The 72,089-nt window shown below is 45.2% G+C and overlaps 1 protein-coding gene and 3 pseudogenes across 1 annotated transcript; all 4 read right to left on the bottom strand.

Moving 5' to 3' along the window:
- Positions 1 to 28,925: 28,925 nt before the first annotated feature.
- On the bottom strand, positions 28,926 to 29,690 carry LOC125516708 (annotated as a pseudogene).
- Positions 29,691 to 35,719: 6,029 nt separating this feature from the next.
- LOC125517804 lies at positions 35,720 to 35,836 on the bottom strand (annotated as a pseudogene).
- Positions 35,837 to 36,250: 414 nt separating this feature from the next.
- On the bottom strand, positions 36,251 to 43,086 carry LOC125512526 (far upstream element-binding protein 1-like). The gene is made up of 7 exons (XM_048677621.1): positions 42,641 to 43,086; positions 41,594 to 41,712; positions 41,307 to 41,492; positions 41,122 to 41,217; positions 40,874 to 40,945; positions 40,441 to 40,557; positions 36,251 to 38,612 (listed from the first exon to the last, which is right to left on the bottom strand). Exons 1-7 carry the CDS (start codon positions 42,981 to 42,983, stop codon positions 37,476 to 37,478), a joined length of 2,070 nt encoding a protein of 689 aa, XP_048533578.1. The 5' UTR covers positions 42,984 to 43,086; the 3' UTR covers positions 36,251 to 37,475.
- On the bottom strand, positions 36,686 to 36,802 carry LOC125517803 (annotated as a pseudogene).
- Positions 43,087 to 72,089: the final 29,003 nt, after the last annotated feature.

Raw genomic sequence — 72,089 nt, 5'->3', positions numbered from 1 at the left:
ATCACCATGATCTTGCGTGTGCGTAGGAAATTTTTTGAAATTACTACGTTCCCCAACAGTGGCATCCGAGCCTAGGTTTTATATGTTGATGTTATTTGCACGAGTAGAACACAAGTGAGTTGTGGGCGATATAAGTCATACTGCTTACCAGCATGTCATACTTTGGTTCGGCGGTATTGTTGGACGAAGCGGCCCGGACCAACATTACGTGTACGCTTACGCGAGACCGGTTCTCCCGACGTGCTTTGCACATAGGTGGCTTGTGGGTGACAGTTTCTCCAACTTTAGTTGAACCGAGTGTGGCTACGCCCGGTCCTTGCGAAGGTTAAAACAGCACCAACTTGACAAACTATCGTTGTGGTTTTGATGCGTAGGTAAGTTTGGTCCTTGCTTAAGCCCGTAGCAGCCACGTAAAACTTGCAACAACAAAGTAGAGGACGTCTAACTTGTTTTTGCAGGGCATGTTGTGATGTGATATGGTCAAGACATGATGCTAAATTTTATTGTATGAGATGATCATGTTTTGTAACCGAGTTATCGGCAACTGGCAGGAGCCATATGGTTGTCGCTTTATTGTATGCAATGCAATCACGCTGTAATGCTTTACTTTATCACTAAGCGGTAGCGATAGTTGTGGAAGCATAAGATTGGCGAGACGACAACGATGCTACGATGGAGATCAAGGTGTCGCACCGGTGACGATGGTGATCACGACGGTGCTTCGAAGATGGAGATCATAAGCACAAGATGATGATGGCCATATCATATCACTTATATTGATTGCATGTGATGTTTATCTTTTATGCATCTTATCTTGCTTTGACTGACGGTAGCATTATAAGATGATCTCTCACTAATTATCAAGAAGTGTTCTCCCTGAGTATGCACCGTTGCGAAAGTTCTTCGTGCTGAGACACCACGTGATGATCGGGTGTGATAGGCTCTACGTTCAAATACAACGGGTGCAAAATAGTTGCACACGCGGAATACTCAGGTTATACTTGACGAGCCAAGCATATACAGATATGGCCTCGGAACACGGAGACCGAAAGGTCGAGCGTGAATCATATAGTAGATATGATCAACATAGTGATGTTCACCAATGAAACTACTCCATCTCACGTGATGATCGGACATGGTTTAGTTGATTTGGATCACGTAATCACTTAGAGGATTAGAGGGATGTCTATCTAAGTGGGAGCTCTTTAAGTAAATTAATTGAACCTAAATTTATCATGAAACTTAGTACCTGATAGTATCTTGCTTGTTTATGCTTGATTGTAGATAGATGGCTCGTGCTGTTGTTCCGTTGAATTTTAATGCGTTCCTTGAGAAAGCAAAGTTGAAAGATGATGGTAGCAATTACACGGACTGGGTCCGTAACTTGAGGATTATCCTCATTGCTGCACAGAAGAATTACGTCCTGGAAGCACCGCTGGGTGCCAGGCCTGCTGCTGGAGCAACACCAGATGTTATGAACGTCTGGCAGAGCAAAGCTGATGACTACTCGATAGTTCAGTGTGCCATGCTTTACGGCTTAGAATCGGGACTTCAACGACGTTTTGAACGTCATGGAGCATATGAGATGTTTCAGGAGTTGAAGTTAATATTTCAAGCAAATGCCCGGATTGAGAGATATGAAGTCTCCAATAAGTTCTATAGCTGCAAGATGGAGGAGAACAGTTCTGTCAGTGAGCATATACTCAAAATGTCTGGGTATAATAATCACTTGATTCAATTGGGAGTTAATCTTCCAGATGATTGCATCATTGATAGAATTCTCCAATCACTGCCACCAAGCTACAAGAGCTTCGTGATGAACTATAATATGCAAGGGATGAATAAGACTATTCCCGAGCTCTTCGCAATGCTGAAAGCTGCGGAGGTAGAAATCAAGAAAGAGCATCAAGTGTTGATGGTCAACAAGACCACTAGTTTCAAGAAAAAGGGTAAAGGGAAGAAGAAGGGGAACTTCAAAAAGAACAGCAAGCAAGTTGCTACTCAAGAAAAGAAACCCAAACCTGGACCTAAGCCTGAAACTGAGTGCTTCTACTGCAAGCAGACTAGTCACTGGAAGCGGAACTGCCCCAAGTATTTGGCGGATAAGAAGGATGGCAAGGTGAACAAAGGTATATGTGATATACATGTTATTGATGTGTACCTTACTAATGCTCACAGTAGCACCTGGGTATTTGATACTGGTTCTGTTGCTAATATTTGCAACTCAAAACAGGGACTACGGATTAAGCGAAGATTGGCTAAGGACGAGGTGACGATGTGCGTGGGAAACGGTTCCAAAGTCGATGTGATCGCAGTCGGCACGCTACCTCTACATCTACCTTCGGGATTAACATTAGACCTAAATAATTGTTATTTGGTGCCAGCGTTAAGCATGAACATTATATCTGGATCTTGTTTGATGCGAGACGGCTATTCATTTAAATCTGAGAATAATGGTTGTTCTATTTATATGAGTAATATCTTTTATGGTCATGCACCCTTAAAGAGTGGTCTATTTTTATTGAATCTCGATAGTAGTGACACACATATTCATAGTGTTGAAGCCAAAAGATGCAGAGTTGATAATGATAGTGCAACTTATTTGTGGCACTGCCATTTAGGTCATATCGGTGTAAAGCGCATGAAGAAACTCCATACTGATGGACTTCTGGAACCACTTGATTATGAATCACTTGGTACTTGCGAACCGTGCCTCATGGGCAAGATGACTAAAACACTGTTCTCCGGTACTATGGAGAGAGCAACAGATTTGTTGGAAATCATACATACAAATGTATGTGGTCCGATGAATATTGAGGCTCGTGGCGGATATCGTTATTTTCTCACCTTCACAGATGACTTAAGCAGATATGGGTATATCTACTTAATGAAACATAAGTCTGAAACGTTTGAAAAGTTCAAAGAATTTCAGAGTGAAGTTGAAAATCATCGTAACAAGAAAATAAAGTTTCTACGATCTGATCGTGGAGGAGAATATTTGAGTTACGAGTTTGGTGTACATTTGAAACAATGCGGAATAATTTCGCAACTCACGCCACCCGGAACACCACAGCGTAATGGTGTGTCCGAACGTCGTAATCGTACTTTACTAGATATGGTGCGATCTATGATGTATCTTACTGATTTACCGCTATCGTTTTGGGGTTATGCTTTGGAGACGGCCGCATTCACGTTAAATAGGGCACCATCAAAATCCGTTGAGACGACGCCTTATGAACTATGGTTTGGCAAGAAACCAAAGTTGTCGTTTCTGAAAGTTTGGGGCTGCGATGCTTATGTGAAAACGCTTCAACCTGATAAGCTCGAACCCAAATTGGAGAAGTGTGTCTTCATAGGATATCCAAAGGAGACTATTGGATACACCTTCTATCATAGATCCGAAGGCAAGACTTTTGTTGCTAAGTTCGGAAACTTTCTGGAGAAGGAGTTTCTCTCGAAAGAAGTGAGTGGGAGGAAAGTAGAACTTGACGAGGTAACTGTACCTGCTCCCTTATTGGAAAGTAGTGCATCACAGAAAACTATTTCTGTGACACCTACACTAGTTAGTGAAGAAGCTAATGATGATGATCATGAAACTTCAGAACAAGATACTACTGAACCTCGTAGATCAACCAGAGTGAGATCCGCGCCAGAGTGGTACGGTAATCCTGTTCTGGAAGTCATGCTACTAGATCATGATGAACCTACGAACTATGAAGAAGCGATGGTGAGCCCAGATTCCGCAAAATGGCTTGAAGCCATGAAATCTGAGATGGGATCCATGTATGAGAACAAAGTATGGACTTTGGTTGACTTGCCCGATGATCGGCAAGCAATTGAGAATAAATGGATCTTCAAGAAGAAGACTGACGCTGACGGTAATATTACTGTCTACAAAGCTCGACTTGTCGCAAAAGGTTTTCGGCAAGTTCAAGGGATTGACTACGATGAGACCTTCTCACCCGTAGCGATGCTTAAGTCTGTCCGAATCATGTTAGCAATTGCCGCATTTTATGATTATGAAATTTGGCAGATGGATGTCAAAACTGCATTCCTGAATGGATTTCTGGAAGAAGAGTTGTATATGATGCAACCAGAAGGTTTTGTCGATCCAAAGGGAGCTAACAAAGTGTGCAAGCTCCAGCGATCCATTTATGGACTGGTGCAAGCCTCTCGGAGTTGGAATAAACACTTTGATAGTGTGATCAAAGCATTTGGTTTTATACAGACTTTTGGAGAAGCCTGTATTTACAAGAAAGTGAGTGGGAGCTCTGTAGCATTTCTGATATTATATGTGGATGACATATTACTAATTGGAAATGATATAGAATTTCTAGATAGCATAAAGGGATACTTGAATAAGAGTTTTTCAATGAAAGACCTCGGTGAAGCTACTTACATATTAGGCATTAAGATCTATAGAGATAGATCAAGACGCTTAATTGGACTTTCACAAAGCACATACCTTGACAAAGTTTTGAAGAAGTTCAAAATGGATCAAGCAAAGAAAGGGTTCTTGCCTATGTTACAAGGTGTGAAGTTGAGTAAGACTCAATGCCCGACCACTACAGAAGATAGAGAGAAAATGAAAGATGTTCCCTATGCTTCAGCCATAGGCTCTATCATGTATGCAATGCTGTGTACCAGACCTGATGTGTGCCTTGCTATAAGTCTAGCAGGGAGGTACCAAAGTGATCCAAGAGTGGATCACTGGACAGCGGTCAAGAACATCCTGAAATACCTGAAAAGGACTAAGTATATGTTTCTCATATATGGAGGTGACAAAGAGCTCATCGTAAAAGGTTACGTTGATGCAAGCTTTGACACTGATCCGGACGATTCTAAATCGCAAACCAGATACGTGTTTACATTAAACGGTGGAGCTGTCAGTTGGTGCAGTTCTAAACAAAGCGTTGTAGCGGGATCTACATGTGAAGCGGAGTACATAGCTTCTTCGGAAGCAGCAAATGAAGGAGTCTGGATGAAGGAGTTCATATCCGATCTAGGTGTCATACCTAGTGCATCGGGTCCAATGAAAATCTTTTGTGACAATACTGTTGCAATTGCCTTGGCAAAGGAATCCAGATTTCACAAGAGAACCAAGCACATCAAGAGACGCTTCAATTCCATCCGGGATCTAGTCCAGGTGGGAGACATAGAGATTTGCAAGATACATACGGATCTGAATGTTGCAGACCCATTGACTAAGCCTCTTCCACGAGCAAAACATGATCAGCACCAAGGCTCCATAGGTGTTAGAATCATTACTGTGTAATCTAGATTATTGACTCTAGTGCAAGTGGGAGACTGAAGGAAATATGCCCTAGAGGCAATAATAAAGTTATTATTTATTTCCTTATATCATGATAAATGTTTATTATTCATGCTAGAATTGTATTAACCAGAAACATAATACATGTGTGAATACATAGACAAACAAAGTGTCACTAGTATGCCTCTACTTGACTAGCTCGTTAATCAAAGATGGTTATGTTTCCTAACCATGAACAAGGAGTTGTTATTTGATTAACGAGATCACATCATTAGGTGAATGATCTGATTGACATGACCCATTCCATTAGCTTAGCACCCGATCGTTTAGTATGTTGCTATTGCTTTCTTCATGACTTATACATGTTCCTATCAGTATGAGATTATGCAACTCCCGTTTGCCGGAGGAACACTTTGTGTGCTACCAAACGTCACAACGTAAATGGGTGATTATAAAGGTTCTCTACAGGTGTCTCCAAAGGTACATGTTGGGTTGGCGTATTTCGAGATTAGGATTTGTCACTCCGATTGTCGGAGAGGTATCTCTGGGCCCTCTCGGTAATGCACATCACATAAAGCCTTGCAAGCATTGCAACTAATGAGTTAGTTGCGAGATGATGTATTACGGAACGAAGTAAAGAGACTTGCCGGTAACGAGATTGAACTAGGTATTGAGATACCGACGATCGAATCTCGGGCAAGTAACATACCGATGACAAAGGGAACAACGTATGTTGTTATGCGGTCTGACCGATAAAGATCTTCGTAGAATATGTAGGAGCCAATATGAGCATCCAGGTTCCGCTATTGGTTATTGACCGGAGACGTGTCTCGGTCATGTCTACATTGTTCTCGAACCCGTAGGGTCCGCATGCTTAAGGTTTCATGACAGTTATATTATGAGTTTATGAGTTTTGATGTACCAAAGTTAGTTCGGAGTCCCAGATGTGATCACGGACATGACGAGGAGTCTCGAAATGGTCGAGACATAAAAGTTGATATATTGGACGGCTTTATTCGGACACCAGAAGTGTTCCGGGTGATTTCAGAGAAAACCGGAGAGCCGGAGGGTTACCGGACCCCCCCCCCCCGGGGAGAAGTAATGGGCCATATGGTCCTTAGTGGAGAGAGAGAGAGGGGCAGCCAAAGGTGGGCCGCGCGCCTCCTCCCCCCTGGTCCGAATTGGACTAGGAGAGGGGGGGCGGCGCCCCCCTTTCCCTCTCCCTCCCCACTTCTTTCCCCCTCCTAGTAGGAGTCCTACTCCTACTAGGAGGAGGACTCCTCCTTGGCGCGCCATAGAGGGCCGGCCGGCCTCCTCCCCTTGATCCTTTATATACGGAGGCAGGGGGCACCCCTTGACACACAAGTTGATCCACGTGATCATATTCTTAGCCGTGTGCGGTGCCCCCTTCCACCATAGTCCTCGATAATATTGTAGCGGTGCTTAGGCGAAGCCCTGCGACGGTAGTACATCAAGATCGTCACCACGCCGTCGTGCTGACGGAACTCTTCCCCGACACTTTGCTGGATCGGAGTCCAGGGATCGTCATCGAGCTAAACGTGTGCTAGAACTCGGAGGTGCCGTAGTTTCGGTGCTTGATCGGTCGGGTCGTGGAGACGTACGACTACATCAACCAAACGCTTCCGTTGTCGATCTACAAGGGTACGTAGATCACACTCTCCCCTCTCGTTGCTATGCATCACCATGATCTTGCGTGTGCGTAGGAAAATTTTTGAAATTACTACGTTCCCCAACATCTATCACGGATCCAAAGGCAAGATATTTTTAGCTAAGAATGGATCCTTTCTAGGGAAGGAGTTTCTCTCGAAAGAAGTGAGTGGGAGCAAAGTAGAACTTGATGAGGTAATTGTACCTTCTCCCGAATTGGAAAGTAGTTCATCACAGAAATCATCTCTAGTGATGCCTACACCAATTAGTGAGGAAGTTAATGATGATGATCATGAAACTTCAGACCACGTTACTACCGAACCTCATAGGTCAACCAGAGTACGTTCCGCACCAGAGTGGTACGGAACCCTGTTCTAGAAGTCATGTTACTAGACCATGACGAACCTACAAACTATGAGGAGGCGATGATGAGCCCAGATTCCACGAAATGGCTTGAGGCCATGAAATCTGAGATGGGATCCATGTATGAAAACAAAGTATGGACTTTGGTTGACTTACCCGATGATCAACAAGCCATAAATGGATCTTCAAGAGGAAGACGGACGCTAATGGTAGTGTTACTATCTACAAATCTCGACTTATCGCAAAAGGTTTTCGACAAGTTCAAGGTGTTGACTACTATGAGATTTTCTCACTCGTAGCGATGCTTAAGTCTGTCTGAATCATGTTAGCAATTGCACATTTTATGAAATCTGGCAAATGGACATCAAAACAGCATTCCTTAATGGATTTCTTAAAGAAGAGTTGTATATGATGCAACAAGAAGGTTTTGTCAATCCTAAAAGTGCTAACAAAATGTGCAAGCTCCAGCGATCCTTCTATGGACTGGTGCAAGCATCTCAGAGTTGGAATATACGCTTTGATGAGTTGATCAAAGCATATGATTTTATACAGACTTGAGGTGAAGCCTGTATTTACAAGAAAGTGAGTGGGAGCACTACAGCCTTTCTGATAAGTATATGTGAATGACATATTGTTGATCAAAAATGATGTACAATTTTTTAGAAAGCATAAAGGAGTGTTTGAAAGGAGTTTTTCAAAGAAAGACCTCGGTGAAGCTGCTTACATATTGAGCATCAGGATCTATAGAGATGGATCAAGATGCTTGATAAGTTTTTTCAATGAGTACATACCTTGACAAGTTTTTGAAGTAGTTCAAAATGAAACAGTCAAAGAAGGAGTTCTTACATGTGTTGCAAGGTGTGAAGTTGAGTAAAAACTCAAAACCCGACCACGGTAGAAAATAGAAAGAGAATGAAAAGTCATTCCCTATGCCTCGGTCATAGGTTCTATAAAGTATGCTATGTTGTGTACCTCACCATGATTTTGGCAAGAGGGTACAATAGTCATCCAAGAGTGGATCACTGGACAGCGGTCAAAATTATCCTTAGTGGAATAAGGATATGTTTCTCGGTTATGGAGGTGACAAAAAGTTCATCGTAAAGGGTTACGTCGATGCAAGCTTTGACATTGATCAGGATGACTCTAAGTCTCAATCTGGATACATATTGAAAGTGGGAGAAATTAGCTAGAGTAGCTCCGTGCAGAGCATTGTGGACATAGAAATTTTCTAAATATATACAGATCTAAATGTGGCAGACCCGTTGAATAAAGTTCTCTCACAAGCAAAACATGATCACACCTTAGTACTCTTTGGGTGTTAATCACATGGCGATGTGAACTAGATTATTGACTCCAGTAAACCCTTTGGGTATTGGTCACATGGCGATGTGAACTATTGGTGTTAAATCACATGGCGATGTGAACTAGATTATTGACTCTAGTGCAAGTGGGAGACTGGCGGAAATATGCCCTAGAGGCAATAATAAATATGTTATTTATATTTCCTTATATCATGATAAATGTTTATTATTCATTCTAGAATTGTATTAACCGGAAACTTAGTACATTTGTGAATACATAGACAAAATAGAGTGTCCCTAGTATATATGCCTCTACTTGACTAGCTCGTTAATCAAAGATGGTTAGGTTTCCTAACCATAGACATGTGTTGTCATTTGATGAATGGGATCACATCATTAGAGAATGATGTGATGGACAAGACCCATCTGTTAGCTTAGCATAATGATCGTTAAGTTTTATTGCTATTGCTTTCTTCATGACTTATACATATTCCTCTGACTGTGAGATTATGAAACTCCCGAATACCGGAGGAACACCTTGTGTGCTATCAAACGTCACAACGTAACTGGGTGATTATAAAAATGCTCTGCAGGCATCTCCGAAGGTGTTTGTTGGGTTGGCATAGATAAAGATTAGGATTTGTCACTCCGAGTATCGGAGAGGTATCTCTAGGCCCTCTTGGTAATGCACATCACTATAAGCCTTGCAAGCAATGTGACTAATGAGCTAGTTGCAGGATGATGTATTACAGAACAAGTAAAGTGACTTGCCGGTAACGAGATTGAACTAGGTATGATGATACCGACGATCGAATCTCGGGCAAGTAACATACCGATGACAAAGGGAATAACGTATGTTGTTATTGTAGTTTAACCAATAAAGATCTTCGTAGAATATGTAGGAACCAATATGAGCATCCAGGTTCCGCTATTGGTTATTGACTGGAGATGTGTCTCGGTCATGTCTACATAGTTCTCGAACCCGTAGGGTCCACACGCTTAACGTTCGATGATGATTTGTATTATGAGTTATGTGTTTTAGTGACCGAAGTTTATCCAGAGTCCCGGATGAGATCACGGACATGACGAGGAGTCTCGAAATGGTCGAGAGGAAAATCTTCATATATTAAAAGGTAGTATTCGGACATCGGAATGGTTCCAAGTGATTCAGGTATTTTTCCGGAGTACCGAGGGGTTACCGGAACCCCCCGGGGAAGTGTTGGGCCTACATGGGCCGAAGGGAGAGCGAGGGAAGCCCGTGGGGGGTGGCGCACGCCCCCTCCTAGGGAGTTCGAATAGGACAAAGAGGAGGGGCGCGACCCCCCTTTCCTCTCCCTCTCCCTCTCCTTCCTTTTCCCTCAGGTGGAAGAAAGAAAAAGGGGGGGCGAATCCTACTAGGAGTGGAGTCCTAGTAGGACTCCCCCCACGGCACGCCCCCTCCTGGCCGGCCACCTCCTCCTCCCCTCCTTTATATATGGGGGCGGGGGGGCACCCGAAAGGCACACCAGTAGTTCTCTTAGCCGTGTGCGGTGCCCCCCTCCAGAGTTTACTCCTCCGGTCATAGCATCACAGTGCTTAGGCAAAGCCCTACGCGGATCACATCACCATCACCGTCACCACGCCATCGCGCTGATGATACTCTCCCTCGACCCTCTACTGGATAAAGAGTTCGAGGGATGTCATCGAGCTAAACGTGTGTTGAACTCGGAGGTGTCGTACGTTCGGTACTAGATCGGTTGGATCGTGAAGACGTTTGACTACATCAACCGCGTTAACCTAACGCTTCCACTTTCGGTCTACAAGGGTACGTGAACACACTCTCCCCCTCTCGTTGCTATGCATCTCCTAGATAGATCTTGCGTGATCATAGGAGTTTTTTTGAAATTGCATGCTATGTTCCCCAACATATAGTCCCCTTTATATTCTATGCCATACTTTGCCCTTAAATTTAACCAACAAAATGTTAATGCATGTTATAAAAATTATATAATTGGAAACTATGTTCAAATACGAATCCAACTATATAATCTTTGGCGACGTGCATTCGTATTTTATTAGTTAAATCCTACTTATAAACTAGGACAGGGTATAGTAGGTAATTAAACCGCAAATGTTTTTTTATTAACCGTATGTGTATGTGGCCTTTGGTCCTCCTCTCGCACGTCTTGTCACCCTGCTGCTGCGGACGGCTTACAGCGCAAGATTACGCAGTGCTCGGGGCGTTCTCTGGCCAAACGGTGGCTCAAAGTGGCGCCAATGAATCGTCGGTGAGCCCGTTCCCGCACAACCTCGCAGGTTCCCGCGCAAGCTTCCCACCCGACTCAGTGGAATCCCCCAAAATCCTAATGCTTAATGGCCTGCTATATAAACCCTCACGGCCGGCGAGTCCTGCGTCACATTTTCCCCTCCCTCCCTGTAGCTTATCTCGTCTACTTCTCCCACAGTCCCCAATGGCATCGGTCCGTCGTCGTCGCTCAGCCACTCTGTCGTCGTCAGAGGACAGCTCCAGCTGGGAGGCTACACCGCGGCGGCAGCGCAGTCCCCGGCGTAGTGTAGTGCGTGTGGTGTCCCTGTTGGGTGTGCGCAGAACACCCACCACACGCTCCGTCGCTGCTGCCCGTCGACAGCTATTGCCGGCCGCTGTTGCCGCCATACCACCATCGAAAGCCAAGGCCATCGCCCGCTCCGCTGTCGCGGCCCGAAGGCGGGAGGTGGCCGTTGTGGCCACCACCCCACTGCCGGCCATCACCCGCTCCACCACCACGGCCCGAAGGCGGGAGGTGGTGGTCGTGGCTGCCACCTCATCATCGGTCGTCATGGCCGCCAGCCCACCGTCGACCGCCGGGGTCATCACCCGCTCCGCCACCGCTACCCGAAGGCGGGAGGCGGAGGTGGAGGCCCGCACGTGTGTCAGCGACCTTGCATGCTACACCGAGTTCCTGCGGGAGGAGGAGGAGTGCCTCGTCGAGCACTCAAAGAGCCTTACCACCACCGTGGCCGCGGCACATGCCGCCTCAGAGGCGAGGAATCATGAGATTTATGAGGAGAACCACCGCTTCGAGAGGGGTCGTCTAGAGCGGCAGAGGGCGTTTGAGGTGAGAGTCGTTGAAGCTGCAGCATTGGCAGGCACCATATTGCAGTTGTCCAGCTCGTCGGTAGGCTCCTCCTCCTCTGCCTCTTACTGAGCGCGCTCGGCAGAGGAGAGGCTGCCGAAAGTAGTACAAATCCCTTCCGTAGTAGTAGTATTTAGGGGCTATTTTGTTCAGTTCATCTGACTATAGATGTGGTGGAACTGTACAACGTACTGCTACCTCTTGAGCACTGCGGTGGTTTTCCCTTGAAGAGGAAAGGGTGATGCAGTAAAGCAGCATAAGTATTTCCCTCAGTTTTTGAGAACCAAGGTATCAATCCAGTAGGAGACCACGCGCAAGTCACCTCGTACCTACACAAACAAATAAGAACCTCGCAACCAACGCGATAAAGGGGTTGTCATTCCCTTCACGGCCACTTGCAAGAGTGAGATCTGATAGAGATGATAATAATAAGATAAATATTTTTGGTATTTTTATGATATAGATTGAAAGTAAAGATTGCAAAATAAAGTAGATTGGAAACTTGTATGATGAAAAATAGACCCGGGGGCCATAGGTTTCACTAGTGGCTTCTCTCAAGATAGCATAAGTATTACGGTGGGTGAACAAATTACTGTCGAGCAATTGATAGAAAAGCGAATAATTATGAGAATATCTAGGCATGATCATGTATATAGGCATCACGTCCGAGACAAGTAGACCGAAATGATTCTGCATCTACTACTATTACTCCACACATCGACCGCTATCCAGCATGCATCTAGAGTATTAAGTTCATAAGAACAGAGTAACGCCTTAAGCAAGATGACATGATGTAGAGAGATAAACTCATGCAATATGATATAAACCCCATCTTTTTATCCTCGATGGCAACAATACAATACGTGTCCGTTCCCTTTCTGTCACTGGGATCGAGCACCGCAAGATTGAACCCAAAGCTAAGCACTTCTCCCATTGCAAGAAAGATCAATCTAGTAGGCCAAACCAAACTGATAATTCAAAGAGACTTGCAAAGATAAACCAATCATACATAAAAGAATTCAGAGAAGATTCAAATATTGTTCACAGATAAACTTAATCATAAACCCACAATTCATTGGATCTCGACAAACACACCGCAAAAGAAGATTACATCGAATAGATCTCCAAGAGAATCAAGGAGAACTTTGTATTGAGATCCAAAGAGAGAGAAGAAGCCATCTAGCTACTAGCTATGGACCCGAAGGTCTGAGGTAAACTACTCACACATCATCGGAGGGGCCTTGGAGTTGATGTAGAGGCCCTCCGTGATCAATGCCCCCTCCGGCGGAGCTCCGGAAAAGGCCCCAAGATGGGATCTCTTGGGTACAGAAGGTTGCGGCGGTGGAAATAGGGTTTCGTGGTGCTCCTGGATGTTTTTGGGGTATGTCAATATATATAGGAGGAAGAAGTAGGTCGGTGGAGCAACGAGGGGCCCACGAGGGTGGAGGGCATGCCCAGGGGGGTGGGCACGCCCCCTGCCTCGTGGCCGCCTCGTTGATTGCTTGACGTCCACTCCAAGTCCCCTGGATCACGTTTGTTCCGAAAATCACCCTCCCGAAGGTTTCATTCCGTTTCGACTCCATTTGATATTCCTTTTCGGCGAAACTCTAAAATAGGCAAAAAAAACAGCAATTTGGGCTGGGCCTCCGGTTAATAGGTTAGTCCCAAAAATAATATAAAGTGTAAAAATAAGCCCATTAACATCCAAAATAGATTAATAGCATGGAGCAATCAAAAATTATAGATACGTTGGGATGTATCACGTACTTAAAATTAGCTAGTATATATAGTTGAACTAGCTATTTCATTACGTGGTTGGCAACCATTGGGGAAAAGTTTGGTCGGTTCAGCTGTCGAGTTGAACTTTTTTTATAAAGAACGACTGCTTAATCTATGAATGAAATCTATGCTTAATTACAGAATTTTAGTTACAAAAATAGATAGTGCTAGTGATTTTTAGCTGCATATTTTCACAAATTGCAGTGTTACAAGGTTGACAAATGACAATGTTATTAGATCAACAAATGTCAATCTTTCCAGTTTGACAAATGGCAACATACCCAATATGACAAATGCAAATCTTACCAAATTGTTTGTACGTGGTTGCAGACGGGTCATCCAAAACAATTGTTTGCATTGAAGGGATGCACAAATCATGCGCTGTGAATTTTCCCTTGCCTTAAGGGTCCCTTGCCTTAAGGGGGCAGGCCATAGATCTCACTTTTCATACGGGTGTTCTATCTAAAACGTTTGCTATCAAGAGCTACACTAATCCTGCTCGGCACATTTTCCCTTGGCTTCCTGGGGAAGCTGTCGGTTTGCATACGGGTGTTCTAACTAAAACGTTTGCGATGAGCGTTTTATATTTAAAAACCATTGACATTTTTTCATTGTCACATAGAAGAGGCATGACCACACGTTGCTTGGCGGCGGAAGACTTCTCACGACGGGTTGGCCTGGTTGGAACCACAACCTCCTCCTCCCCATCGGACTCAGCAGGGCATGGGAGTCTTCGAGCTCGTTTCTTGGTCTTGGTACGAGGGGCAGAACGAGAACTAGAGCCACCTGCAAACACACACGGGAAGAACACAGGAGACCCAGCAAAGATGAGAGGATTGCACACAAGAGCAAGAGAATATAATGCTTGTGAATCCGAGAAGGTAAAACAGTGCTATGTGGTTCAGAAATCTCGGTTGTACCGGTTCTACAGCTAGTAGAACCGCTCAAACGGTTGTTCCGCCCAAAGGGGCAGTACAACCGCTGGAGGCGAGTAGTACCACCAAGTGCGGAACAACTACCTACGGGATTTGAATCAACCTAGCAATATTCTAAGATCTAAGAAAACACAAACACTAGCAGGGGCAAATATAGATCTCTTCCACCCAATAGTTTGAACAAAAACGTGGGATATCAAGCAATGCCCTAAGAAGAAGAAAACAAGGTATGAAACCCTAGATAGAAGAAGTGGGGCATTACCGGCATCCATGGGAAGTGATCGGGAGGGAGGGGGTCTCCACGGAACGGATCCAAGGAGGGCCCACGGATCCGGAGCGCCGAAGAGCACTCCAGGGAAGGGGCAATGGCGACTGGAAGCTAGGGCAGGCAAGGGGAATGGGGGCAAGGGGAGGAAGAGGATACCCCTTCCTCCCCGACCCTTATATATACCCGTAGACCGCGAAGCAGTTGTACCGCTCCCTGGTACATACCAGTAGTTGCGGGCGGTACTTCCATCGCCTGGAAGGCAGCAGTAGTACCGCCAGAAACCGAGCGGTAGTACTGGCCAGGAGCACGACCTGGGGGGCAGCAGTGGAACCGGCGAGACACCCCTGGTAGTACCCCTGGGGCAACACAAACGACTGTCCTAGCGGTGGAACTACTAGGGACACCGGTTGTACCGCCCAGTCAACATCACCCATACCAAGATCAAGTTGTGTGCAATTGGAATAGATGGTTATTAGGTAGAGAAAGGCTTGGGATTGAGAAAGTCACTGAAATAGGGTGTGATGACCTCCAAGAGTGCAAGAAGCAACCAACAAAAATCACTACTTGGAGATCACAACACCTAGGACCTAACAAAAACTAGCAAGAGCGAATAAGATCCAAAGAAACCAACCCTTTTTAGAGAAAAAGGGTCGGTGGCTGAGGCCACCTATGTTTGAGTGTAAAGGTATGGCACCGCAAAGATTTTAACCTTGGGCCCATGACCAAAACTCATCTTTGAAGCACAAGTACCATCAAAAATGGCTAATGTGAAAGACTTGATCGATTTATGCATAATGGGGGAGGGAGAGTTCATTGAGAAAGCAACACTCCCCCTATGTCCATGCCTACATCTATTACAACATATGATGATGACTGCGGTGGGTGTGCCTAGATTCAATCCATATTGCTCAAATAAATGATATTTAGCTCATGCCTTAACTCATGAAATCTTGCTTCATCTAGAGGCTTGGTGAAAATATCCGCAAGTTGCTCTTGAGTGTTGTTGTAGACGAGATCAATATCTCCCCGCTTGATGTGATCCCTAATGAAATAATGACGAATCTCAATATGCTTCGTCTTGCTATGTTGCACCAGGTTGTGAGAGATCTTGATAGCACTTTCATTGTCACATAGAAGAGGCACTTTGTCACAAGTGACACCATAATCCTTTAAAGTTTGCCTCATCCATAGCAATTGTGCACAACAGCTTGCGGTGGCTACATACTCGACCTCAGTGGATGAGAGAGATATACAATTTTGCTTCTTTGGAGACCAACTCACCAAAGAGCGACCTAGGAATTGGCACCCTCCAGAAGTTGACCTCCTATCCACACAATCTCCCACCCAATCCGAATCCGAGTAACCAATGAGATCAAAGCTTGCTCCTTTGGGGTACCATAAGCCAAAGTTTGGGGTATGAGCCAAATATCGAAAGATTCGCTTGACTGCCACATAGTGGCTTTCCTTAGGTGCAACTTGAAAGCGTGCACAAATTCCCACACTCAACATGATATCCGGTCTAGATGCACAAAGGTAAAGCAAGGATCCAATCATGGAATGATATACCTTTTGATCCACTGCTTTACCATTGGGATCACTGTCAAGCTTGCATTTGGTGGGCATTGGAAACTTGAACGGTTTGACATCATCTAGCTTGAACTTCTTGAGCATGTCTTGGGTGTATTTTGCTTGGTTGATGAATGTTCCTTCTCTTCTTTTCTTGACTTCGAACCCGAGAAAGAACTTCAACTCTCCCATCATAGACATCTTAAACTTCTCGGTCATTAGTGCGGCAAACTCATCATTGAAAGATTTGTTAGGAGAACCAAAGATAATATCATCAACATATAGTTTGCATATGAACAAATCCCCTTTGACCCTCTTAGTAAAAAGAGTGGGATCGATTTTCCCAATTTCAAACCCACAATCTTGCAACAACTCGGTAAGGTGCTCATACCATGCACTTGGGGCTTGCTTAAGGCCATAGAGCGCCTTTTTGAGTTTGTATACATGAGTGGGGAATTTGGGATCCTCGAATCCTAGAGGTTGTTTGACATATACCAACTCATTCAAAGGACCATTAAGAAATGCACTTTTCACATCCATTTGTTGCAATTTAAAGTAATGATGAGAAGCATATGCAATCAACATGCGAATGGATTCAAGATGAGCAACAGGGGCAAAGGTTTCACCGTAGTCGATGCCCTTGACTTGGGAGTAGCCTTGTGCCACCAACCTTGCCTTGTTTCGAACAACCACTCCATTTGCATCTTGCTTGTTCTTGAAGATCCATTTGGTTCCAATGACATTATGTTCCTCCGTTGGCCTTCGCACTAAATACCAAACTTGATTGCGCTCGAAGTCGTTGAGTTCATCGTGCATTGCTTCAAGCCAATCCTCATCATCAAGCTCCTCATGTACCTTTTGGGGTTCAACACATGAAACAAACGTGTGATGCTCAGAAAAGTTTGACAATTGTTTGCGAGTAGTTACCCCTTTTCTCAAGCTTCCAAGCACATTCTCATGACATGTTGTTGATGCTTTATCTTGGAAGCCACCTTAGCGGCACGACGCTCCAAAAGTTCCTCAATGGGAATTTGAGGATCATCTTGCACATCTTGAGCGCCGTCTTGAGTTTTCTCTTGATCTTGATCTTGAGCTTGCTCTTGATCTTGAGCACCGTCTTGAGCTTGCTCTTGACCTTGAGTTTGATCTTGATCTTGAGCACCGTCTTGAGCTTGCTCTTGACCTTGAGCCCGCTCGAAGGCATGAACTTGATCTTGGGCATCGTTTGGCGCATCACCACCTCCATGGAGTTGATCTTGCCCTTGATCTTGTTCATTGGGTTGAGGGCCTTAATTTTGTTCTTTGGAAGCGTGTGGGTCTAGTGTAGGTGATGGCTCCACTTGAGTGGAGCATTGTCCTTCTCCTTCCGCCACAAGGGTGTAACGCCCAATATGCGACTATACTCCACACGTGTCGAGGCACGACTTGGGGTATAAGCGCATATTGGTATGGTCGCAAGAGTGGTTGTACCTTTGCTCATCTCATGTACTGAATAGATAGAATACGAGCTTTGGCTTACAATCGCCACAATGTCACACAATATCATTAAGTTATACAATCATTCAAGATGAACACAAAGTCCGGCTATGGACGAAATCAAATGAATAAAAGACAACCACCCAAGCTAAGTCCCGATCGACCCTACTGGGCACCACTACTGATCATCCGGAAAGGAAAGATAGTAACGGCCAAGGTCTTCGTCGAACTCCCACTTGATCCCAGTGGCATCACCTGCATCAGACTCAATGGAACCTGCAACTATGTTTGTAGTATCTGGTGAGTCACGAGGACTTAGTAATCTCAAAACCCGTGATAGCAAGACTATTTAAGCTTAAAGGTAAGGTGTGGGTATATGGTGGAGTTGCAGCAAGCTCTAAGCATTTGTATGGTGGCTAACTTATGCATACAAGAACAAGATGAGAAACTACGCAACGGTCGTAAACTAGAAGTGATCAAGAAGTGATCCTGAACTACTTACGTTCAAACATAACCCCACCGTGTTCTCTTCCTGAACCTCGTCGAAAAGAGACCATCACGGTTACACACGCGGTTGGTGTATTTTAATCGAGTCTGGTTTCAAGTTCACTACAACCGGATATTAAAAACTCCCGTCTGCGACATAACCGCGGGCACAACTTTCAAAAGATAAAACCCTGCAGGGGTGTCCCAACTTAGCCCATGACAAGCTCACGATCCGCGGAGACAATCCTCCATTGCGGGACCCGATCAGACTCGGAATCCCGGTGCACAAAACATTTCGACAATGGTAAAACAAAACCAGCAAGACCTCCCGACGTGCCGACACCCTGATAGTAGCCACACGTATCTCGTCTCAGGCCACAATCGGATAGGTCAGCCTACGAGTCAAACCTAATCCCGAGTTGCCCCGGGGTGGCCCCGCAGTCTGCCCGTTTTGGACCAACACTCATGAGGAGCATTGGCCCGGGTTGTTGATTAAGAATCATCGGGTTAATTACTCCCTATGCAAGTTTTAGTTGTTATTAGGCAAATGGTAAAGCCAATGTTGGGCCTTGCTGAAAGAGTTTTATTCAAAGCGAACTGTTAAGAGGGGCCCATAACCCTCACCGTGTCAGGGACGCAAAATTCAAGGAACATAACACCGGTATGACAGAAACTAAGGCGGCAAGAGTGGAACAAAACACCGAGCAAAAGGCCCAGCCTTCCACCCTTTACCAAGTATATAGATGCATTAATTAAATAATAAGAGATATTGTGATATCCCAACATATCCACATTCCAACATGGAACAACCTGCACTGCACGTGCAACTAGCAACGCTGTAAGAGGGGTTGAGCAAAAGCGGTAACATAGCCAAACAACGGTTTGCTAGGGAGGTGGGTTAGAGGCTTGACATGGCTATATGGGAGGCTTGATAAACAAGTGGTAGGTAGCGCGACATAGCGATAGAACGAACAACTAGCAAGCAAAGATAGAAGTGATATCGGGGGTAATGATCATCTTGCCTGCGATGTTTTTAGAAGCACCGAATCCTTGCTCCTCGTGAACGTACTCGATAGGGTCCTCGAACACGAACTCGTCTCCTGGCTCTACCCAAAGCAAGAACACAAGCAACGGAACAACAATCAATCACGGCGCAATGCGCAAGCAACATGATGCAAAACATGGCATGAGATGCAAGATATGATGTGCAATGCATATGGGTACTCCGGAAGGGTAAAGATGAATGTGGCACTAACTTAGCAAACCAAGCATGCCACTAGATAGGTTGGGAGATTTTGGTTGAAATCGATATAAAGATCACGAGGAACGGATGCACTGTTTGCAAATGACGAGTAAAACAAGATACAATGCAACCTGCTCAAAACAGCAACATGGCACTAGAGATGCAACATAAATAATATGCTACAACACTCAAACATGAAAACAAAATACATGAAAGTGAAGTACAGGTGAATCTCTACAAATCATGAACACTGAGCTACTGCTAGAACTCTCTAGAACATGACTAAAATAGCATGGCAAAAATGCAAATGACAACAGTTTACAGACTTAGCAGTTTTTCACTGATCTTGACAGAAACAGCATCAGGTTGCAATGTTTATGCATAGAGAACTATTTGCTACAGGAATATATCATGGAAAACTTGAGCATGGCATGCTAGTACTAAATGCAATCAACAAGACTCCCTTACTGAACTTGTTCCAAAGATCCACAGAAAAGATGATAGCATCAATGCAAACATGGCAAGTGATATGAACAGATTTCAGACTTGGTGGAATTACATGGCATGGCAGAAATAGATTCATGTAGGCATGTTTGCAAGCTTGTGGCACTCATCATAGTGCATTATATGGCATGAAATAAATCCTAGCATGAAGTAGACATGAAAATGAAGCTATCCATGTGCAAAACAACCACATAGCATATTTGCATAAATATACACATAAAAGGCAAAGCAGCAACATGATGTAAAATAGCATGTGTGCAAACTTGCTCAGATGATGAAATGGATGCCACCAATGGATTCATTGGATTTTTCTAGCCCAAAAACATATATAATATGCATGTGTTACTATAGAAAAATGCTCACAAATGCTACAAGTGAAAACCTGCCTAATAGGGAAAAGACAGAATAGGCAAATTCCATAAATGGAATTGTCCCGAAATGGACTAGCCCGAAATGGAATATAGCATCTTTCCAGAAATGGAATAAGATGAAAAGAAAATAAAAGAAAAGAAAAACGGAGGGGTGAGGGGGATGACATGTGGGGTCCTGGTCCCCTGTGAGGCTGAGCAGCGGGCCCCAGAGGGTCCCACAGGCAAGGCTGCGTGGCTGTGCCCATAACAAAGCAGAATAGGGGAGTGGACATCAGCAACGCGGCATGGCGGCGAGGCTTGCCGAAGTTGCCTCCAGTGGCCGAATGGGGCTGCAGGGGGATGCGTCGAGGTCTCACGAGGATCCCGCATCTACGGGTGCATCTAGTTGCCCGAGGCGGCGCTGGCGATGGTGAACCGAGGCGGCAACGTCCAAGATGAACGCGGCAAGGCGAGGGACTAAACGGGCGGCAAAATGCATGGTTTGGATGCGCGCAGCGCTAGAAACCTCCTGGACATGGCAATATGGCGAACGGTGCTCGGAGCACTCGCCGGAGCAAGGTCCGATGGCAGCGCGTACGACGATCGTGGAAAACAGCGATGGAGCAAGCTGGCGAAGGGGGAAAAGGTCGGAAGGAGAAGGAGCTCACCACGAACACGCCCGCGTGCTCGGGACGGCGGAAGAAGAACGAGGTCGCAGGGAGTTGCCGGAGACGATCGGTGACCGAAGCGTAAAAGACGACGAGGATGGCGTCGAACTAGGAGTCCCTCGAGGCCGTAGGGGAATTAGAGGACGTAGATGACGTCAGCAAACTTGGCGGACACGGTAGGCGGGGCGGAGGTCGACGGGGAGCGCGCCGGCAACGACGACGCGCTCGTGGATGCGCTTGGGACGGCGGTCGCGAGACGGATCTGGTGGTTCTACGCGGGTGGCGGCAGAGAGGAGAGGGAGAAGGAACCCTAGAGGGTTTGAGGGACAAGGGGAGGGGTTTACAAGGGAGCTAGGGTGAGTGGGGCGAGGCCGCGTGCGCTCGGCTGCAGCCATGTGCGGGTGAGCGAGGGGGACCGAGGAGGAAGAAAAGGTGGGTGCGGGCTACAGGGCAGCCGATGACATGTGGGGCCGAGGTGCCACGTAGCGAGGGGCTAGCGGGGGTGCGTGCGTGCGCGGGTGAGAAAAATCAGAGAGAGGGAGGCCGCACAGCTAGCTAGGCCGGCCTGGGAGGCCGAGGCCCAGGTGGCTGTTGCTGCTGCTGCTGGGCTGCGCTGCTGCTGCTTTTCTTTTTTCCTTTATTTTCTTCAAGAAGAAAATCAAAGAGAAAAAGCACAGGGGGATTGGAGAGGGGTTTGAGAGATATAAAAATACTCTCAAGATCCTAAAATTATGTACTATTTGATAAAATTGGTTTGGACTATTTTAGAGGTAGAAAAATAAAACAAAACTTGGGCCATTTTTGAACCTGACTAAAATAACTTCAAAAGAGATGATATTTGGCAGAGAGGTTTAGGACATGGTGATAGAATATTTAGGGGAAAGTTGAACATTTTTTGAGGCTAAATAATGTTGCTTGCCAGAAAATAAGAAAAGGGAGAGGTGGAGAGATGAGGAGGAGGAGTGATGATGGCATGACCTGAGGATGCACTTGAAACACATCAAGAACCCCACTATGCACAACACAACCAAGCCTAGCAATGACCATGATGCAATATGAGATGACAAATGCAAAATTACAAGACAAGCATGACAATGCAATAAGAAACAAAACAAATCCCAAAAAAGAAACACAAAAGATGGAACCACTTGGAATTGATGAAGAACAAGATGGATATATAGCCAATATTGGGAAATGTTACAAATGGGGTGTTACAAAGGGGTTCCTCAATGGGGAGTATTTGACCAATCCCCATTCTTCTTATGGCTTGAGGAGGAATTTCATCACCTACATCACAAAGACCACTTTGCTCCACTTGGGAGCCGTTATTCTCATCAAACTCCACGTTACACGTCTCCTCAATGAGTCCAGTGGACTTGTTGAGGACATGGTAAGCATGAGAGTTTGTAGCATAACCAACAAATATGCCCTCTTGAGTTCTAGGTTCAAATTTAGACAAACAAACACATTTCTTGAGAATGAAACACTTACATCCGAACACCCGGAAGTACTTGAGATTGGGCTTGTTGCCGGTAAGTATCTCATATGGAGTCTTGTTCAAGCCTTTGCGGAGGTAGAGCCTATTGGATGCATGGCATGTGGTGTTGATGGCTTCGTCCCAAATGTTGTACGAAGACTTGAATTCCGCCATCATGGTCCATGCCGCATCCATCAACGTCCAGTTCTTCCTCTCTGCCACACCATTTTGTTGAGGGGTATAGGGTGCGGCATATTGGTGCTTGATCCCCTCGTCACTAAGAAACTCATCCAAGGTGTAGTTCTTGAACTCGGTGCCGTTGTCACTTCTAATCATCAATATCTTTGTATTATGTTGACATTGAGCTTCATTTGCAAAGTTGATGGTGGTTTGTTGAGTCTCACTCTTCCTCTTGAAGAAGTATACCCATGTGTATCTTGAGTAGTCATCCACAATCACCAAGCAATACTTTCTTCCACCAAGACTATCAAAGGATGGAGGACCAAAGAGATCCATATGTAGGAGCTCCAAGGGCCTCTTTGAGTAGATGATAGTCGATGGACGATGAGCCGTTTCATGAAGCTTTTCTTAGATACAGGCAATGCAAGCACGGTCTTTAGCAAAACTCACATTTGTTAGTCCGCGCACGTGTTCACCTTTGAGGAGACTTAGCAAAGATCCCATATTGACATGGGCTAGTTGGCGATGCCAAAGCCAACCCACATCAACTTTAGCCATTAGGCAAGTCACGGTCTTAGTGGGTCGTTCAGAAAAGTTCACCACATAGAGACCGTTTTCCACATGCCCAACAAAGGCTACTTTAAGAGTCTTGCTCCACAAAAGGGCCACTGTATCAAGATCAAAGAATGTTGCAAAGCCCATAAGTGCAAGTTGACGAACGAAAAGTAAATTGTATGCAAGGGACTCAACAAGCATGACCTTCTCAATAGTTAAATCTTGAGATATGACCACCTTGCCAAGTCCCAATACCTTAGAAGTTGAGGCATCACCAAATTGGACATGGGTGGGAATAGATGGAATTCGATGCACATCCACCACCAAGTCCTTGCTCCCGGTCATATGATTTGTTGCTCCAGTATCAAGCAACCATGACACTCCACCGGAAGCAAACTCCTACAAGAGATCAATGTTTGGGTTTAGGTACCCATTTTTGAATGGGTCCTTTGATGTTAGAAACAAGGGTCTTAGGAACCCAAATAGACCATTCAATCTACTCATAGTAAGAACCAACGAATTTGGCATAAACATGTCCATCACTAGCACGGCATAAAACGTAAGAAGGGTTAAAATCGCCGGCTTTGTTGTTGGGAGCGGTTTTGCCCTTCTTGGCATTACCACCCACTTCCTTGTTCCTCTTCTTTTCATGAGTACCCTCTCCCGCCTTGACAAAGGTCTCCTTTAATGGGAGAGATTGTTTGGTCTTGTTCTTCTTCTTCTTCTTTGACTTGGGTACAAACCCAAGTCCTTCCTTTCCTACAACTTCCTTTTGATTGCTCAAAAGGTCGTTGAGGTTCTTCTCGCCTTGTATGCAGGTCACAAGGCCCATTCTCAAGTTGCTCTTTCAACTTAGCATTTTCCTCCACAAGATGCACATGCTCACAATAAGGGTTAGTAGCATGGGCATTATAAATTAGAACAAAAGGAGGGCAAGTGGAAATCTCCTTAGTTAGCTTCACTTGCAGTTGATCATGAGACTCTTTGAGAGAGGCATGAACACCCTTCAAGATCTTGTGAGCCTTGTCAAGTGTATCAAACTCTTCCTTGAGTCTAGCATGGCCAACCCCAAGTTTGGCTTTCTCGGATTTAAGCACACGAGTAAGAACAATAGCATGATCAAGATCTTTTTGCAATTTAGCATGACCAACGTTGTGTGATTCCTCAAGAGTCAAATGAAGATCTTGCTCTTCCTTTAGAGCAATGGAAATATCCGCAATTTCATCGGCATAGTCACGACTATGCTCCTCCAAATTGGAGATAGTATCCTCATGAGACTCAATGATATCATTGGCCTCACCAAGTTGTTCCAAGAGATCAACAAAGTGCTTCTTGGACTCACCCTTAAGCTTTCTCACAAACATGGTGAACTCATTCTCATCAACTTTCTCCATCTCACTATCATCAACACAATCTAACAATGAAGAAGTAGTAATGATGGTGGTTTTGATGTTAGGAGTTACCTTGTTGATACCTTTGGCCATGAGACACTTGCAATGGTGTTTTCGTTGGGGGCGCCGAAAAGAGACGCCTTGGCGGGGGAAGATGTAGCAATAGCAATGGTTGCCATTGACATTCCTTCTCCACTTGTATCTTCCTCATCATCATCGGAGGTGTACTCTTCATGTGCCACCAAGCCCTTTGGAGGAGTCTTCTAGGCAAAGTTGTTCTTGCTAGGGACGACTTGGCTTTATCCTTCCGAATGAGTTTGCCACCATTGTCTTCCCTCTTCTCGTAAGGGTAATCCACCACAAAGTGACTCACATTGCCACAATTGTAACAAGTTCTTACATGTTGCTTGTTCTTTGACCCACTTGAGTTATTCTTGGTGAAGTTGGGCCTTGAGTTCCTCTTGTTGCTCCAAAATTGCCTTGACACAAGAGCCAAGTGCTCATGGTAAGCATACTTGGGGTCCTCGGTGACACACTCTTCTTCTTCTTCTTCCTCTTCTTCTTCCTAAATTTCCTTGGCCTTCAAAGCAAGGGTGGGAGTGATTTTCTTTGACCGGACCCGAGCAAGAGCATTGTCGGCAGTTTTGTTCATGATGTTCATGGCAATAAACTCAGCTAACACTTCACTTGATGTTAAGGAGTGAAAGTCCGGCCTTTGGTGAATCACGGAAGACATGGCCTTGTTGAATGGCATGATGGCCTTGAGGAACTTGTGCTTGATCCAAGTGTCATCCGTATCCTTGCTTCCATGGTCTTGGAGAGCAACCACAAGAGTAGTCACCCTCTGGTAAAGATCACGTGGATCCTCATCTTCAAGCATCACAAATTCATCAGCCTCATCAAGGACCACTTTAAAGTTGGATCTTTGGATGCTTGAGCTCCCCTTGTACATCGAAACAATGTGCTCCCAATAATCCTTTGCACGAGTGAAAGGTCGGAGATGTGCAAGGTCTTCGGGAGGGACTGCTTCTTGAAGGATGAACAAAGCAGAGCGATTGTATTGGTTGTCCACTTCTTCTCTTGGGGTGAAAAGTTGTTTGGATCATGTGGGTAGAAGCCTTGCTTAATGATTCTACAAAGGTTAGTTGAGCAATGATTCAAATGAGACTTAATGCGAAAGATCCAATTAGCAAAATCACCCTTAACAAGCTTGGGAGGAGGACCATGAATATTAATGCGAGCTGTGGGCACCGGTCCTCCATAGACCGGGGAAGGGGGAACCGAGGCAAAGGTTCCTGTCCCATTCTTGTCATGAGGGGAAGGAACATGAGTACCTTTAGCCGCTTCCTTGGCGGAATTGGCCTCCGACTCTGATGTCATGGGATTAACCACAAGCAAGGGATTGGGAGTGGATTTCATCCCCTCAAGTAATTCTTTAAGCATGAACTTGACTTCGGCCGTCATAGACATCTTAAGTGAAGCCATAGCTTCATTTAAGTTGTCTTGAGTGATCGAAGTCAACTCCACAACCTCGGGCACTTCCTCCTCGGTGTCAACCATACTCTTCAGGTGGTGAAACCCTTAATAAAGAGACGAGGCTCTGATACCAATTGAAAGGATCGATGTGGTTGACTAGAGGGGGTGAATAGGAAACTACCAATTTTTAGCTTTTCTTAACAAATTAGGTTTAGCAACAAATAGGTTGTCTAGATGTGCAACTAGGTGAACAACCTATATGATGCAAACAACAACAACAAATGCAAGCAAATGATACAACACAATAATAGCCTGCACAAAGTAAATGAAAGAGATAACCATAAGTGGAACTGGTGGAGACGAGGATGTGTTACCGAAGTTCCTTCCCTTTGGGGGAAGTACGTCTCCGTTGGAGCGGTGTGGAGGCACAATGCTCCCCAAGAAGCCACTAGGGCCACCGTATTATCCTCACACCCTCACACAATGCGACATGTCGTGATTCCACTAGTGGTGCTCTTGAAGGTGGCAACCGAACCTTTACAAACAAGGTTGGGGCTCTCTCCACAACCGAATTGGAGGCTCCCAACAAAACTAAGGAGCTTCACCACAATGGAATATGGCTTCGAAGTGACCTCAACCGTGTAGGGTGCTCAAACACCCAAGAGTAACAAAATCCACACAAAAAAAGTATGAGGGAATCAAATATCCTTTGGTGGAAGTGTAGATCTAGGTCTCCTCCTTCAATCCTTAGCAAATCAACAAGTTTGAGTGGCTAGAGAGGGAGATCGGGCAAGAAAGCTTGAAGGGCATTAATGGTGGAGAGAGAGAGGCAAGAGGTGAAGAGGGTAGGTGGAAGAACCCCCTTATATAGGAAACCCTAAGATTCAACCGTTAAAGCAGTTTTTACACTGCAGCGGTACAACCGCTCCTCTCCCCGGTACAACCGGGAATCACGGGTAAGCTGCTGAAACCCTAGCAGGCGGTACAACCGGACGCCGGAGCGGTATTACCGGTTATTTGGAATAACCGAACCAACCGCTTCCCTACCGCTCAACAACTGCCTTGGAGCAGAGGGGAGTCACCCCCATGGGTGGTGGTCGTGTGATAGTGCTCCAAAACAACCGCCTGCTCCTGGTGCACGGGGTGGCTAAGTCCCAAGCGGTACAACCGCTTGAATACCCGGTAGTACCGGTATGCATAGCACAACCGGGCCACCACCACCCAAGTACCGGACCATCACAGAATCTAGTCCAGTGGTTGGGCGGTACCCGGCCGGTACAACCGCCCGAAGCACCACACCAGAGTTCCTCCAGTGGGAGGGCGGTACCACCGCCCTGGGGCAGCGGTACAACCACTTGGCAAGAACGTAGGAGGTGCAACCCCATGGTATCACCCCTGGAGCGGTGGTTGGGCTGGTACAATAGGCCAGCGGTACAAACGCCCAGATGGGCGGTACAACCGTTGATGGGAAATTACTACACCAGAAAGAACTAAAGGGAACCTCTCTCTACAGGAACAGAAGGTAAAGGTCGGTGACAAGAAGAGTGTGCGTGCAATGATTCACCCCATGCCTTCCAATGTGGATTCCCTCTTGATAGTACGGGTTCCCTACGACCAGGGAAATAAACACGCAGAAAACTCCATCTTCAATTTTTTCCTTCCAGAGAGAATGCCTAATCGATGCGAACCTGAGCATAGAGAACCTGAAAAACTTAACACATGATTAGACAACAAGGAGAGTTGTCATCATCACCCAAAACACAAAGACGGGAAATGTCATGACATCTGTGGACTTGCAAGTAAAAAAGGACAAAAAAGAAGTGCCCAACGGAAAAAAGGAGAGCAAAACGAAAAAGGAAGAAAGGAGAGAGCGAAAAAATATGAAAGTGAGACAAAAAGAGATAAAAATAAGAGGAATGAGAGGGAACAGAGGCTGATTATAGTATTAATGTTTTATCTTTCTTTTCCTTTTTATTTGTTTCGAGAAAGATTTCGTCTGATTCTCCTTCTATTGATTCTTTTTCGATCGAGATGTACGGATCCATGTGTCTACATACATAGATTATGTTCATGGATTAATGAAAATGTGCAAGAGATTTATTTGCCTCTGCCATTCTATGAGTCGCTTCCTTTTTATGTATGGCACCCCCACTCCTTTGACAGCATCTACTAATTGGAAACTTAATTTGAAAGCCATATTTCGACCCGGACGCTTTTGGGATGCTTCTAATAACCAACGAATGGCAAGTGTTTTTTCTTATTTAGATCATATTTCAATCGGAACTTTCCGCGTCGGTCCTTTTTTATTACGCCTTGTATTTATCCCTATATTGGGAGTTACTCTACGTATTACTTGACGTAAAACCAATAGTGAAGTTGTTTCTGTCTTTTGTTGAATCTTTTTCACGCCTCAATAAAGAATTAGATAAGCCAATCATTTTTTTCGTCTTTCACAATACGGTTAACCACCATGTTAACTACTAATCGATTCCGAAAAATTGGATCGGATTTTATAGTTCTTTTTCCTGCATTACCTCAACGTGACCATGACGGGTGCCATTGGACAAATCCATACACATAAGGTGACTGAAGACAATTTAGCAAACGAATTTTTGGCAAGTGCCAGATCTCACAAGGCTATATTTTTTGCTTATGATTTCAATCTGAGTGACATTGGTGTTAAAAATAATTCTGTAATTAGGGGGAAAATCTCCCCTTGCCCAACCGTCGTTGCGGTTTGTCCCGCAACCGACGCCTCCCTTCGATCTCCTGGAACTGACGCCTCCTCGAGGGATCGTCATGTCTCTTCGGGACATATAAAAGGGGGCTTCTAACCATCGATCAAGGAATTCGATCATTTTGATTCAAAACACGTTATCAGCACATAGAACAGCCAGCGAGAGCAAAAGGCAACAGAGAAAAGAGAAGAGAGGAAGCACTCGCCGCCGGTGAGATGACAGGCCTCGTCTCCTTCTTCCTCCGTCTGATCCGTGAGGACGGTCGCCGCACCGCCTCATTGCCCTTCGCCGCCATGGAGTTGGTGGCCACCGCCGTTTCCGTCGTTGGATGCAAGCCATCTGTCGATTCGGCCGCAGCGCCGCTGGACGTGGCGCTCCTGGCCGCCACCGTGCCGCTGGACGTGGTGCTCCTGGCCGCCACCGCGCCGCTGGACGCGCCCCCCGCGGTGCTCCCCTCGCCCCTGGACGCGCCCACGATGGTGCTCCGTGCGCCCGTGGCCAGGCGCCCATGGGGTTCGACCCCTGGCTAGTGGCCGGCCCGAGCGCCTCCATGGTGCACAGGGCTGCAGCCGCGCCTGCACCGCCCCCTGGATCTCCGCCTCCACCACCTCCTCCGCCGGCCGTGTGGCTCGCGCCGTCGACGCCAACGCCCGCCGCCGAGGCCGCCGGCCCGCCCAGATACTGCCCTGTGCCGATGCGCACCGTCGTGAACGAGGAGGAGGCGCTCGCCTTCGTCTCCGCGCCGACCGGTGCCTCCGGAGTCGTCCGCCTTGGAGCAGGCATGGAGGACGGTGCCGCCACCGCCACGCCTCAATAGGAGACGGCCGCGGGCTCGAGCAGCCGCACTGAGCAGCGCTTCGGCCGCCTATTCGGGCGCGCCATCGCAGCCCTCGACCGCCGTCCCGCCCGCCGCGCCGGCTCGTGGGCTCCGGCGAGCCTCGGCCTCGCTAGCGCCGCGCCTCCAAGAGTCCGCCTGGACCCCGTCGTCGTTGCTTCTTCTTCGGACGAGGAGAGCTCGGCGGGGCTACGCCGGTAACCAATGGAGAAGAAGGGATGCGGCGGCGGCCACTCCTCCCCGCGGCGGCGCTGTGACCAGAGGTGGGGATCGAGCAGTGGTGCAGGGGGTCGGAGTATCCGACCCATATCCGTAACCGCTCTCCCCCCTCTGCTTTATGCGGTGTGGCGGCGGATGGGCTGGCCAAAGGCCGTGCAAGCCTAGGCCCAGGCGCATACGGGTCCTCGTGGTGGCTATGAATTTTTTTCTCTGTTTCATTGATTATTAGTACTAATTATTGTATTAGTGCAGTTTTAGACTATGTTTAGTACTGTTTAGTACCTAGTTTGACTGCTACTTACATTCTAGTCCTGTTCTAGATTACATCTGACTAGGACTTGTGTAATTATTAGTGTGTTTATTTTATGTAATGGATTGCTAATATAAATAAAGTACCGGATTTCATCTGGGAAGTATGATATGATCCATGTGTTTACCACATATCAAGTTCTCTTGAACATGTTTTAGCAATCGAGATCATCTTCTCTCGCACACCAAACTTGCAAATTTTTGAATATTTCTCCCTCATTATATTTGGAATCACAAGGTCTATTCCGAGCTTATTCACATGTTACTTCAGGCTGAAAAGCATGATGAGCTACTCGCTAAGAATGGCTCTCAGCGCCCAGTTGGGGCACAACCTTTACCTGAAGTCCATCTGAATGTTGCAAATAGACAGAAGTTTAATGGTACCCCTCGGGGTAAACAATCCAATTTCGAGCATAAACGAAAGCGCAATGGGAATAGGAGATCTAGATACCCAGGCAAGGGAAAAGGCACTTCAAAGCCCAGGTTTGATAAATCTAAGCTTTGCAACAAGTGTGGATGCTCCACACATTCTACTAAAAAGTGCACAATGCCCAAGCATCTGGTTATGTTGTACCAGCAATCTCAGGGACGCAAAGTACCTCAAGGGAAAAGGTTTGAAGCCAACTTCAACCTTCATCCGGATAGCGCAAAAGGAACTGGTGGTTCGCACGATGTTCCTCCTGGACCGAACAACGCCGTGGTTCCTTATCTGCCTGAGGCTACTGCTGAAATGGAGAACACGTTGATTGAGTACACTGCAAACAACGTGTTTGGCGACTTCGACTAGTCCCTCAATCTCCTTAGTGATCTACTTAATTATGTCCATTTGTGATGATTGTAATAAGAACATAAGTTTATTGTTGTCTTTATATTGTATCAGCACATTTGATATAATAAAGATTGTATTCTATATATTACGATGAGGTTTTCTTATTGAAAATTCTTTGTTTTATATAGTTTTCTACGGGGACAATCCGATGGAAGAGGAATTATGCCTTGTGGACAGTGGTGCCACAAACTCCATACTGAGGGAGATGAAATATTTCCAAACTCTGAAAAAGACAAATGGAGATATTCTAACTATCGCTGGACGCGATACCGTGATTGTTGGTACTGGACGTGCCATATTCACCCTCCCAAGTGGTACATATGTGACAATTGAGGATGCTTTATTGTATCCCGATTCTGCACGTACCCTGATCAGTTATCGAGATATCCGTAAAAATGGTTTTCATATTGAAACCCATGAAGACAACAAATAGGAGTATCTACTCTTTACTAAAGATGACGGATATGGCAAAAAGGTACATGAGAAAATTCCTTCTCTATCGTCTGGTTTGTACTATACGTACATCAAACCCATGGAACATGTTGCATACAAAGTAATTTTTCAGAATGTTAATGCATTCCAAACCTGGCATGATCGCCTAGGCCATCCTGGAATAGGGATGATGAGAAAAATTACTAGCAATTCCATTGTTCATAATTTGCTTAAGTCAAAATTTCCTCAATCCTCTGATTTTGTTTGCACATCTTGTGCCACTGGAAAGCTAATTTTGAGGCCCTCACACCTCAAAATACAAGCTGAACCACTTCAGTTCCTTGAACGTATTCAAGGAGACATTTGTGGTCCCATTCAACCATTATCTGGACCTTTCCGGTATTTCATGGTTCTGATTGACGCATCTACACGATGGTCACATGTGCGTCTTCTATCCACACGAAACCATGCATTTGCCAAGATAATGAGGCAAGTCATTAAGTTGCAAGCCCATTATCCTGAAAGTCGAATTAAGTCAATTCGAATGGACAATGCTGCAGAATTCTCCTCACGTGCTTTCAATGATTATTGTATGGCTTTGGGGATTGAAGTTCAGCACTCTGTTCCATATGTCCATACACAAAATGGTTTGGCTGAAGCATTGATTAAGAGGATCAAACTCATTGCAAGACCTTTGTTGATGAATTGCAACTTGCCAACCTCTTGTTGGGGTCACGCTGTTTTACACGCTTCTGACTTGATACAATTGAGGCCAACTGCATATCACAGTTCTTCCCCTCTGGAATTGGTACGTGGAAATCCTCCAAGCATTTCCCATCTGCGTAAGTTCGGATGTGCTGCATACATCCCGATCTCACCACCACAGCGGACATCTATGGGCCCACACAGGAAGTTGGGGATCTATGTGGAGTACAAATCGCCGTTGATTATTAAGTACCTGGAACCCCTGACTGGGGATCTGTTCACAGCCCGTCACGCTGATTGCATATTTAATGAGGAACATTTTCCGGCATTAGGGGGAGATTTCAAGTACCAGAAAGAATGCCCAGAAATTGATTGGAATGCTCATTCCATTTCATCCTCTGATCCACGTACCCATGAGACCGAACTTCAAGTTCGGAAGATCATTAATTTGCAACATCTTGCAAATAATCTGCCAGATTCATTTATTGATTTGAAAGGTGTTACAAAATCCTTAAACCCGGCCAGAAACGCGCCAGAAAGAGTGGAGGTACCAATAAAAACCACTCAACTCCCTATTCCTAAAAAGAGGGGGAGTAGTACGGCCTCTGACCCGGAGCATGCTTCTAGCAAGCAGCAAAGGAAATCGAGAAGAAAAACCTCGGAGTCAGTAAATGCAGGTCAACTCAACATTGACAAACACCTGATGGGTAGTATACACCCAGTGGAAGGGCAACCTCCACAACCCAGTTCCAGTATGCGCAAACTGACTGGGACATCAGAACATCCAGACTCGATCGTATTGGAAAATCACGAAGAGTCACTAGGGGTGCAGGAAATTTCCATCAACTATGTTGATTCTGGAGAATTATTTGACCGTAAGACTACGACTGTCGACATATATTTTGCTGAAAAGATTGCAGATACCCTTCTCACTGATCATGATCCAAGGTCTATCGTTGAGTGCCAAAAGCTCTCCGACTGGCCTAAATGGAAGGATGCAATCCAAGCAGAAAGTGCCTCGCTTAACAAAAGAAAGGTATTCACTGAAGCAATACCTACACCTCCCAGTGTTTTCCCTATGGGATTCAAATGGGTTTTTCTCCGGAAACGGAATGAGAACAATGAGGTGGTGAGATATAAAGTAAGGCTCGTAGCACAAGGTTTCACGCAGAAACCCGGCATTGATTTCACTGAAACATATTCTCCAGTAATGAGTGCAACCACTTTCCGATATCTTATATCTTTGGCAGTGCAAAATCGTCTATCTATGCAGTTGATGGACGTCATGACCGCATATCTTTATGGGTCACTAGATTCGGACATATATATGAAGGTTCCTGATGGAATCTCTGTCCCGAATAAAAATGCAAAACGCAACATGTATTGTGTAAAGCTGAATAAGTCATTATATGGCTTAAGGCAGTCGGGACGGATGTGGTACAACCGACTCAGTGAGTTCCTTCTTCAAAAAGGTTACTCCAATAGTGCTGATTGCCCATGTGTTTTCATCAAGAAGTCCTCTACAGGATTTTGCATCATTTCTGTGTATATTGATGATCTCAATATTATCGGCAGCACACCAGACATTGATGAAGCACGCAATCACCTAAAGATGGAATTTGAGATGAAGGATTTGGGTAAAACCAAATTTTGCTTAGGTATTCAACTTGAGCATCTTCCCTCAGGAATCATGGTACACCAATCTGCCTATATCCAGAAAATATTGGAGAAATTCAATATGGACAAATCCTATCCATCTAAAACTCCCATGGTGGTTCGATCTCTAGACGTAGAGAAAGATCTGTTCAGACCAAGGGATGATGGAGAAGAGGTGTTGGGACCTGAAGTTCCATACCTTAGTGCTGTTGGAGCGCTTATGTATCTTGCAAATTGCACAAGACCTGATATTGCATTTGCAGTGAATCTACTTGCTAGAAATAGCGCAGCTCCCACCAAACGTCATTGGTCTGGAGTGAAGAATATCTTTCGATATCTCCAAGGCACAAAGGATCTTGGCCTATTTTTCCAGTTCCAGAAAAATCAGGACTCTGATGTGATTGGATATGCAGATGTCGGCTATTTGTCTGATCCCCATAATGCCAGATCTCAGACCGGCTTCGTGTTCCTACATGGTGGCACTGTTATATCATGGAAGTATTCGAAACAGACTCTGGTGGCAACATCTACCAATCATTCTGAAATAATTTCATTATTTGAAGCAACATGCGAATGTGTGTGGCTTCGCAGAATGATAAACCACATACAATAGTCATGTGGAATGGGTTCGATAAAATCACCTACCATTATCTATGAAGATAATGCGGCCTGTGTTGCGCAGATGCAAACAGGATACATCAAGAGTAATATCACCAAGCATATTTCTCCGAAATGGTTTTTCCCCCATAATCTTCAGAAAAGCGGGGAAATAAGCATTCTGCAAGTCAAATCATGCGACAACCTTGCTGATTTATTTACCAAGTCTCTACCAAATTCTACATTCCAGAAATGTGTTCATGGAATTGGTATACGAAGACTTAGGAACTTGCAGGTGTCAGGGGGAGTCTCTTCTTGAGATATCCTCATTTTAATGATATCACATTATGCTATCTTTCTTTGTGAGTATATGTTTTCAGGATCTCATCAAAGATTTTATGAAGAACCTTTGAAGGAGAATCTTTTAAGATGATAGAGCTTCCCGGACAATCGCGAAGATGATCTACATGGTCAAGCGTAGATTAGGGGGGATGTTAAAAATAATTCTGTAATTAGGGGGAAAATCTCCCCTTGCCCAACTGTCGTTGTGGTTTGTCCCGCAACCGACGCCTCCCTTCGATCTCCTGGAACTGACGCCTCCTCAAGGGATCGTCGTGTCTCTTCGGGACATATAAAAGGGGGCTTGCAACCATCGATCAAGGAATTCGATCATTCTAATTCAAAACAGTTGGGGCTGATTGTATCGTTCTATGGTAATTTTTGGCAAGTGCCACAACTCATTTTTTTCATATGATTTCAAGCTGAAAGATCTCCATATAGTTCTATGTCCGTTCCTAACTACTGGTTTTCTTTCAAAAATGGAAACCAACATTCTGAACAAAAAAAAATAAACAAAGAAGAGTAAACAGATTCTATGGGAGTCATTCACAAGGGAAACAGCACAATCGCATCTAACTCAAGTAAAAAAACAAATAATTCAAGAATCAAAAAACAAAACCTCAGTGAAAACAAAGAGGAAACAGCATAATGATGCGCATTGAAACCACAAGAAACACGAATCAACCTGTGGTTGAGTTGGTTAGGTGGACAGTGGTATCCCCAATCCTGGTGCTCGCATTATTCCTGGATTTATTTCAGGATTTCCGGCGATGCGCTTTCAGTGGGAGGAGACGTTCCCGTCGACAACGAGGCGCCTACGGTGACTTCGTAAATCTCAAGATGATATGCCGGCTCAGTCTTTCGGAGGTGCTCATAGGGGTAGGGTGTGCGTGTGTGCGTTCATAGGGGTGAGTGTATGCGTGTGTATATGAGCGCTTGTGTCTGTACTGATGCTCAAAAAAAAAGAAACCAAAAGAAACATTGTACATTGGTGCTCAGAATCTATGGATGTATTTTCGCAAAAAAAAAGATTATATGGATGTATAGATGTCGGTAACAAGGATTTCCCGTCAGTACGTGGAATGTTTTATAATCACCGCACCAAAAAAAGGCTCGATTCACTCATCAACAAAAAAGGAATTTGGGAGCAAGCGTAACCCAAGATCGATCTGGACGGATTAGTGCTCTAAGCACCACCTGAATACATCTCAGGAGCGTTGTAAACTACTCCCTCCGTAAAGATACATCCCTTTTATTCATTTCTAGAACAAGAATTTCCAGACGGAGGGAGTATAAGTCTTTTTAGCAAAATGAATGAGTCTGCATTCTAAAACATGTCTACATACATCCGTATGTTATAGTAGGATGCAAGAACAGCAGCAGAGCCAATGAAACAGTGATCCCCACATAACAATGTGAAAACATCAAATGAAAGACAACAAAGTATGAGGCTCAAGTGCCTGCTAGTAATTGATGTCAAATACATATTTCATCCACATAACTATAATAACACGTTAAGCTGCAAAACTGAACAGTTGCATTTCAGTATCCAAAGTATAGGTCACATTATGCACCAGCGATCACAAGCACAGCAGTACATGCCATACGCAAGCAGCAAAACCAGGATATAATATAGCAATATATAAAGTTCACAAGCAAGCAATGAAGATAACATGGATAGACTGAGGATTATACTTCAAGCAGCAGAGCCAAGGAAACCAGATTGCAGATGCAGCTGAGGCAGGAGCAGGCAGCTCAACTCGGAGAAGTTTGGTGGGCACCACTGTTGGCAGGAGCAGGAGCGGCAGCGGCTGTGGTAGGGGCAGGTGCGGCGGCAGATTGATCATAGCGGTAAGGTGTGCGTATGTGCGTTCATAAGGGTGCGTGTGTGCGCGTGTATATGAGCGTTTGTGTCTGTACTGATGCTAAAAAAAACCAAAAAATACATTGTATATTGATGCTCAGAATCTATGGATGTATTTTCACAAAAAGAAAGATTATATGGATGTATAGATGTCGGTAACAGGGATTTCCCGTCAGTACGAGGAATGTTTTATAATCACCGCACCAAAAAAAGACTCGATTCACTCATGAACAAAAATGGAATTTGGGGGCAAGCGTAACCCAAGATCGATCTGGACGGATTAGTGCTCTAAGCACCACCTGAATACATCTCAGGAGCGATGTAAACTACTCCCTCCGTTCCTATATACTCCCTCCGTAAAGATACATCCCTTTTATTCATTTCTGGGACAAGAATTCCCAGACGGAGGGAGTATAAGTCTTTTTAGCAAAATGAATGAGTCTGCATTCTAAAACATGTCTACATACATCCGTATGTTATGGTAGGATGCAAGAACAGCAGCAGAGCCAATGAAACAGTGATCCCCACATAACAATGTGAAAACATCAAATGAAAGACAACAAAGTATGAGGCTCAAGTGCCTGCTAGAAATTGATGTCAAATACATATTTCATCCACATAACTATAATAACACGTTAAGCTGCAAAACTGAACAGTTGCATTTCAGTATCCAAAGTATAGGTCACATTATGCACCAGCGATCACAAGCACAGCAGTACATGCCATACGCAAGCAGCAAAACCAGGATATAATATAGCAATATATAAAGTTCACAAGCAAGCAATAAAAAGTAAGATAACATGGATAGACTGAGGATTATACTTCAAGCAGCAGAGCAAGGAAACCAGATTGCAGATGCAGCTGAGGCAGGAGCAGGCAGCTCAACTCGGAGAAGTTTGGGGGGCACCACTGTTGGCAGGAGCAGGAGCGGCAGTTGCTGTGGTAGGGGCAGGTGCGGCGGCAGATTGATCCTGGGAAGCAGCAGGTGCTGTAGCTTCAGTAGAATACGCTGTAGGCTGCCCATAGCTACCAGTAGCATAAGGATCACCGTATGACTGCTGCTGGCCATAGCCTGGCTGGCTAGCAGTGGGTGCACCAGGGTAAGGCGGCGGTGCACCATAGCCTTGCTGACTGTATCCATACTGCCCATAACCAGCCTGAGCAGGCGGTGGCTGTCCATAAGTAGGAGCAGATGAAGGCGGCTTCTGAGCCTGCGGAGGCTGCCCATAAGCACCCTGACCGTATGCGCCCTGTGGTGGTGGCTGCGTACCATAACCAGGCTGTGTATGTGGAGCAACGTATCCAGATGGAGGGGCAGAACCTTGCACTGGGTAGCTTGATGCAGCAGCACTAGTAGGTGGTTGGCTAGGATAACCCGGTTGGCCTCCAGAGGATGGAGTGGAAGCTTGCTGCCCTGGAGATGCTTGACCAGCACCACCTGGACCACCATAGCTAGGTGCAGTACCATCCTGAGTTGAGTTAGCAGCTGATCCATAGCCAGATGCCCCATAGCTCTGCTGATCATATCCAGGCTGCTGCGAGTAAGACTGCTGCTGCCCCTGGGTCTGGTAACCAGAGTAGTCATAAGCTTGCTGCCCACCACTCTGCTGAGAGTAGGTAGAATCACCATACCCTTGTGAAGCATAACTAGCAGGAGGCTGGCTGTAATTGTAGTTGCTAGCATCAGCAGGTGCAGCAGTTCCAGTGGCAGATTGTTGCTGTTGGGGTTGCTGCTGTTGGTTATAGTAGTCATAACCAGCGGCAGAGGGGGCCTGCTGTGATTGCTGGTTTGAAGACTGATCCCACCCTGTCTGATAACCTCCAGATGCTGGAGGGTAGCTGCCATAAGGTTGCTGGCCATACTGTGGTGGCGCACCAGGATAAGGTCCAGGCTGCATGTAACCATAACCAGGCTGTTGTGTTGTTGGTGCACCAGGCGCACCCCAGTTTGCCTGAGGACGAGGAGGGCGGTAGCCCTGCTGAGAATAGCCACCTGACATTGGATTTCTGGCACGATTCTGCAAAAATATAGTTTGCACATCTGTATATGTATAGAACAAAAACATGCAATGTACCATGCAGAACGAGTGCAAACCAGACAAAACATATCCAAAAACAAAGCAACATAATATACAGAAATTCCAGAACCACCAAGAAAAATAGAGGGGTCAACTCACCGAGCAAGATTCTCAAGCAACATTGCTGATGCCCATCTAGCGTCTCCCATGTGCAAAACTATGGGAGATAATGAAGATTGGGCAGCTAGACAAACATATATATACATATTGAATAGCAATAAAAGATTGCCTTGCAGTTTATAGATGTTGTAAAATCAGATTATGTGGAACATCTACTTGTATTGCTTAATGACACAACATACACAGCAGCAGTTCTTTTGACAAGTCTCCTCCAACAAAAAATTATATTATAGGTGAACAAATGAATGTCAAAGAAAGGATTCAAGCAAAGTTTTTAAGGAAGCTTGGTCATGTTAACCTGAAAAGTCAACACAGAGAAAATATATACAAGCAAACAGAACACGATAGATTCATGCGAGGTATCCTGCATAATCTTTCCAAACTACACAGAACACATATGAACTTTCTTGCCTAGTCAATAAACTGTAAGGTTCTTAATTGTTACATGTTGCTCCCAGATGGTGGTGTTAGCAACAGGAAAAAAGGACTAAACATTAAGCATCAAAAGTATTTAGGGAATAATGCAAGAATGATATCTAGACCCTGAGTGAGCAAAAATATCAATAGCCAAAATAACAGCTACAACAGTGCACGGCCCATCATGTAAGTGTGCACAATGATCACCTGTATAGAGTATTGCACAAGCTATCCCCAAAAGATGTAAAGAAATACCAAATGAAACTTTGACAGGACAAGCACCAGGTACATGAATATTAACTATTTACTTCCATTTTGATAGAGGGACCAGACATGTTTCTGGATGTCTGTATTCTATTGTTCAAAAAGTCGATTGAATTTGTATTTGAATTCTAATGGTATACTCCAATGGTACACATGAACCCTTTATACCGAAACAGAGGGAGTAGTTCATAATTTTATCTTTCATCCATGAGCATCAAGTATATTAACATTAGGTAGTAACAAACCTGGCTCCAGGATTGATTGCAGCCCTCAGAACTAGTTACCAACACTAATTTGGCCTTATGTCAGTTAATGATCAGACAGTATATCCTGGGATATATGGATAGCACCACAAGCACCGGTATGATATGTAGTAAAGATGCTGTGATAGGATATCAACTTCCTAATGGACGTATGGATTTGCCAGTATTTAACTGTGAGTGTTTAAATATTTCTTATATTTTCAGCAGACTCCACAGAGCAGAGAAGCTAATAACAAAGAGACTGGGCAAATTACAAATACAATTTCAGATTCGGTGTGCGTCTCTGAACATCTCAGAAGCAAGCACACAATTGTACTCCCTCCGTTCCAAAATAGATGACTCAACTTTGTACTAACTTTAGTACAAAGTTGGGTCATCTATTTTGGAACAGAGGGAGTATAAAGCATACAATCGTGTCAAAGCTAAATTGCTGCTGCTCCACGACCATCTTTTTTTACTAGACAACCCATTGAGAAAAAGTTTTGACATGTACATTTCATAAGAATATAGGGCATATCATAACTAAAGAGAAGAATTCAAAGCAAACAATGGAAAAGATAGGTCAAGTAGGGAAATATAAATCAGGACAAAAACACAGTATGAAGTACAAAAAAATGTAATCAAACCCACATGATTTAAACACTGGTAAATAACAAATAGCTGCACCAATTAGGAAGTGGCATGAAAAGAGAAAGAAAGCTGACCTCACTGGTGACCTCACTCACAAGCTGCTTTGCTATTTCAATTTGCTCTGCAGTACCATCAATATACAGTGTTCTTTCAGTTGAAGTATCACCAGGAGGCAAATGCAAAGGAATGACCTGCAAAAGGATTTGTGAGGACAAATGAAATATTACTATTATTATTACTAATGGAAATGATTACAAAATATACAATACTGATTAACAAGGAGATGCAGGTGTGAAAGGAGAATAATAGAACAGAAAGTTACTAAGACAAAAGGAGCATGAGTTCTACTTATAATTGAGCAAACTCAGAACTTGGATTCTAATTTACTTGCTAAATCATAAGAAAACTGGAAAAAAAAAGGGCAACAACAGAACACATCATGCAGTGCTAAGTAACTTTCAGCTAGCAAATTTATGTTCAGACTTCGCAATAAGAATTTTCACAAACCTGTATACGAGCTTGAGATTTGGCCTGCATGGATTTTATAGTCTCACCACCCTTACCAATAACCAGACCCACCTGAAATAAGAAAAAATCATCAAGACATGGAAAGGAATAGGCAAGGTTTTTTACCACCAAAGAAACTGGTTCGTGAAGCTGTGAAGCTTACAAGGCACCCTCATTGCTATATTGGGGCGTGGTATGATTTTCAATGTCTGACAAGCAATCCCAGTTCTAGAAAGCAGCCAGTTTACCTTATTGTTAGCAATTTGCATTTGGAATTGCTCAGCACCAGGTTGAGGTGCGTTGTACTTCCGATTAGAGATAGTGCCAGATGATCCAGCATCAGCCTGCAGAAGGTCACATGACACGTATGGTTGAATAAATGAATGCCCAACTAAATATGAAGTCCTGGCCATAAAAAAAGGTAGCACAGTACCTCTGCAAGAACATCAATTATCAACTGCTCAGCTCTGTTTATCTGGTCAGGAGTGCCCGAAAGATCGACCGATCTTGTCTGTGAGCCGGGTTGAACATCCATGTCCCTTGTTACTTGGATCTTTGCCCCTGACTGAGCTTGGAGATGCTTTATAGTTTCTCCAGCTTTTCCAATGATAACACCAACCTAAAAGTCAAAGAACATAAGCAAAAGAACTGCACATCATGCAACCTTCTATCAACTTCATGAATCCAAAAACCAAAAGAGTAAACTACCAAGTAGCATACCCTTCCATTTGGGATATCAATCTTTTTTGTTGTACTGCCACTCTGGTATCCACCACCATATGAAGAATACTGATGTGAGTTTCCTTGAGAAGATAAGGGTGGGATGGAAGAAGCATGGCCTGGAAACAAAAGAGCAACCCATTATACTACTGATAGCTGCGGATCTGTTAAGTGAGAAGAATAACCTTCACATGAACAACATAAAACAGGACAATAAACAGATGTCAGTACATAAGTAACAAACTAATAACGTTCAGAGCTGCCTGAAAATATTACAGGAAATCACATCATCTATGTGCCACATGAGATAATCATATATTTGGCTCTGTGCCGATAGACAATCATGAAAGCAGTATATTGATGTTTTTGCATTTAACATGCAAAAAAGAGAAAAAATGAACCACAGAAACTATTGTCATTTAGCGGCCATGACTCTTACGAACATAATGTCATTTGTTGCATCTAGCAGACAGGTGCTAGTTCCACAAGACCTTGATTAAAATATTACATGATATAGCAGAATCAAGCAATGGAAACTACTGATCTACACAAGATATATTTGTTAGAATTATTAACAAACACTACTAGCTATCCTTATAAACCCATAATAAATATCAGTTTTGCTAAAGCACATCTAGATGTGCCATAAGTATTGCACATCTAAGTCCTGTATCATTGATCTTACACGAAGATTCGTGTGGGTATTTTCTTTCCTCTTTTTCTTTTTCTTTTTATGCTTGATTAAGTTACTTAGATATGCCCTAGAGACACACAATTTGGAGATCTAAACTTCCTCATGAGGATAACGAAATCGCTACGAGTTCTGTTGTTGCCTAGATCGTAGCACGGCTAAGCTTTAGCCTAGGCGGGCTATTTACTTCAACTGCTTCCTGAACATGTCGCTAAATCGAACGGACCGCATAGCTGTACTCAGCAGCTAAGGAACAAACTAAATAAACAGCATAACAGCAGCCGCGACCACAAGCACACAAAAAACAGATCTCCCGATCCAATAAGTGTTTCACTAGATATAGCCAATATACTCACCACCACCGGCTGAGGACGAGAATCCGAGGCCGCCACCGCCGATACGGCCACCGCTCCCCAGGGAACCCCCTCCTCCCCCACCGGTGCCCACGTCGTCATCGCCATTGTCGACGCGGGGACGCTTCGCCTCAGCGGCGCTGAAGAGCCGAGCTGCGATCTCCTGCGCGCGCTGCTTCGCGAGCTGGATCTCGTCGGGAGGCGGCGGCACAGTGTTGTACGAAGATGGCACCGGGGCACCGGCAACCGGCGGCGAGGCGGGCGGCGGGCCGGAGGAGAATCCCGTCCGGCGCGGCGGCGGGGAGTCGTCGTACTTGCGCTTGGAGGAGTAGTGGTCGTCGGCCATGGCGGCGGGGGAACTAGGGTTAGGGTGGTGGCGGCGAGAAGCACGTTTTTGTGAGGAGCGGAGGGATAAGACGGCGCAAAACGGAGAACCCTAGAGCGCAGCGGGGATGCGTATTTATAGGCTACCTCGAGGATTTTACTAGTTCTCTGTCTGCTCAGTTTTTTCTCTAGTTCTTCCGGCGTTATGATGATATTTTTTAACGGTATCGATAACTCCCGAACGTGCCATATTTTCTCTTCTCAAGCTGAACGCTGTCTACGCATCGACCTTCATGGAGTGAATCTTGCGTACACAGGTGCCATGTAGGTCAGCTGCCGCCGTTGGGGATAACCCGAACCCATCTCCACTTTGTCTCCACTCTCTTCTCAACACACAGATGGAGGGAAAAGAAAACAGAGGAGGTGCGGCCGGCGCGATGGCTTGCCGACGGCGGCCGGGATGGGGACGTGCGGAGGCGGTGAGCGAAAAGCGGGCGGGAGAGGCTTGATGCAGTCAGGAAGCTCGGGCGTGGAGGCGCTAGGTTCTCTTCTCCGTCAGCGTCCAAATCAGCGACGGGATGACTCGCACCACCAAGCAGGAATGCCCGCCTGACGACCTCCAGTGGCCTTGAGCACGGGACACGGTGGTAGCCTCGAGCGAGGGGAGAAGCACCGGACACGGCAGCGGCCTCGAGCATGGGTCACGGCGGTGGCCTCGAACGCGGGGAGAAGCGCGGGACACGGTGGCGGCCTCGAGCGCGGGACATGGCGAGCCTTGAGCGCGGGTCATGGCGGTGCCCTCGAGCGCAGGCACGTCGACAGCTTAAGCCCGTTGATTTCTCCGCCGATTTTTTGTCCCCGTCGTGGTTCCCGTTGATGGGCGTCCCATATGCCCCTTCTTTGTTGCATTTCTTCTCGAGGGCGTCGGCAAGGTGCTTTCAAGAGGTGGGTCGCGAAGGGGAGGGGGTCGCGCTGTCGCGACGGACATCGTCATGGAGAGGTGGTGTACGACGCGACCACGCTACCATCGAATTGTGCCGGAGTCTCGTCCGGCCACCCCGTGGAGGAGCTGCTGGTGTTGCTTCGTCCATTCCCCCGCCTTCGACCACCGATGCCAGTCCCGCGGGTGAGTCCCTGTTCCCTCGGCTCGTGTTGTGATAATGGGAGGTGGGCATGCTGCGGTCCACAAGAGCATAACTATGTACCTAGCAATTTGAATCACTGATACTTAGTGTTTTTGCCATGGCAGATTCAGTTTTCTATGTGAAAGTGCAACTATCTCTGGGTGGTTTTGGTAATTATTAACAACATATAGCTCATTGAACTAACACCATTTCAAGATAACCATTTCAAAAAGTTTAATGATTTGCATGACATAGATTAGGAATGTGGACCCCTCAAAATGCTAAGGACACACATTGGCTCAAGCTCAAGACTCTACATTTTCATTTTAGTTATCCAAGATCACATTGAGTCCATAGGAAAAGGCAATACTATTAAAAGGGGATGCGGTGTTGCTTAATGACTTACTTGCTCAAAATGCTTAGTAATATGCTCCAAAAACCCTCAACCACTTTCTCATATCCACATATGTCCTAAACCAAAAGTCAAACTCGGCCCCACCGAAATGTTCTATTCGGTGCCACCGAGTTCACTTGACATAGCCACTGACAGAAACCCTAGTCATTTCGGTCTCGCCGATAGGGATCTCAGTCTCACCGAGATGGAATTGCAAACTCTCTGTTTCCCTTCGTAACGTTTCGGTCCAACCGAGATGAGCGATCGGTCCCACCGAGTTCGCAATGCGAACTCTCTGTTTCCCTTTCGTAACGTTTCAGTCTCACCGAAATGAGTGATTCGGTCCCATCGAGTTTGCCTGACCAACTGTAAGTGCATCTAGTGCCACCCCTAGTTGGTTTTGGAGTATTGACGACAAACCTAGTTGAGGGACTAATGTGTTTGTGAGAATTGCAGGATAACACAGGTAGAAGTCCCTCATTGATTCGGTTTTCCTACCAGAGATGACCCCTAAAAATGTATGAAGACATTGAAGTCAAAGGTGGTATATGAAGATATTCACATTGAAGACTATGACAAGATAAGACACCACATGAAGCCTATGGAGCTCGAAGACTTAGATCTTTCGTAGTTCTCTTTCTTCTGTGTTGAGTCATAGAAACTACCGTACTGTTAAGTGGGGTCCAAGAGAACCGGTCAGAATGACTGAAGTGATGCTTAAACAAAACCTATGTCTTCGAGTGAAGACTTTGAGAGCGAATCTTGTCCAGAGTCGGGCAAGTCAGCTTTGCTTGCAGCCGAAGTAAATTGCCGTGTGAGCTTGAAATCTGACCGTTGGAACACGTGTCAGTTCCTTAGTGACCCAGGGTCATTTCGGACAAATCAGGTCGGGTTGCCAAGTGGCTATAAATAGCCCACCCCCTACAACCATAAACGGTTGGCTGCTCAGATTCAGAGTACGACTTTTGTCGTTTGAGAGCAACCCACCTTGAAGCCTTTGAGAGAGAATTCCTTGCGAGGATAAAGCCCTAACCACCCAGAGCCAAAGAGAATTAGGCATCACTTAAGTCTTCTTGTCTGTGTGATCTGAAGACTTATTACACTTGAGGACTGTGCATCCTCCAGCCGGTTAGGCGTCGCGTTCTGAGCATCCAAGAGACATTGTGGATTGCCGGTGAACGAAGTCTGTGAAGGTTTGGGAGTCTATCTTGAAGACTTACCAGAGTGATTGGGCGAGGTCTGTGTGACCTTAGCTCAAGGGGAATACGGTGAGGACTGGGTGTCCTGAGCTGCGTGTTCAGGACTGGGTGTCCGGGACTATGTGTCCTAAGGTTTAAATACCTAGCCGTCCTAACTAGACGTACAGTTGTCACAGCAACTGGAACTGGTCCAACAAATCATTGTCTTCAGCGAGTCACTGGTTTCATCTTCCCTTCCCTTTACTTACTGTTACTCCTTGTGAAGTCATTGTATGTTCGCACTATCTTTTGTCTTCACTGAGTGACTGCATGTTCTATGTGGCTTCACAATATCTTCCTACCTGATCCTTACTACATTGTTGCTATTAGTCATTGTGCTTTCACTCTATTGAATACTTGACTATGGCTTGCCTAGTGTAGTCTACCTTCCGATGCAGGGTAATAGGTTTATTTCTATCGTTTGTCTTCATAACTTCCATGTTTTGAAGACTTTCATAAAAATCGCCTATTCACCCCCTCCTCTAGTCGATATAACGCACTTTCAATTGGTATCAGAGCGAGGTGCTCCCTTGTTCTGTGTGATTCGGTTTAACCACCTGGAGTTTCAGCTATGTCGACTGCAGGGATAATTAAAGTCTCCGCTGCGTGTCCCGTCTTCGATGGAACTGAATATCCCTACTGGAAGAATAAGATGCGCATGCATCTTGAAGCCATTGACGTCGACCTATGGTATGTCGTCAAGAATGGCGTTCCCAAGGCTGGAGAAGGTGTCACTGCTGTTGATGTCAAGAAGTTCGTTCAACTGGACTCTACTGCCAAGAATATCATCTGTGGTCATCTGACCAAAGGACAGTATGGCCGTGTGAGTGCTTTGGAAACATCTAAACTGGTCTGGGACTGACTCTCCAAGGTCAATGAAGGCGTCTCAACCCAGAGAGATCAAAGAATCAGTGTCCTTCGCAACCTCTTCAACCGCTTCAAGCGAAATGACAATGAGAATGTCCAGCTCACATTTGACCGACTCAATGACATCACAAATGAGCTTCAAGCCCTCGGCGCTACTGAGATCACCAAATATGAAGTCGTCAAGACACTACTGAGATCACTTGATAGTTCGTTTGACACCCTAGCCCTGATGATTCAAGAACGTCCTGATGTAAAGACACTCGATCCGTCTGACATACTTGAGAGGCTCAATACACATGAGTTTCAGCTTTCTGAGAAAAGAGATATCTACGGTCCAAACTATGGGCGAACTCGTGCCTTGAAGGCAAAAGCTGTCTCCTCATCTGAAGAAGAATCTGACAGCAGTTCGGATGATCCTGAAGACATTGGAAGGGAACTTGCTATGCTTGTGAAGAAGTTCCAAAAATTCACCAAGAAGAAAGGTTTCAGAAAGTCTTCCCGATCAAGCTCAAGGAATGATGAAGTTTCTGCTCACGACTACAAGAAGAAAACATGTCACAAGTGCAAGAAACCTGGCCACTTTATCTCTGAGTGTCCACAGTGGGATAATGAGAACAAAAAGAAGAAGAAGAGCAAGGAATATGACTCTGACGACAAGAAGAAGAAGAAGAAGAAATACTCAAAGTCTTCTTCCATGTCTTCCTCAAAGTCTTCATCACACAAGAAGAGCTCATCTGGCAAGGTACGTGCGTTTGTTGGCAAGGAAATGGATTCAGAGGAGGAGTCCGCTTCTGAGGAGGCGGAGGTGGAGTCTTAGGAGGAGTCCGATTCAGGCGTCGCAAGTCTGGCTACAGCATATGTTGCCAAGTCCATCTTCAACACTGAAGACAATGACTTCATCACCGACACCGATGCAAATGACAAGGACTACTCCGCTTCTACCTACTGCTTCATGGCACGCGGTGCCAAGGTAAACACACGCACTACTCACTATCAAACATCTAGTGACGATGACTCTGATTGTGGTTCAAAACCCAGCTACAGAACACTTGCTAAAATTGCAACTGAACAACAGAGAGCTATGGAACATATTCAAAAACTGTTAGACAGAAGCGATGATCTGTTAGGTGCTGAAATGACTCGATCTGAATCCTTAATTGAAGACATAAAAAATCTTCACGTTAAGTATGAGGAACTTGAAAGTCGTCATGAAACTCTCTGAACAACTTATGAAAAGCTTTTCTATGATTATCTTCAAAGGAAGCAAGATCTTGAGAAATTGAGAGCGGCTCATGAAGATCTTCAAAAGAAAAACGAGTCACTTCGCACCAAACAGATCAGTTCCACTCAGGAAGGATTTGAACCACCATGTCTTAAATGCATTGAGCGTGATAATGCTACTTCTGTTGCTGAATGTTCTACCGCTACTATTGTTGCAATATCTTCAACTGTTGATGTGGTAACTAACCCCTCTGCTGAGGATACCACTGCTATTGCTGATGAGAATGCTAGGTTGAAGACATTGCTTGAAACAGGGATGTACAAAAGTCTTAAAGGGCATCAGACACTATGTGATGTCCTAAAAAAGCAGATTCTGAACCGAAACCCGAAGAAAGAGGGTGTTGGGTTCGTAAGGAAAATGAATGCTGATGGCTCTTACTGGAAACCTGAGCAGTACCCTAAAACCACGTGGGTTGCTGCAAAGGAACCTTCAGCAGATCCATCCAATCTATCTGGCTTCACTTGTGCTAACCCCATTATCATTGATGAATCCCTTGATGCAAACTATAAACTGTTTAAGAATCAGAATGGTGAAGTGTTTGCCAGGTACATTGGTACTAACTGCAGGAATGGACCGCCTATGAAGAAGATCTGGGTTCCGAAAAGGTGTCTGGAGAATCTTCCTGTGAATGTCATCATGACACCTCACGTGAAGAAGACAAACCTCAGACCAAAGGCTTCATACGGTCCAAAGGCTTCATACAGACAGAGGACTCACCTGAGTCGCACTAACGCAAATGTTTTGTAGGGAAACCATATTCAGGCATATGAATATGAGAGCGGTTGATCAAACCGCCATGTTCATAAGACCAAGAACTATTCTGCTTATTCTTATGAGTACTATTGTCCGCCTGCAAGACTGTTTGTTAGGGCTCCAAAGCCAAAGTTCTCAGATGCTGCACTTAGACTTATTGCTTCTAAGCCACCCTTGAAGATGTGGGTGGCTAAGAAAGCTTAACTCTCTTTTGCAGGGAAAGGTCTCCAGCAGAAAACCAAAATCGTCTGACGCTATTGCTGGAGACCTTAAACATCTTGTAGGGCGCAAGATCAAATGCCCGAATGGTCTTACTATGTACTTCGTTCCTGAATCTCTTGCTACTCTCCCTATCAGTCCTAATCTGGATCTAAGCTTTCATAACCCACTGGTTCGTCAAATGTTTTTGCTTCACAATGCTCTTCATGAAGCCTATCCCCCTAACTGCACTGTAGGGTACGACACCAGCATCTTCAGAATGGATTATTGATAGTGGGTGTACAAATCACATGACTGGTAAAAGAAGCCTTCTTATGGACTCAACCTTACGTCCATCCAACAAGAGCCACATCACATTTGCTGACACTGGTAAAAGTAAGGTATTGGGTCTAGGTAGAGTTGCAATCTCAAGGGATCAACACATGGATAAAGTCATGCTTGTTAAATCCCTTGGCTTCAACTTAATGTCTGTCTCAATGCTTTGCGATTTAAACATGATCGTAATATTTGAAAAATATCGTTGCCTTATTCTAATGGAATCTGACAAGTCTCTAGTATTTGAAGGGTATCGAAAAGATGATTTGTACGTGGTAGATTTCTCAGCAGGACCACAGCCTGCTGTATGTCTTCTTGCAAAAGCTTCAGAATGCTGGCTCTGGCATTGGAGGCTTGGGCATGCTGGCATGAGGAACCTCCACACCCTGGCAAAGAAGAAGCATGTCATAGGCATCGAGGGCGTCAAGTTCAAGAAAGATCACTTATGCGGTGCCTGTGAGGCAGAAAAGATGACGAGGGCCAAACATCCCTCGAAGACAATCATGACCACTACTCGACCCTTCGAACTGCTTCACATGGATCTTTTCGGTCCCACTCATTACTCAACTCTTACTACTACTGCTTGTCTCTATGGCTTTGTCATTGTTGATGATTATTCTAGATATACTTGGGTGCACATAATCATTTACAAGACTGAAGTGCAGGATGTCTTCAGATGCTTCGCCAATCGAGCAATGAACAACTATGGCGCCAAGATAAAGCATATCAGAAGTGACAATGGCACTGAATTCAAGAACAGTGGCCTTGATAGATATCTTGATACCTTGGGCATCACACATGAATTCTCAGCCCCGTACACGCCACAGCAGAATGGGGTCATCGAACGCAAGAACAGAACACTCATTGAGATGGCCAGAACGATGCTAGATGAATACAAGACTCCAAGAAAATTCTGGCCTGAAGCCATTGATACTGCATGCCATACAATCAATCGTGTTTATCTTCACAAGCTTCTGAACAAGACATCTTATGAGCTCCTTACTGGCAAGAAGCCAAATGTCAGTTACTTCAGAGTATTTGGCGCGAGGTGCTGGATCAAGGACCTACATCACACCTCAAAGTTTGCACCAAAAGCACATGAGGGTTTTATGCTTGGATATGGAAAGGATTCGCACTCCTACAGAGTCTTCAATCTCTTTCATTACAAAGTGGTTGAAATAATGGATGTGCGGTTCGATGAGACCAACGGTTCACAAAGAGAGCAACTGCCAAATGTGCTAGATGAAGTTCCATCCAGTGAATCAATCAAGCTAATGGGAACCGGAGAAATTATGCCTTCTGAAGCTCATCCTGAAGAAGAACTTATCATCTCAGCACCTGATCAACATGAAGACAATGCTCAGCCTGAAGACATTCCTTCTAACAACGACAATGATCAGCAAGAGCAAAATCTTCGCCCTGTACATCCTCGCGTTGCCAATAAAGTGCAGATTGAAAGAATAATTGATAGCATCAATGCACCCGGTCCATTCACTCGTTTAAGGGCAACTCAGCTAGCAAATTTCTGTGGGCAGTTCGCATTCGTCTCAATAACAGAACCCAAGAAAGTTGAAGAAGCCTTCATGGAACCTGAATGGATTCAAGCTATGCAAGACGAGCTTCAACAGTTTGAGCTGAATAATGTATGGGAACTGGTCAAGCGTCCCGATCCTCGGAAGCACAACATAATAGGCACCAAATGGATATACTGCAACAAGCAAGATGAGCATGGTCAAGTTGTCAGAAACAAAGATCGTCTCGTTGCTCAAGGATATACTCAAGTGAAAGGCATTGACTTCGATGAAACATTTGCTCCTGTGGCTAGACTTGAAGCCATACGCATATTGCTGGCCTATGCAAATCATCACAACATACTTCTTTATCAAATGGATGTGAAGAGCGCCTTCCTCAATGGCAAGATTGAAGAAGTGTATGTTGCACAACCTCCTGGCTTTGAAGATCCAAAACATCCTGACATGGTATACAAGCTCAACAAGGCACTGTATGGCCTCAAACAAGCCCCTCGGGCCTGGTATGACACACTCAAATACTTCCTGAAGAGCAAAGGCTTCATACCTGGTTCTCTCGACCCCACTCTCTTCACGAAGACATATGATGGTGAACTGTTTGTGTGCCAAATATATGTGGATGACATTATCTTCGGCTGCACCAATCAGAAGTACAGTGAAGAGTTTGGATATATGATGCAAGAGCAATATCAAATGTCTATGATGGGAGAGCTGAAGTTCTTTCTCGGTCTTCAAATACGACAGCAACGCAATGGCATCTTCATATCTCAAGAGAAGTATCTCAAAGATTGCCTGAAGAAGTTCGGTATGCAAGACTGCAAAGGCTTCACGACGCCAATGCCAGCCAAGCATCATCTGGCTCCTGACGACAATGGTAAAGAGTTCGATCAAAAGGTATACCGCTCCATGATTGGTTCTTTACTTTATCTATGTGCATCTAGGCCAGATATTATGCTTAGTGTTTGCATGTGTGTTCGATTTCAAGCGGCACCAAAGGAGTCGCATCACTTAGCTGTGAAGCGAATTCTTCGATATTTGGCTCACACCCCAACTCTAGGATTATGGTATCCAAAGGGCTCAGAGTTTGATATGGTTGGATTCTCGGATGCTGATTATGCTGGTGACAAAGTTGATCGCAAGTCTACGTCAGGCACATGTCACTTTCTGGGACGATCACTTGTATGTTGGTCTTCAAAGAAGCAGAACTGTGTATCTCTCTCCACTGCTGAATATGAATGCATTGCTGCTGGATCTTGCTGCGCTCAGCTTCTGTGGATGAAGCAAACGCTCAAAGACTATGGCATTCATCTGAAGCAAGTGCCACTCTACTGCGACAACGAAAGCGCCATCAAGATTGCCAACAACCCAGTTCAGCACTCGAAGACAAAGCACATTGAAATTCGTCATCACTTTCTCAGAGATTATGTTGTGAAGGAAGATATTGATATCATACACGTCAACACTGAAGAGCAATTGGCAGATATCTTCACCAAGCCCTTGGATGAGAAGAGATTTTGCAAGTTACGGTGTGAGCTAAATTCCTGGAATCCTCAAATGTCCTGTGATCAGGCACACATCCTAACCCTTATGCATATTGATGACTTAGATGTGCAACATACGAAGTAAAGTATATCTTGAATCAATGAAGACATACATTCTAAGTGTGAATACATTAATGTGGAATTTGACTTCGGAGCGTCATGATAATTGTGCGCCGTGTCTGGGTCTAATACTTCCTATACGGTGGGTAACGCCACCACCAAATGTTCTATTTTGAAGTGTTTCACTCATGGCGTTACCTTGCTATGTCTTCACATTTGGTTTGGCTTCAATCTCAACATGTCTTCATGATTATCTTCACTATGTTGATTATATATATATATTAGTGTTTTGTCCTCTATAGCATTCACTTATAGCTATGTCTTCTTGTTGAATCTTTTGAACTAAGTGAATGTGATCGGACCCTAACCTCTCTATGCTATCTATCTCAAACTCTATCTCTCTCCAAATCATATGCATTCTATTGAAACTGTCAAATGTCTTCTCTGCGTCCTTGTCAGCAGAAGATACAAAGACAAACCTTAAGTCCACTTTCAATGCTCATTCCTCCACATGAAACCCGGAGAAGTAGGAACGACCACCCGACAATCCAGGCGTGCGTGGGACGTGGAACAAACCCCCAAAATTCTGCACGATGGCCACGTGTTCCTCAGATGCGAATCGCCAGGGGCACCTGTGTAATAACGCAGTGCCGTCCCTGTACCTATAAATACACACTTCACGGCGGTCATTATCTCTTCTTCCACTCTCGCACGAACCCTAGCGCCACCGCTAGCCCTCGACGACGCCGGCGACGAAGCGCTTCGCTGCCGCAACCTCTTCGACGCTGCCTTCACGCCGATCGCGGACATCGTCCTCTCCGCCGTCGCCGTAGGTGTCCTCCGTCGCCAAGTTAGGGCACGGAAGATCGAACTGCTCGGCCTCATCTTCCACTCCGTCTAGCAGTTCTTAGTGTGGTAAATAAAACTTCTTTTTTACGGCGCCGTTGATCCTATGGCTTTGTCACTTTCTACCACAAGCAGTTTCTATTCACACAAGTTAGATCTCTCTCATACTGCATCTCATAACATGCCTAGTATATTCACTTATGCTTCACAAAGTAGTTAGATTCCTCACTTGTACTGATCTCTGGATTCGTACAAATCTGGAACCAACTCCTTATCTATGAGTGAATGTCTTCGCACGATGAGGTCAATGTCTTCTAAACTGATTTATATTCAAAATCTTCTGAGAATGCATATGACCTCTTCCCCTTCCCTCGCACCTTAATGCTGTCACAGGTACATGTCCGTGGGAGAATCCCTTGGTTCTCATAGTCTGCATTCATTTGCAGAATTCTTACAGCATCATATAAATTCTCCCGAAGCAAGTTCCTGTTTGTCCAGCAAGCGAAAATCTTTGAAGCCTTTGAACGTGTTGAAGCCTTTCAGTTTAAAGTTCATGGCTTCAGAGAAATCGGCAAGGAAGGGTGGCAGAAAGCGTCATGGAGAAACATCTAGAGATCTGCCAGATGACCTTTCAGAACTGTACAAGATAGATCCTGAAGAGGATTACAATCAGCGCAAGATCCGAATCCAATGGATTCGAAGATATTGGGAAGAACAATGGTTCAAATACCGATTTGTAACCCAGGAATATGCTGAGAAAAATGCCATCAAGAGACCGTGGGGAGACATCCTATACAAGAATATTCAACCCAGGTCCAGAGATGAAGCCATTGAACAAGGCTTCTATCCCTGCATGGTCCGTGGGCCACAGCCTACTGATGCACACCCATCGTCACTACTATGGTGTCGTGACGACATTCTGTTCAAGTGCAACTTCCAGTTTGCCCAGAACTCAGCGAAGCAAAACAAGAAGACATTGGGACTAGACTTCAACCCTGGTCCCTCAGCTCCAAGGGCTGATGGCACACGAGATGCAGAACCCAATGTCGTCGGTCCTTTCTACAACCTTGAAGGTCTCATCACCCATGTCTTGGTTCAAGGGACTGCTGTGAATGAGCCTGCAGCTGACGCTGAATCAGATGAAGCGCCTGCAGCGCCGAAGCCAAAGAAGTTGAAGAAGTCTAAAGCTTCAAAGCCTGCCCCTTCACCAAAAATCTCACGGGCGAAGCCACTGGCAACTGCACCTCCTGAAGACAGTGTGCAGTCCGAAGATTTATCACACACCGGCCAAGAGCTAACAGCTGCTGCCATTCTGCAAAATGATGCCATTGATCTGTCAAGTGATGAAGATCTTGCAGATGACGCTCTTGAGCAACTCATCAAGAGCAAAGAAGAAGCAGAAATCTTCAATGATCTGCCTCTCTTTGATGTAACAATCATCCACAACTTCATTGATGAATGGTTTGACACGCCAAACATCAGCTTCGAAGATCTCCAATTACCCATTGGCCTCAGTGTCGCCTTCCATGGCGCCATTGCTTCAGAGTTAGCTATCGCCCAGAGCATTGTTGAACTGAAGCAGAAGATTGACTTTGAGAAATCTCAGTTCAAGAAGCATATGGCCAAGCTCAGCGTGCAATACGTGAAGAACTTTAAGATTATGCTGCACGAGCTCAAGGAAGCCTTTCTCAAGAAACATGCAGAAGCTCAGGGTTCGCGTGAGCGCATAAAGGTTCTGGCTGACAGATGTGTGCAAGCCTACAATGAGGCTGAGAAGCGCAAGGCCCTTAGGCGTCCTGGCATCGACCCCAGGATGGCTGCAAAGAAGAAGAAGAAGAAGCCCGCTATGGCCGAACCAGACGCACCAAGGTAGGAAGCAGATCCCATTGTCTTCCCAACTAGAATGACTGGCTCGAAGCCAAAAAGTCGGTCAACCGCTTCAGAACTCAAGAAGACGAGGACTGCTGAGGCTGAAGCCAGGAAGCGAAAACATCCTAAAGCCTCTCCTATTGCCCCCTCCAAGAAGAAAAGGAAGACCAAAAAAGATCGGGCTGCTCCCACAGAGCCCTTAATTGTTGAACCCATTTCCATGGTTCACCCCGACGCCGATCCACAAGAACGTCAACTGACTGTCCATGAGCCTACTTTCACAGAGGCTCATGAAGCTGAAGACTTTTCAGCAGCTGATCCCATCGCTGCTGAAGACATTGGTCACCATGACCATGTTGAAGATGATGCAACCCTTCCTCAGCTAGAGCACCAACAGGTATCATCGCCTGTGCTCACGCACAGCGAACTCATCAGCATTGGTCGTCCACTGACGCCAATTGCACAGGATGCTTCATGGGCGGATCGCCCACAAGAGGAAGAAGACTTTGAGGCCCAGCCAACGGCAACTCCACAGGTGTCACCCGCGTTGCGCAGGCTTCGCAAAGGTCCAAGGCCTCAAGTCTCTACTGAAGACAATCCGGCTGCCACCACCAACACCACTGAAGCCACTGACGCTGTCATGGCTGAAGCTAATGTGGAGCCCTCACCAACAAAAGCACCAGAAGTCAGCGAAGCCACTGATCCTGCCACTTCTGTTCCTGAGTCTGCTGTCGGTCCCCAGTTCGACTATCATGTTGAGCACATGCCTCAGGTACAGAAGCCAATCCCAAGATTGCCAAGGTTCCCAGGTCCTGCATCAGCACCTGGCTCCTTCAATATCAATGGCTTCAGAGCAGACAACACATTCTTCAATAGCTCCAGGAACCCCTACTCAAGGGAAAGGATATCATCTGATCGGTTCTGGAGCTATCCGCAACGAAGCTATTACTCCTGCATTCTATACAATCAAGGTCGCATCTTCCCCCACAAGCGTCTTGACATTGAAACTATAGCTGGTCTGCCCTGTCTGGAAGAAGCTCTGGATTGCTTCAAAGAGGTTGGATTGCTGCCGTTCGTCACTGACCAAGAGCATTGGAATGAAGAGTTGCTGCTCCAATTCTATGCCACACTTCACATCCACGGGTATAACAGAGATCCGAAGACTTGGGTCCTGGAGTGGATGACAGGAAACGTTCATCACGAAGCCAAAGCCTTTGACATCATTGAGCTCACTGGTTTTCCCACTCCTGGCGATCTCTACGAGTATGGCTGTCAGCTTCATAGTGAAGCTATTGAGAGCATCTTTCAGAAGACTAAACCTAATATGAGTCAGATGCTCAGTATGATGAAGCCATTGCCCCAAGATGCTGCTTATCCCACAGAGTTCTTCGTTGAAGACCTTGAGTATCTGCCAAGAACCATTTATCACATCATAAGGCGAACTCTCTGGCCAATCAAAGGACATTCTCCCCATGCCAAGCTGGAAGGTGCAATGAAGACTTTGGTCTTCTACATTCTTCATGGAAAATGCTTCAATACACAAGATTTCTTCATTCGCCAACTTGCTGCATCATGCTCTGATCTGTTTGGCTTGAAGTTCTACGCCCCATGGGTCATGCGGCTGATCAAACTTCACTCCACTATCTCATATCAGCCATCTGCTCGCAATCATCGGATTTTTCTGCCTGATGTGGATATGTCGATTGAAGCCATCTATCCTGAGCTTGCCAAGGAACCTCTCAGTCTTCAGAATGCAGAGCATCAAAGTTTCTCTCAGAACATTAAAGGAGTTGAAGCAGTCGCTCGTGTGTATCCTTTGGCTGGCACTACACGTGCACCGCATCCTACTCTCACTGAAGCCACTGACAGTACAACTGCTCCACGACCCAAGAAGCGCACTCGTGTTCTCAACGACCGAGAGCTTCTTGTGGCTCTTCATCAGAAACAGGATAGGCATCATGACTGGCTGAAGCGTCAGATGCAAAGCCTCTTGGTGGATATTAATCGCATTCGCAATCTTGCCACCAAGAATGCTTTTGTTGCCCATGAAACCTCTTGCCGCGCATGGAAAGGGCTAATGCTGATGTGTTCTGAAGATGATCTTCAAGAGGATGGCTTCACTGAGCGATTCAAGTTTGACTCCACACCTCCTCGAAGGGCAGTGCTGCGACGAACTCCATTCCCTGAAGACTCTGAGTTCTCTTCCTTTGCTGCAACTGTGAATGCCAGAGTGATCGAGTATGAAGACGATGCTACTTCACCGCCACCTTCTTCAGCACGCTTCGACTCTGCTCCAAGCTCTTCAGCACCGCCAAACACCACCAACGCCCCTGCTGCTTCACCTACTCCTCATGGGAACGAGTAGATGCTCTATGTCTTCAAACCTTTTTGGTCCTTACTAACAAAAGGGGGAGAAGCATATGAGGTTGATAGTCTTCAAGCGGGTCCATAGGGGCGGGTGCTTTATATTTTGCTTCGTGCTTACAACTCTTGTTTTGCTACATTTGGTTCTTTGAGTTGTAACACTTAAACTCGATGGTCGTCTGCTACTTATCTGCCACCTTGTGTTGCGATGATAAATTCCGCACTTAGATCATTCTGCAGACGTCCATTTTCCATTATGCATGTCATTATCTTCATATACTTTCACATGCATAGTGGATTGTCATCATAAGCCGAAGTGGATCTCCACAAGTACAACCTGCCATGTGCATTTGCATTCCAAAAGCAAATTACTTATATGCACATCTTCAGGGGGAGCCCTTACAACTTATGAAGACAAATCCTTATCCTTTACAATTTCACAGATTATATTCCCTGTTGAAAACTTCAACTAGTTTGTCATCAATCACCAAAAAGGGCGAGATTGTAAGTGCATCTAGTGCCACCCCTAGTTGGTTTGGAGTATTGACGACAAACCTAGTTGAGGGACTAATGTGTTTGTGAGAATTGCAGGATAACACAGGTAGAAGTCCCTCATTGATTCGGTTTTCCTACCAGAGATGACCCCTAAAAATGTATGAAGACATTGAAGTCAAATGTGGTATATGAAGATATTCACATTGAAGACTATGACAAGAGAAGACACCACATGAAGCCTATGGAGCTCAAAGACTTAGATCTTTCGTAGTTCTCTTTCTTCTGTGTTGAGTCATAGGAACCACCGTACTGTTAAGTGGGGTCCAAGAGAACCAGTCAGAATGACTGAAGTGATGCTTAAACAAAACCTATGTTTTCGAGTGAAGACTTTGAGAGCGAATCTTGTCCAGAGTCGGGCAAGTCAGCTTTGCTTGAAGCCCAAGTAAAGTTGCCGTGTGAGTTTGAAATCTGACCGTTGGAACACGTGTCAGTTCCTTAGTGACCCAGGGTCATTTCGGACAAATCAGGTCGGGTTGCCAAGTGGCTATAAATAGCCCACCCCCTACAACCATAAACGGTTGGCTGCTCAGATTCAGAGTACGGCTTTTGTCGTTTGAGAGCAACCCACCTCGAAGCCTTTGAGAGAGAATTCCTTGCGAGGATAAATCCCTAACCACCCAGAGCCAAAGAGAATTAGGCATCACTTAAGTCTTCTTGTCTGTGTGATCTGAAGACTTATTACACTTGAGGACTGTGCATCCTCCAGCCGGTTAGGCATCGCGTTCTGAGCATCCAAGAGACATTGTGGATTGCCGATGAACGAAGTCTGTGAAGGTTTGGGAGTCTACCTTGAAGACTTACCAGAGGGATTGGGCGAGGTCTGTGTGACCTTAGCTCAAGGGGAATACGGTGAGGACTGGGTGTCCTGAGCTGCGTGTTCAGGACTGGGTGTCCGGGACTGTGTGTCCTAAGGTTTAAATACCTAGCCGCCCTAACCAGACGTACAATTGTCACAGCAACTAGAACTGGTCCAACAAATCATTGTCTTCAGCGAGTCACTGGTTTCATATTCCCTTCCCTTTACTTACTGTTACTCCTTGTGAAGTCATTGTATGTTCGCACTATCTTTTGTCTTCACTGAGTGCCTGCGTGTTCTGTGTGGCTTCACAATATCTTCCTACCTGATCCTTACTACATTGCTTCTATTAGTCATTGTGCTTTCACTCTATTGAATACTTGACTATGGCTTGCCTAGTGTAGTCTACCTTCCGCTGCAAGGTAATAGGTTTATTTCTATCGTTTGTCTTCATAACTTCCATGTTTTGAAGACTTTCATAAAAATCGCCTATTCACCCCCCCTCTAGTCGATATAACGCACTTTCACCAACTCTCCGGTTAGCTTATTATCAAAATCGGTCCCACCGAGTTTGTGTAATCGGTCTCACCGAGATTACGTTGTGCCCTAACCCTAATGGAATCAGTCCCACCGAGTTGACATGTCGGTCCCACCGAAAAGTCTAATGTTCACATTTTGAACTGAAACGGTCTGACCGAGTTTTCTGATTCGGTCCCACCGAGTTTGGTAAATTGTGTGTAACGGTTAGATTTGTGTGGAGGCTATATATACCCATCCACCATTCCTTCATTATGAGGGAGAGCCATCAGAACATGACTACACTTCAGCATTCATTTTCTGAGAGAGAACCACCTACTCCTGTGTTGAGATCAAGATATTCCATTCCAACCATATGAATCTTGATCTCTAGTCTTCACCATGTTGTTTTCCACTCAAATCATCTTTCCACCCAATCCAAATATGTGAGAGAAAGTTGAGTGTTGGGGAGACTATCATTTGAAGCACAAGAGCAAGGAGTTCATCAACAACACACCATCTATTACCTTTTGGAGAGTGGTGTTACCTAGATTGGTTAGGTGTCACTTGGGAGCCTCCGACAAGATTGTGGAGTTGAATCAAGGAGTTTGTACGGGCAAGGAGATCGCCTACTTCGTGAAGATCTACACTAGTGAGGCAAGTCCTTCGTGGGCGATGGCCATGGTGGGATAGACAAGATTCCTTTTTCGTGGACCCTTCGTGGGTGGAGTCCTCCGTGGACTCGCGCGGCCGTTACCCTTCATGGGTTAAAGTCTCCATCAACGTGGATGTACGGTAGCACCACTTATCGGAACCACACCAAAAATCTCCGTGTCTATATTGCATTTGCTCCCTCCAAACTCCTCCCTTTACCTTCATATGCAAATGTTTTACATTCTGCGGCTATACTCTTAGACTTGCATGTGTAGATTGATTGCTTGACTTGTGCTAAGTTGCTAAAATCTGCCAAGACTTAAAATTGGAAAAAGGGTAGACTTTTATTTGGTCAAGTAGTCTAATCACCCCCCTCTAGACATACTTTCGATCCTACAAGTGGTATCAGAGCATTGGTCTCCATTTGCCTTGATTTTCATAGCTTTGGTGATCATAGCTTTGGTTTCACAACCTAGGAGAGTATGGCGCCTAGCTAGGGAAATTGTCACCGTAGAGGTCCTTATTTTGATGGTACTAATTTTGCTAGTTGGAAGCATAAGATGAAAATGCATATTCTTGGACATAACCCCGCTGTTTGGGCTATCGTGTGTATTGGCTTGCAAGGTGAATTCTTTGATGGGAGATAACTGAACCGTGAGGCTAGCGCGAAAGAGTTGAAGATGCTGCAATACAATGCTCAAGGTTGCGATATCCTCTTCAACGGATTGTGCCCCGAAGAATTCAACAAAATCAGCCGTTTAGAGAATGCAAAGGAAATTTGGGTACTTTGATTGATATGCACGAGGGTACCGAATCCGTCAAGGAATCCAAATTGGATGTGCTTCAAAGTCAACTTGACAAGTTCAAAATGAAGGATGGTGAAGGTGTCGCCGAAATGTACTCTAGGTGACATGGAATTGTCATGGCAGATGTCCTCCTAGAAGGGCTTATTTGTGGAGCCATTGCGACGTGGTTAGCTTAAAGGGGTTAAATGGGACAAAGGACACGGAGAGTTTATACTAGTTCGGCCCCTTGCGGTGAAGGTAAAAGCCTACTCCAGTTTGAGGTGGTATTGCTAGGGTTTCGATTACCAGGGAGCGTATACGCTTTGCCTGGCTTTCGATCTGTTGTTTCTTACCGTAAGCTGCTGCCGGGTCGTCCCCTTGTATACACGGGTTGACGCCCTGCGGCTTACAGAGTCCCGGCCGGCTCAAAGAAACGTGTCCGGCTCGGTGGCTTATCTTACATGCCTTATAATACAAGTTACATATACATGGCAGTTTATACTCATGGGCCTTAAGTCGCCTCTCGGTTTGGGCCCTTTAACAGGCCTACTTCATGAACCGACACCTTCACATACTCATGGGCTTTGTCTAGATGAATCGCCATTGGGATAACCCGACCCCTCCTGGGTGGGTCATATCCAATAGTCATATCCCCAACATTAGGCCCCAGGTTGATTTGAACTTGTTCATGTCAATCTTCAACACTTAGAAAAATCCTTCTTCATCTTCCTATGAAACATTCGAACCCGCCATGACGTCATCTCCGGAAATTGCGGTAACCCGTCGTGACGTCACCTGTGATTAATACCACACACAACCCAAATCTTTAATAAATCTTTTCCTTTACTGACCCTCCGAAAATTGAGGCGCCCGCGCCGTCATATATCGATTTTCCTGTCTCCTCGATTCCCACACCTGCCACTTATCCTTCCAGCCTTATAAATAGGTCCATGGGTTCACTTTCATTCCCCCCCTTTGCCTTCTCTCCTTCTTCTTCCTCCTCGCGACGCTCCAGTACGCCCGAGCTCCACCGCCATCAACCTTCGTCCCCTTCATCAACTCCAACTGCTGCATCACCCTGAAAGGACCAGAACGTCGTGGCGCTCCTCTGTCAATCAGAATCGGTAAGTCTTCCCCTTTCCTCTTCATAGATCTGTGTTAGGTTTTGTAAGTGCATCTAGTGCCCCTTAGTGATTTTGGTGTATTGAAGACTTATAGGTTAAGGGATTGATGCGCTTGTGAGTGTACACGGGTCTATAAGTCTATGAGGAGTTTGATATTTACAGAGAAAGTCGACCCCTAAAAATGAAGTTCTTCGACTGAAGACTTTGGATTTCTGAAGACTTTCTGAAGACTTTTAAAGTGAAGAAAATGATGTAATCCTGAAGACTTGGTATTCATTCGAGGAACATGAAGCATGAAGACTTTTGTTTTCGTAGTTTCTTTTTCTCTTTCTTGAGTCATAGGAAACACCGTACTGTTAAAGGGGGTCGAGGAAATACTAAGGAAAAATTTCCAAGTGATGCTCAACTCAAATCCTACACCTACCAATCCCTTCGAGTGAAGCCATTGGAAATCTCATACAGCTCAGTCAATTTCTTCAGTGACAGAGACGGAGTTCTTCTAGTCTCTAAGGAATTTGTTCTGACTGAGGAGTTAGTAATTCGCCAGTGTGGATTGCCTACACAATGAGGAACATGATAGCCATGAGGAATTTGATACTCAAAATTCCGCCCGTTGCTGTGCTATGCGCCAGCTGTCCCAAAATATCTACCCACCTAACGGTCATATCATTGAAGGGCATTTATGTCTTATCATGTCGGGCTGCTCCCTTGGCTATAAATAGCCGCCCCCTACAACCACTAGCTGGTTGGCTGCTCTGAGAGAAACTGACACTTGTCATTTGAGAGCATCCCATCCTCCGAGGACTTTGAGTGAAAATCATCAAGTGAGGAAACCCAAACCCAAACACCTACAAACCCAAAGTGATTGAGCATCACTGAAGAGATTGATCCCGCGTGGATCCGACGCTTGTTACCTTTGAAGACTGTGCATCTTCCAGACGGTTAGGCATCATGGTCTAGATCATCCAAGAGGAAATTGTGGATCGCCGAGTGACCGAGTCTGTGAAGGTTTGGAAGTCACCTGGAGACTTACCACGAGTGATTGGGCGAGGTCTGTGTGACCTTAGCTCAAGGGGAATACGGTGAGGACTAAGTGTCCTGAGCTGCGTGTTCAGGACTGGGTGTCCGGGACTGTGTGTCCTCAGGTTTAAATACCTAGCCGCCCTAACCAGACATACAACTGTCACAGCAGTTGGAACTGGTCTACCAAATCATTGTCTTCACCGAGCTAACTGGTTCCAATTCCTCAACCCTTCCATTTCCTTATTTCTATGTTGTGTGCTTGTTCATATCTGTTTGAAGACTTTGACTGAAGACTTTCTCTATTTCTTCAGCTCAATTTCTTCAGTCTGTTTGTCTTCATTCTGTTTATCCTATGTTTACACTTTCTGTACTCTGTGCTTGTTTTCATTTCATCATGAAGACCATGCTCATGCTCTGTTACGTTTACTTCTGAGTACTTATTCCGTTGCAAGTAGTTCTTCTCTTAGGAATTTCCTCACCCTGAAATTCCTCAGTGAAGAATTCATAAAAATCGCCTATTCACCCCCTCTAGTCGACTTAACGCACTTTCAATTGGTATCAAAGCAAGGTACTCCCTTGTTCTATGTGATTTTGGTTTAACCGCCTGGAGTTTTAGTTATGTTGACCGCAGGTATGATCAAGGTTTCTGCTGGGTCTCCTACCTTCGATGGGACGGACTACCCCTATTGGAAGAATAAGATGCGCATGCATCTTGAGGCAATTGACAATGATCTCTGGTACGTTGTGGAAAATGGCGTTCCCTCTGTCACTCCTACCATGAACGCTGCTAATGTGAAGAGATTCAAGCAACTCAACTCTCAAGCGAAGAACATCATATGTGGCCATCTGAGCAAAGGGCGGTATGACAGAGTGAGTGCTTTGGAGACAACAAAGCTTATTTGGGACAGGCTGTCCAAGGTCAATGAGGGAGTCTCAACACAGCGTGACTCTCGAGTTGACGTTCTTCGTAATCTCTTCAACCGCTTCAAAAGACTCGACAATGAAAATGTTCAACAAACCTTCGATCGCCTCACTGACATCTCAAATGAGCTTCAAGCACTTGGTGCCACTGATATCACCGAACATGAGGTGGTGAAGAAATTGCTGAGATCGCTTGATTCCTCATTTGATACCTTGGCATTGATGATACAAGAACGTGGAGACTATAAGTCACTTGATCCCGTTGATATCCTTGAGAGACTAAACACTCATGAGTTCCAGCTTGCTGAGAAGAGAGATCTCTATGGACCAAGCTATGGTAGATCACGGGCTCTGAAGGCCAAGGCAGTGTCTGAATCTGAAGGTGAAGATTCTGGCAGCAGCCTTGGTGACCCTGAAGAACTGAGACAGGATCTAGCAAAGACAATGAGAGCAAATCTTATCCAGAGCTGGGTAAGTCAGCTTTGCTTGTAGCTCAAGTAAAGTTGTCCTGTGTGTTTGAAATCTGACTATTGGAACACGTGTCAGTTCCTTAGTGACCCAAGGTCATTTCGGACAAATTAGGTCGGGTTGCCTAGTGGCTATAAATAGCCCACCCCTACAACCATAAACGGTTGGCTGCTCAGAGTTAGTGTACGGCTTTTGTCGTTTGAGAGCAACCCACCTCGAAGCCTTTGAGAGAGAATTCCTTACGAGGACAAAGCCCTAAACAGCCAGAGCCAAAGAGTGTTAGGCATCACTGAAGTCTTCCTATCTGTGTGATCTGAAGACTTATTACACTTGAGGACTGTGAATCCTCCAGCCAGTTAGGCGTCGCGTTCTGAGCGTCCAAGAGTCATTGTGGATCGCCGGTGAACAAAGTCTGTGAAGGTTTGGAAGTCTACCTTGAAGACTTACTAGAGTGATTGGGCGAGGACTGGGTGTCCTTAGCTCAAGGGGAATAAGGTGAAGACGTGGTCTTCTGAGTTGAATCTCAGCCTCCCTAACCAGACGTACACTTGTCACAGCAACTGGAACTGGTCCAACAAATCATTGTCTTCAACGAGTCACTGGTTTCATCCTTCCCATTCCTTTACTTACTGTTGGCTCTAGTGAAGTCATTGTATGATTGCATTATCTTTTGTCTTCACTGAGTGGCTGCTTGTTCTGATTGGCTTCACATTATCTTCCTACCTGATCTATATTGCCTAGCTGCTATTAGTCGTTGTGCTTTCACTTCATTGAATACTTGACTATGGCTTGCTTAGTGTAGTCTACCTTCCGCTGCATGATAATAGGTTTATTTCTATCGTCTGTCTTCGAAACTTCCATGTTTTGAAGACTTCCATAAAAATCGCCTATTCACCCCTACTGGAAGAATAAGATGCGCATGCATCTTGAAGCCATTGATGTTGACCTATGGTATGTCGTCAAGAATGGTGTTCCCAAGGCTGGTGAAGGTGTCACCGCTGCTGATGTCAAGAAGTTCGTTCAACTGGACTCCACTGCCAAGAACATCATCTGTGGTCATCTGACCAAAGGACAGTATGGCCGCGTGAGTGCTTTGGAAACATCTAAGCTAGTCTGGGACTGGCTCTCCAAGGTCAACGAAGGCGTCTCAACCCAGAGAGATCAGAGAATCAGTGTCCTTCACAACTTCTTCAACCGCTTCAAAAGAAATGACAATGAGAATGTTCAGCTCACGTTTGATCGACTCACTGACATCACAAATGAGCTTCAAGCCCTCGGCGCCACTGAGATCACCAAGCATGAAGTTGTCAAGACACTCATGAGATCACTTGACAACTCGTTTGACACCCTAGCCCTGATGATTCAAGAACGTCCTGACTTCAAAACACTCGATCCCTCTTACATACTTGAGAGGCTCAACACACACGAGTTTCAGCTTTCTGAGAAAAGAGACATCTACGGTCCCAACTATGGGCAAACTCGTGCCTTGAAGGCAAAAGCTGTCTCCTCATCTAAAGAAGAGTCTGACAGCAGTTCTGATGATCCTGAAGACATTGGAAAGGAGCTTGCTATGCTTCTGAAGAAGTTCCAAAAATTCACCAAGAAGAAAGGCTTTAGAAAGTCCTCACGATCAAGCTCAAGGAATGATGAAGCTTCTGCTCATGACTACAAGAAGAGAACATGCCACAAGTGCAAGAAACCTGGCCACTACATCTCTGAGTGTCCGCAGTGGGACAATGAGAACAAGAAGAAAAAGAAGAGCAAGGAGTATGATTCTGACGACAAGAAGAAGAAGAAATACTCAAAGTCTTCTTCCAGGTCCTCCTCAAAGTCTTCATCACACAAGAAGAGCTCATCTGGCAAGGCACGTGCGTTTGTTGGCAAGGAAATGGATTCAAAGGAGGAGTCCACTTCTGAGGAGGTGGAGGTGGAGTCTGAGGAGGAGTCCGATTCTGGCATTGCGAGTCTGGCTACAGCATAAGTTGCCAAGTCCATCTTCAACAGTGAAGACAAAGACTCCGTCACTGACACCGATGCAAATGACAAGGACTACTCCGCTCCTACCTACTGCTTCATGGCACGCGGTGCCAAGGGTATGACACCAGCTGCTTCAGAATGGATTATTGATAGTGGGTGTACCAATCACATGACTGGCAAGCGAAGCCTTCTTATGGACTCAACCTTACGTCCATCTGACAGAAGTCACATCACATTTGCTGACACTGGTAAAAGTAAGGTATTGGGTCTAGGTAGAGTTGCAATCTCAAAGGATCAACACATGGATAAAGTCATGCTTGTTGAATCCCTTGGTTTCAACTTAATGTCTGTCTCAATGCTTTGCGATTTAAACATGATTGTGATATTTGGAAAATATCGTTGCCTTGTTCTAATGAAATCTGACAAGTCTCTAGTGTTTGAAGGGTATCGGAAAGATGATTTGTACGCGGTAGATTTCTCAGCAGGACCACAGCTTGCCGTATGTCTTCTTGCAAAAGCTTCAGAATGCTGGCTCTAGCATCGGAGGCTAGGGCATGCTGGCATGAGGAACCTCCACACCCTGGCAAAGAAGAAGCATGTCATAGGCATCGAGGGCGTCAAGTTCAAGAAAGATCACTTATGCGGTGCCTGTGAGGCAGAAAAGATGACGAGGGCCAAACATCCCTCGAAGACAATCATGACCACTACTCGACCCTTCGAACTGCTTCACATGGATCTTTTCGGTCCCACTCATTACTCAACTCTTACTACTACTGCTTGTCTCTATGGCTTTGTCATTGTTGATGATTATTCTAGATATACTTGGGTGCACATAATCATTTACAAGACTGAAGTGCAGGATGTCTTCAGATGCTTCGCCAATCGAGCAATGAACAACTATGGCGCCAAGATAAAGCACATCAGAAGTGACAATGGCACTGAATTCAAGAACAGTGGCCTTGATAGATATCTTGATACCTTGGGCATCACACATGAATTCTCAGCCCCGTACACGCCACAGCAGAATGGCGTCGTCGAACGCAAGAACAGAACACTCATTGAGATGGCCAGAACGATGCTAGATGAATACAAGACTCCAAGAAAATTCTGGCCTGAAGCCATTGATACTGCATGCCATACAATCAACCGTGTTTATCTTCACAAGCTTCTGAACAAGACATCTTATGAGCTCCTTACTGGCAAGAAGCCAAATGTCAGTTACTTCAGAGTATTTGGCGCGAGGTGCTGGATCAAGGATCCACATCACACCTCAAAGTTTGCGCCAAAAGCACATGAAGGTTTTATGCTTGGATATGGAAAGGATTCGCACTCCTACAGAGTCTTCAACCTCTTTCACTATAAAGTGGTTGAAACTGTGGATGTGCGGTTCGATGAGACTAACAGCTCGCAAAGAGAGCACCTGCCAAATGTGCTAGATGAAGTTCCATCCAGTGAATCAATCAAACTTATGGGAACTGGAGAAATCATACCATCTGAAGCTCAGCCTGAAGAGGAACTTATCATCTCCGCACCTGATCAACCTGAAGACAATGCTCAGCCTCAAGACAATCCTCCTAACGATGAAAATGATCAGCAAGAGCAAAATCTTCGTCCTGTACATCCTCGTGTTGCAAATGAAGTGCAGATTGAAAGAATAATTGATAGCATCAATGCACCAGGTCCACTCACTCGTTCTAGGGCAACACAGCTAGCTAATTTCTGTGGGCACTTCGCATTCGTCTCAATATCTGAACCTAAGAAAGTTGATGAAGCCTTCATGGAACCTGAATGGATTCAAGCTATGCAAGAAGAGCTTCAACAGTTTGAGCTGAATAATGTATGGGAACTGGTCAAGCGTCCCGATCCTCGCAAGCACAACATAATAGGCACCAAATGGATATACTGCAACAAGCAAGATGAGCATGGTCAAGTTGTCAGAAACAAAGATCGTCTCGTTGCTCAAGGATACACTCAAGTTGAAGGGATTGACTTAGATGAAACATTTGCTCCTGTGGCTAGACTTGAAGCCATACGCATACTGCTGGCCTATGCAAATCATCACAACATACTTCTTTATCAAATGGATGTGAAGAGTGCTTTTCTCAATGGCAAGATTGACGAAGAAGTGTATGTTGCACAATCGCCTGGCTTTGAAGATCCAAAACATCCTGATATGGTGTACAAGCTCAACAAGGCACTATATGGCCTCAAACAAGCCCCTAGGGCTTGGTATGACACACTCAAAGACTTCCTGAAGAGCAAAGGCTTCAAACCTGGTTCCCTCGACCCCACTCTCTTCACGAAGACATATGATGGTGAACTGTTTGTGTGCCAAATATATGTGGATGACATTATCTTCGGCTGCACCAATCAGAAATACACTAACGAGTTTGGATATATGATGCAAGAGCAATATCAGATGTCCATGATGGGTGAGCTGAAGTTCTTCCTTGGTCTTCAAATACGTCAGCAACGCAATGACATCTTTATATCTCAAGAGAAATACCTCAAAGATTGCCTGAAGAAATTTGGAATGCAAGATTGCAAAGGCTACACGACGCCAATGCCAGCCAAACATCATCTGGGTCCCGACGACAATGGTAAAGCGTTCGATCAAAAGGTATATCGCTCCATGATTGGTTCCTTGCTTTATTTATGTGCATCTAGACCAGATATCATGCTTAGTGTTTGCATGTGTGCCCGGTTCCAAGCGGCACCAAAGGAATCGCATCGCTTAGCTGTGAAGCGAATTCTCAGATATTTGGCTCACACCCCAACACTAGGATTATGGTATCCAAAGGGTTCAGAGTTTGATCTAGTTGGATTCTCGGATGCTGATTATGCTGGTGACAAGGTGGATCGCAAGTCTACATCAGGCACATGTCATTTTCTGGGATGATCACTTGTATGTTGGTCCTCAAAGAAGCAGAACTGTGTATGTCTCTCCACTGCTGAATCTGAATACATTGCTGCTAGATCTTGCCGCGCTCAGCTTTTATGGATGAAGCAAACACTCAAATACTATGGCATTCACCTGAAGCAAGTGCCACTCTACTGTGACAACGAAAGCGCCATCAAGATTGCCAACAACCCAGTTCAGCACTCGAAGACAAAGCACATTGAAATTCGTCATCACTTTCTCAGAGATCATGTTGTGAAGGAAGATATTGATATCATACACGTCAACACTGAAGAGCAATTGGCAGATATCTTCACCAAGCCCTTGGATGAGAAGAGGTGAAAGTGCGTTATATCGACTAGAGGGGGGGGGGTTAATAGGCAATTTTTATGAAAGTCTTCAAAACGTGGGAGTTATGAAGACAAACAGCGAAGATTATGCCTATTACTATGCAGCGGAAGTTAGATTACACTAGGCAAACCATGGTCAAGTATTCAATAGAGTGAAAGCACAATGACAAACAACTGCAGTGTAATAAGGATCAGGTAGGAAGAAGTTATGAAGCCAAACAGATCATACATTCACGTTGTGAAGACAAAAGATAGAGCAAGCATGCAATGGCTTCACAATGAGTAACAGTAAGAAAAGGAAGTGAAGATGAAACCAGTGACTCGTTGAAGACAATGATGTGTTGGACCAGTTCCAGTTGCTGTGACAACTGTACGTCTGGTTGGAGCGGCTAGGTATTTAAACCTTAGGACACACAGTCCCGGACACCCAGTCCTGAACACGCAGCTCAGGACACCAAGTCCTCACCGTATTCTCCTTGAGCTAAGGTCACATAGTCCTCGCCCAATCACTCTGGTAAGTCTTCAAGGTAGACTCCCAAACCTTCACAGACTTCGTTCACTGGCAATCCACAATTTCTCTTGGATGCTCTGAACGCGACGCCTAACCGTCTGGAGGATTCACAGTCCTCAAGTGTAATAAGTCTTCAGATCACACAGACAAGAAGACTTAAGTGATGCCCAATGTTCTCTGGCTCTGGGTGGTTAGGGCTTTTCTCCTCGCTAGGAATTTTCTCTCAAAGGCTTCGAGGTGGGTTGCTCTCAAACGACAAAAGCCGTGCACTGAAATCTGAGCAGCCAACCGTTTATGGTTGTAGGGGGTGGGCTATTTATAGCCACTTGGCAACCCGACCTGATTTGTCCGAAATGACCCTGGGTCACTAAGGAACTGACACGTGTCTCAACAGTCAGATTTCAAACTCTCATGGCAACTTTACTTGGGCTACAAGCAAAGCTGACTTGTCCGGCTCTGGACAAGATTCGCTCTCATTGTCTTCACTCGAAGACATAGGTTTTTGGTTTAGGCATCACTTCAGTCATTCTGACTGGTTCTCCTGGACCCCACTTAACAGTACGGTGGTTCCTATGACTCAACACAAAAGAAAAAGAACTACGAAAGATCTAAGTCTTCGAGCTCCATAGGCTTCATAACGTGTCTTCTTTTGTCATAGTCTTCAATGTGGATATCTTCATATACCACCTTTGGCTTCAATGTCTTCATACATTTTTAGGGGTCATCTTTGGTAGTAAAACCGAATCAATGAGGGACTTCTACCTGTGTTATCCTGCAATTCCCACAAACACATTAGTCCCTCAACTAGGTTTGTCGTCAATACTCCAAAACCAACTAGGGGTGGCACTAGATGCACTTACAATCTCCCCCTTTTTGGTGATTGATGACAAACCAGTTGAAGTTTTCAACGGGGAATATAGTTTGTGAAATTGTAAAGGATAAGGAATTGTCTTCATAAGTTTCAAGGGTCCCCCTGAAGATGTGCATATAAGTTAATTTGCTTTTGGAATGCAAATGCACATGGCAGGTTGTACTTGTGGAGATCCAATTCAGCTTATGATGACAATCCACTATGCATGTGAAAGTATATGAAGATAATGACATGCATAATGGAAAATGGACGTCTGCAGAATGAGATAAGTGCGGAATTTATCGTCGCACATGCGGAATTTATCTTCGTAAACAGGGTGGCAAACAAGTAGCAGACGACCATCGAGTTTTAGTGTTACAACTCAAAGAACCAAATGAAGCAAAAACGAGAGTTGTAAGCATGAAGCAAAATATAGCAAAACATAAAGCACCCGCCCATATGGACCCGCTTGAAGACTATCTACCCATATGCTTCTCCCCCTTTTGTCAGCAAGGACCAAAAAGGTTTGAAGACATAGAGTGTCTACTCATTCCCAGGAGCAGCAGGGTCGTTGGAGGTGTTTGGCGGTGCAGAAGAGCTTGGAGGTGCTGAAGCAGGTGGCGGTGATGTAGCATCGTCTTCTTCATCAATGATTCTGGTAGTGACTGTGGCAGCAGATGAAGAAAACTCAGAGTCTTCAAGTGATGATGTGTTGCGCATCACAGCCCTTCTAGGAGGTGTGGTGTCAAACTTGAATCGCTCAGTGAAGCCATCCTCTTCAAGTTCAGCTTTAGTACACATCATTGATAGCCCTTTCCATGTACGACGACAGGTTTCATGAGTGACGAAAGCATTCTTGGTGGCAAGATTTCAAAGACGATTAACATCCACCAAGAGGCTTTTCATCTGACGCTTTAGCCAGTCGTGATGCCTATCTTGTTTTTGATGAAGGGCCACAAGAAGCTCTCGGTTATTGAGAACACGAGCGCGCTTCTTGGGTCTGGAAGCTGTTGCACTATCAGTGGCTTCAGTTGAAGCAGGGTGTGGCGCATGTGTAGTGCCAGCCAAAGGATACACCCTGGAGATGGCTTCAACACCTTCATCGTTTTGAGTGAAGCTCTGGTGTTCTGCATTCTGAAGACTCAAAGGTTGCTTGGCAGGCTCAGGATATATAGCTTCAGCAGAGGTATCCACATCTGGCAAGAAGATCCGATGGTTGCGGGCTGAGGGCTGATATGAGATCGCAGAGTGAAGCTTGATCAGTCTCATTACCCAAGGAGCATAGAACTTTAAACCAA

Source organism: Triticum urartu, chromosome 6 (assembly GCF_003073215.2).
Source record: "Triticum urartu cultivar G1812 chromosome 6, Tu2.1, whole genome shotgun sequence".
NCBI classification, from domain to species: domain Eukaryota; kingdom Viridiplantae; phylum Streptophyta; class Magnoliopsida; order Poales; family Poaceae; genus Triticum; species Triticum urartu.
The sequence above is the reverse complement of the archived record's forward strand: the minus strand, read 5'-3'. Positions and strand labels throughout refer to the sequence as shown.

Excerpts from the sequence above, each read along its gene's own strand:
- LOC125512526 (XM_048677621.1), bottom strand. The coding sequence starts at position 42,983 with ATGGCCGACGACCACTACTCCTCCAAGCGCAAGTACGACGACTCCCCG. Across the intron at positions 40,946-41,121 it reads TGCAAATTGCTAACAATAAG|GTGGGTCTGGTTATTGGTAA; the intron begins GTAAACTGGCTG and ends TTCTTATTTCAG. Across the intron at positions 38,613-40,440 it reads TGAGTGAGGTCACCAGTGAG|AATCGTGCCAGAAATCCAAT; the intron begins GTCAGCTTTCTT and ends ATATTTTTGCAG.